Source organism: Nymphaea colorata, chromosome 2 (genome assembly GCF_008831285.2).
Source record: "Nymphaea colorata isolate Beijing-Zhang1983 chromosome 2, ASM883128v2, whole genome shotgun sequence".
NCBI lineage: Eukaryota > Viridiplantae > Streptophyta > Magnoliopsida > Nymphaeales > Nymphaeaceae > Nymphaea > Nymphaea colorata.
Window position 1 is genome coordinate 2,621,764 of NC_045139.1, and position 60,948 is coordinate 2,682,711.

Genomic DNA, 60,948 nt, shown 5'->3' on the forward strand with positions numbered 1-60,948 from the left:
TGTCTACAACCAAATCTCTTCTCGTTCCCATGCTTGCAACTTCATTTCTAACGTCAGAGAAGCAGCAGAACAATCCCCGGGACTCATTTCCCTCCAAGATGTCAAATGGGTCAAGAACTTGTTAATTAGAAGTAAACATGATAACGGAGAAGGTGTCGCTTGAACGGGGGGAGAAAAGATGTTAGATGTTTGTTTGGAATTGTCTCCGACCATTCTCAATTTTCATGAGGAAGTTCTTGTATTTGTCGTTGTGAAAATTAGATTTGGTGGGTCTTACGAGATGAAATGTGTTCAAACAAAATTTTGTTTAGTTAATATTTAAACATGATATGGTAAATAGGAATAATAAGTTTCAATCATTTAATATTGTGTATCAAGCAATATGTATATATCGAAATTTAAAATCCGGTGCTTGTTTATATTCCAGGTCTCACATCTAATAGGAATGGTTTTCTTCTTCTCTCTTTAGTTTCAAGTACTGTCAAATGAGTGTTTCATAGCCAACAAAAGAATACAAAAAAGCAACGGGTTACTCTCACTAACGCCTCTATAACTCATAAGAACATTAAAAAATTCGCCATAAATAACACTAGGATCGAATAGTCACAATTCATTGTCAATGTTATCCATCTTCCATCGAACGTAGACCTCTTTAAGGTGTCCTCCAAGAACACCAGTCAATCAGGCCATAGGCATAGCAGAGCCAGAAAACTCTAGTTGATGGGTAGTATATATAAAATTTAAAATTTTCAAGGAACACCAATGGGCAAATGAGATAATTTTCTTTATAATATCAATATGAAAATAATAATTTTGTGGACCTGTGTGGACAATTGCCCACACAACGCCCGCACCTACATTTGAACTCACTCATGTTTTGAACCTGCCCCTTTGAATTCATGAAACATCATGACAAGTGTTTCACAAACTCTTAAATTTGCAAAAAGAGAACTTTCAAAGACAATTTTTCCCGTGAAAAAATGAGAAATGCCAAAAAAAGTAAACATTCATAACGTGAACTCAGACAAGGCCAAATTACAAAATTTTCTTTGAGAGACCAATAATATTTTCAAAACCTATACCAGAGTCAAATAATATTTTTTAGAATTTATATAGGATTCAAATTAAAAATTTCAAAAATTGTAAGCGAAACTTTTTTCAATTGACTGAAATGTGATTAATTAAGGAAAAGTAAGATCTTGGCGTGCATAAGATTGTATATTTTTTTAATAAGTGGAAGTTATCGAAGGGATTTGCTACTTTTCTGGACTGGAAAATGATAAATGTGCAACGAGATAAGTTTACCACATACCGTTTCTCATTAATCTGAGACATGTTTTAGGAAATGTGGTGAACGTTGAAAAAATTTTACAAAAATAGAATGTAGATCAGCAAACAAAGAGGATAATGTTGTAAACATACTTTAAGTTAATCAGTTTCAAGGATGTCAATAAATGTGATTCAGATCCGAGTGGGCCGACTGAACCGTATAAAAAATATAGGATGAAAAAAAATTTGACATCCGATTAAAAACTCAGATCAGATTTGGATACAAGAAATGACATCAAATGAGATTCGGATTCGCATTTCAGATTTAAGTAAATATTGATCGGATTTGGTTTTAAGTTTCAGAAACAGTGCTATAGGATATGGGTTCTGCAGGTAGACTAGTTTCTAGCAACTCTATTTTTCACACTATGGCAGATCCCCATTGTACTAATAACTAGTTTGCTTGTGTGGGCAGTGATAGATAGTCTGCTGGAAGCACCAGCATTATCTTGAATGACTCATTAAAGAAGAACGCAGAACAAGCTGACGTTTCTTCAAGTCAGGCAATCGATTCGGGAGCTGATGCGGACTAAATCAACTCCAAATAGACGGAACTTGCTCTCGTCCTAGCATCCTCTCCCTCTTTCCAAAAAGCTTCTGCTCAAACATAAAGCCCATCGCCGGCACTCTCACCTTCACAAAGAAACAGAATGGCCGAACCGGTTGCCCAATGGTACTAAAGCTGGCGGCGGCGGGGTCGGTGGTGGCGAAGGGGTCACTTCGCTGTCTACTCTTCAAGTAAAGCAGCCGTCGATGGACTTAGGGCTGCACACGAGCCGAGTCGAACTCGGCTGCACACGAGCCGAGTCGATGGACTTAGGGCTGCACACGAGCCGAGTCGAGCTCGGCTGGCTCGAGCTCAACTCGACTGGTGTTTAGTGAGCTCGAGCTTGACTCGAACTCAGACGAGCTTCACAACTTCAGCTCGAGCTCCACTCGAGCGATTGCCTTCGAGCTCGACTCGAGGCCGGCTCGTTTATCCTCGCTAATGCGTGTTTGCCAAGTTCGCCCTGCGTCTTTTTCCCTGTTATCCTGCCATGGGGAGGAGGAAAGGCGTGGGTGAGAAGGAGTCTCTGCATACCTGCCATGAGCACCCCATTAACGCATGGGGATGAGGAAAAGGCTTTACAAGAAAAGAGATAGAAACCTCAACGAGGATGAGGATGATGAAAGGCGTTGCACGAAAAGAGAAAAAAATGGTGGAAAAATGGAAAGAGAAAAACAGAGAGGGAAAATGAACAAGAGAAACGAGAGGGAGAATGAAAAAAGTGTTTGAAAAAAAGAGAGGGAAAATGAAAAGAAAAAAACAAAGAGGAAAAATGAACCAGCTAAAAACGAGAGGGAGAATGAGAAAAGTGTTTGATAGATTGAAAGTGTAACAACGAGGGTAAAGAAATTGTCATTTAAAGCCAAGTGGATCATAAATAAGTTATATCTCCATCCGTAAGATTCACTTTAATATATTGCAGGCAAGGTTTTTACTGTTGAGAGTTGTAAAAATATGTATACTTAGAAGTTGTTTGACAACAACAATACACTGCCATTGTTTCATAAATCTATCAAAAAAAAAATATGGCAGATTTATGAAACACATTTTGTTATAATGTTTTTTGAATCTGCCTCATTTTCTGAGGCACATTCATGGGACACTAATATATGTTGCTATTGCTAAACGATCTCTTATGGACCGTTGGACATTAGAAACACTATATAAGTGTTCCATGAATCTACTAAGTAGATTTGTGAGACTTTTGAACAAGTGTTCCATGAATATGTTCTTATTTATGGCAGATTCATGAAACATTCACATGGTGTTCCTAAAGCCAAACACTGATTATACCAAGAAAGAAACAGAGATATCACTTTCCCTGGTGGACTGCATCCATCTCCATGTTTTCGATCCCTTGAGTTTTGAAATTTTGAGTTGCTTGATAAATTTCAAAAGTTGCCTCTACCAAGTGAGTGGAAATCAGTCAATGGGGGAAGTGGCATGCCATAGTTTGTTTACCTGAATGTCGGGAACATTCACAAGCCTTTTGCAGCCGCTTAGACGCAACTCCCGCAATCCCTTTAGCCTTGAGACGTCCGGGATGATTTCCAATTGTTTGCAACCGGAGAGGTCAAGCGCTTTGAGTGATGTCAACTGAGAGACTGATTCAGGCAGTTCCATCAATGATTTGCAGTCCCTCAAAGACAAGCGAGCCAATGACTTAGAATTTCCCAGTTGTGACGGCAGAGTAGTAATTTTAGCACAACCACCGAGGTCAAGCTTTTCAAGCGAGGTCAACTGCCAACTTTCTAGAGGCAGTTCTTTTAGCGATTTGCAGTAACACAAATTCAAGTCAATCAAGCTCTTGAGAATCCCAATAGATGGATGAAGTTCACTCAACTTCCCGCAAAAAGAAAAATTCAATTTCTGTAGATGCGGCGTGCTCGTAAAATCTGGACAGACGGTGAGGTTATGACAGCTCTCGAAGTTTAAGACTCTTAGTTTGCCAAGCAACACCGGCTCCAATGACTTCGGATCCTCCATTTGTGATGGCAAAGCTGTAATTTCAGTACAACAACTTAGGTCAAGCTCTTCGAGTGAGGTCAATTGCCAAATCTCTTGTGGTAATGTCTTTAGCGACCTACAATGCCTCAAAGACAAGCGAGGCAAGCTCCCAAGAAGCCCAATAGATGGATCAAGTTCACTCATCTTCTGGCATTTATCCAAATTCAATTTCTCTAGATATGGCATGCTCGTAAAATCTGGAGAGATGGCGAGGTTAGAACAGCCCTCGAAATTTAGGACTCTTAACTTGCCAAGCAACGCCGGCTTCAATGACTTCGGATCCTCCATTTGTGATGGCAAAGTTGTAATTTCAGTGCAATAGCTTAGGTCAAGCTCTTCGAGTGAGGTCAATTGCCAAATTTCTCGAGGTAATGTCTTTAGCGATTCGCAGCCGGACAAATTCAAGTGAGTCAAGCTCTCAAGAAGCCCAATAGATGGATCAAGTTCACTCATCTTAGTGCAACTTCTAAAATCCAATATCTCCAGATGTGGCACGCTCGTAAAATCTAGACAGATGGTGAGGTTAGAACAGTAACTGAAACTTAAGACTTTTAGTTTGCCGAGCAACACCCGCTCCAATGACTTCGGATCCTCCATTTGTGATGGCAAAGTTGTAATTTCTGTGCAAGAACTTAGGTCAAGCTCTTCGAGTGAGGTCAATTGCCAAATCTCTCGAGGTAATGTCTTTAGTGACCCACATCCCAACAAAGAGAAGTGAGTCAAGCTCTTGAGATGCCCAATAGATGGATCAAGTTCACTCATCTGTTCGCAACAACTGAGATCCAATTTCTTTAGATGCGGCATTCTCTCAAAATCTGGACAGCCGGTGAGGTTCTCACAGCCGGCGAGACTTAAGACTTTCATTTTCCCAAAGACCTAAAAACACAAACGAAAAACCTTTTTGTCAAGGAAATGCCATGAAAGAAAATGAAATTCACCTTCCTATTTGCATCAGATTAAAGTCGACAAACTGTTAACTAGGGATGTCAACGGATCCGATTCGGATCGGATACATCTTCAACCATATCCGTTTTTTCGGATATTCATATATTCGGATTCAGATTCGGATTCGAATTCAGACAAAGCAAAGTCATATCCGAATCCGAAATCCGATTTTACAATCCAAATCCGATTTTTATATTTATATCCGAATCCAAATTTTGAACCGAATTTTGCCATTTTTCAAGCATTAGATAGAGGATATTTGTCTAAAACTGAATCCGATCCGAATCCGTATCCGATATTTATGTATATCCGAATCCGATCAGATGTCATTTATTAAATCCTAATCCGATCCGATTTTTCTTAATCGGATATTAAATTTTTATTCATATCCATTTTTTTCGGATCGAATCGGTTGGATATCCGATTCAAATAGGATATATTGACGTCCCTACTGTTAACTGCATGCACATGTGCGTCTCTTTGCATCATAATATCGCAAGGGGTTTGCGTCAATCATGTGAACATCATTTTCCTGAAAAGCTGAAAAAGTGCGTATAACTAAAAGCTTCCATTTACCTTGGTCGATTCCAATCCTTGTGGATTCCAAAGTTGAGTTATCAGGCTGCCTGATAAGTCAAGAACAACAATATTCTCAAGATGAAGGCCACCAGGCAATGAATCCAAGTCTTCTTTGATACACCATTGCAACCATCTGAGCTTCTTAGGAAAATGCTCAAATTCACCTTTCAACTGTACATTTTTCCCCAACCGGAGCATTCTAAGTTCAGACATTGCGACAAAAGGCTCTGCTTCAACATACGTAGGTGCCCAATATGTACCCGAGTAGAGCTGAACTGCTTCAATTTTTTCCTTTCCCTGCAATTCAAAAGTAATAGACAATTAAAGGAAATGGATTCATTGAGAGAGATCAATTTTTGCGTCTCAGAATCAAAGACATGACTTCAACAAACAGACTAGTTTATGGAAACTCTGGTTTTCAGACCAAGGCACACCCACATTTTACTTGCTGAAGATTCTTACCTTCTTGGTTTTCAATACTTCCAGTGTCTCATCATCCTTCCACAATCTGCTCCTGCTATCTTGGACGATTTTTCTTCCCATGTCCCGTATAAGGTCATGCATATCAAACTCTCCAGTGTCATCATTTATATTGATGAGACACTTGTGCCTTAGGACTTTGATTGTTGTCTTTGGAAAGAACTTACAATCTTCCCACATGAGCAAAGGGAACTCTATGTTTTCTTCTTCAAGAAAAAAGCAAGCTATGTCTAAAAATACTTTCTTTTCCTTTTCATCAAGCGCATCAAAACTTATCTTCAATCTTACATGAATATCTTTGTTCTGATCTTCCTCTAACTTTTGAAGTTTTTCTCTCCATTCTTCACCGGTTTCCAGATCAAAGAAAAGCGATCCAAATATCGTCAGGGCTAATGGCAGCCCAGCACCAGCAGATGCAACTTCCTCGGATAACTCCGCAAATATGGGTTCAGGATCCTTTTTCCCAAATGCATGCCAACTGAAAAGCTCAAGTGATTGGGCACCATCTAGCTCCTTAGGTTCATACAGCTTCACGCTTTGTGCCCCCAGTGCATGCTTATCTCTGGTAGTAACGATGATTCTTGACCCTGAACAAAACCAATCTAGGTTGACGGCTAGCGCATCGAGTTGCGATTCATTATCAATGTCATCAACAACCAGCAAAACCTTCAAACTGCCAATTCGTTTTCTAAGTATTTCAATTCCTTGGTCAATGCTGCTTACTTCAACATTTTCATCACCGCACAAATCACGAAGTAGATTTTCTTGGAGGGAAACAAGGCCAGTGGATTGTTTTGCTGCTTCTCTAACGTTTGAAATGAAACTAGAAGCATCAAAACGAGTGTAGATTTGGTTGTAGACTGCCTTTGCAAGTGTTGTCTTGCCGATGCCACCCATTCCATGGATCCCAACCATTCTCACATTATTATCATCTACATCTAACATTTCCTCCACATCTGCAATGCGTGAATCGAGTCCTACTGGATGTTTAGCTACAAGGAGAGAAGTCTTGTTCACTTCATTGAGAATCCTCTTCACAATGAGCCGAATGAGCTTTGCCTCTTTTCTACAAGAAAGCCAAATGAATAAAAACTCAAACTTACGTATAAACTCCTTGTAATCAATAGCATATAAATCTTACTTAGGACAAGATATGAAATACAAGATTTTTGAAGCAATTCATACCTTTCTAAATAAGGGCATCACAGTTGGCTAGAGAAAGTAAACGAAAGGGGAGCCACATTGAACTATTTAATTCTAATTCAGATCTCAAAATCTGGGCGCTTTGACCCGACCAAATGACCCAGATGTATTCAAAACAACATATAATGATCATCTGTTTTCATTGCTTGACCAAAATACATGTGTTTTCGATGCAGAACAGTTGATTGTTTTTCTGCAAAGTTGACTAGAGGAAGTAAAAGAAAGCGGATACATTTTTGTTGCATTAAACTATATAATTTTAATTCAGATCTCAAAATTTGAGCGCTTTGACCCGATCAAATGACATGGATGTATTGAAAATGACATAAATTAAGTGCCATTAACTTGAAAGCTAAAGCCTACTAAATCAATATATATCTATATATAGATAGAGAGAGAGAGAGAGAGAGAGAGAGAGAGAGAGAGAGAGAATGAGAGCGAACTTGTGTGTGCCCAATTTTATTTTTTATATTAAAAATTAGTTACGTGGATATCCTACACAGTAATTGTAATGTGTAAAATGCCCTTGATAAAGCAAAGAACAAAACATTTTTGAGAGGATAGAAGGAGAACTTTTAAAGATGTTAAAAGTCTACAAATGTATTATATATCTATCGTTTTATTTTTAGGCTCAACTAGCTTAACTCCAGAACTAAACGGCGATTTAAGAAGATTGAGTTTTACATTTTTCAAACTTTAGTGGTACATAAAGAGAAACTGGACAGTAGAAACGAAGCTGCTTACCCTTCAGTGTCGGCTAATGTATAACCTGAGATTTCCCCTGCTTTTCTCAAAGCATCACTCCATTGGCTCACCTCTTCCTTGTCTGTTTTCCTATTTTCATGGAGCCTTGTAAATGCAGACGCAAAAGGGCCAGTTTGATGGCGAACGTCCGTGGGATTCACATCAAAGAACACAGGTATGATGAGCCTTTTACACTCCACGATCTTTGTTATTTCTTGTAAACACCACTTTGAATCAGCATAGCCTTTGGAGAAAATGGGCACAAAGATTTTGGATTTCTGGATGCAGTCAAACAGATGCTCCACCTTCTGCCCCTTCTCCAAGTTATCGCTGTCGATGAAAGCGGTGATGCCCTTAAGTTTTAAAAAAGCATGGAGGTGGTCGGTGAAGCCCTTGCGAGTGTCTGGTCCTCTAAAACTCAGAAACACATCATACTTGAATCCAATGTCTTCTCTTACCAAAGGAGGGGGTGATGACGGAGGTGGAGAAGCCTCTGCTTCGCCTTCTTCAGAATTAATGGATCCCTCAGCATTTCCTCTAGGCCTTCTCGATCGACGAAACCAGAGCGATGAGGCGATGGTTATGACGGCGATCAAAGCATAGGGTAAGAATCTCCGCATAAGTTTCAGATCCATTCCTCAAGGCCAGTTCTCTCGCTCGCTCTCTCTCTCAATGCCTAAAAGTGGTGTTGCTCACAGCCTGCGTGCAAAAGGAGGTGATGAGGTATATATTTACAAGAAGCGAAGTTTTTTGCTTTACGAGGTGATGATTCTTGAGATTTCTTGGAAGACGGAGGCGAAAGAAAGTGGTGATTCTAAAGAGGTAAATTTGGTGCGAAGCTCTCAGTTGACGCTCATATATATTTTTTCCTGTTTTCCAGTCACTTTTTACAAGATTAACAGCATCAGTGCGTTACTTTTATGTCCAAAGATCCACCAAACGACAAGAGCATATGTTCTTCTTTGTAGTGAAAATTTGCGCTTCTTCATGAAAAAGCGTTGAGTGAAAACGAAGTTCTTGCTTTTTAGATTATCGAATAATAGTCTTGGTCTATTATGGTAAACTTTAGTTCTTTATACTTTTTGAAAAGTAATGCGTACCAATATTGCTTTACAAACTCCAAATTTTGATATCACCTAATTCGCATAAGCTATATTAAAACAGAAAGATTCAGTATATTTCATATACCAAGAAAACTCTCTCCCTCTCAACACCTAAAACCAAAGTAATTGTTAGTCACTTAATTATATAAGAAAGAACGAAAAGAGTCAATGGATTGACAAAGAACGGTGCCTGGTTCTTCCCTCAAAAAATGCAAGCCAAGTAAATAGCCGATGCAAATGAGTAATTTGGTTTGCTGACGATCAACTGAAATCTAGTAGAGAGGACAGTAGCTGTGCCTTCATAATAATGTAAAGGTCCACCCAAATTCACCCTGATATTAGCAAAGGAAGTCATATCACATGGATCAAAAGCTATATCACCACATGCCCCTTAAATTGTATCTTATTTCACTTTTTGCATCTCAAGTCAAGTCGATTGGTGTCATTTATGGGTCGGAAAAAATAAAAAAAAAATTCAAGTTATGAACTTCTTTTTGGTGCGTTTGGGCCCAATGATATATTCCACACTGTAAAGGGATCTGCGTCCAGCCAAAGATAAATCTCACTTACCTCACGTGTTAGAAACTCTGGAAATTAATGGAAAGCTCATGACAGATAAAATAGAATAAATAAAAGTTTGAAATTGGCATATACCTAAAGTGTTTGCGTGAGTTTACCTTGATCCCTCTAGGTGTTTGCTGGCCCCATAGTTGAGATATAACTCCAAGACAAGTCAAGAACAACCATGTTCTCAAGATGAAGTGCCAATGACTCCAAGTATATATATATATATATATTAGAAGTCCGTAGAAGTTTGCAGGTGTCATGAATTGATAAATTGTATACTTTACGTGATTGATTTTATTTCAAATATGCTTTTAGATTTTTTTTTCTTTTTCGACAATAAAAGTGGGAAACCTATGTCACAACCACTTGAACTTTTAAGGTTAATGTCTACAAGATACTTTCTTTTAAAAGCAAATAAATTTTAAGAGACTAGTGTGGGCAACTGCCCACACCAGTCACCAGGTAGCTCCATCACTGGTCATCTGTAAGGATGTCAGCATGAACAACGATGCCGTCAAGGCTGGCTTCACAGTCACAACAAACTTCCTTGCTGTTTAGTTTTTTTTTTTTTTCTTTTAGTATAATATGGTAAGAATACTATAAAATTTTATAAAGTTTTAAGAATGTAAAATAAGTTGGAAATTAATTAGACAAACATAAAAAAAAAAAATTGACTAGATTTGAAACAATAAAACAGAGATTATTGTCTTTCCAAATAAGTTGGAAATTTTTCTTCCCATGTCCCGTATAAGGTCATGCATTTCAAACTCTCCAGAGTCATCATTTATATTGATGAGAGACTTGTGCCTTAGGACTTTTGACTGTTGTCTTTGGAAAGAACTTACAATCTTCCCACATGAGCAAAGGGAACTCTATATTATTTTCTTGAAGAAAAAAACACGCTATGTCTAACAATACTTTCTTTTCCTTTTCAAAACTTATCTTCAATCTTACATGAATATCTTTGTTCTTATCTTCAAGTCCTACTGGATACTTAGCTACAAGGAGAGAAGTCTTGTTCACTTCATTGAGAATCCTCTTCACAATGAGCCGAACGAGCTTTGCCTCGTTTCTACGAGAAAACCAAAAGAATACAAACTCAAACTTACATATAAACTCCTTATAATCACTAGCATATAAATCTTAATTAGGACAAGAAATGAAATACATGATTTTTAAAGCAATTCATACCTTTCTAAATAATGGCATCTCAGTTGCACAATTGGATAGGGGATACATATTTGCTACATTGAACTTTTAAAGAGGCAAATTTGGTTAGGAGATGTTGACGATCTTATATATTTTTTCTTTTTTCAATCAGTTTTTAGAAGATTAACTGCATCAGTGCTTGAATTTTATGTCTAATGATTCACCAAACCAACAAAGTTATTGCTTTTTAAATGATCAAACTGGGTTTGCTGTGGTATACTTTTAGTTTTTGTACTTTTTTGAAAAGTAATGCCTACCAATATTGCTTTTCAAACTACAAATTTTGATGTCCCATAATTTGCATAAGCTATATTAAAAGAAAAAGATTCAGTATATGTCATGTAAGACTGAGCACCAATAAAACTCTTTCTCTCCCAACACCTAAAAATGGTGTACCAAAAGAGTTTAAAGGAACGCTCTTTTCCCATTCTGATTATATGCTTCACATTGGTGTTTGATTTTCGTGCATCAATACAGTTAATTATTAAAATATCTTTAATTCACATTAAAAAAAATTATAACGGCAAAATTGAAAATAACCATAATAAAACGTAAATTTATAAATTGAAAATAATGTTAGTACAACGGTTGTGACAGGGTTAGTAAGCAGTCTCCATTTCAAATTCTGGTAGTGTCAATTTTTTGTGCTAAAAAAAAGACAACCAATGACAGAAGAGCTAACTTAGAACCAACATATATGCGATATGTTTTTTGTTTTTGCATTCGTTTGGACCAAAATCCAAATCATTTGTAATTGGATCTAGAAAGATCCAAATATTATATGCATAGGTCTTGATCCAAGGTCCAATCCTTTGTTTTTATTTAAAGCAAGGGACTTGCAAGCCAATTGGCTTCATTTTGCCGGTGGAAGTTGTGGAATCAGGCTTCACTTTCTTCCTTTGTTAAATAAAATATCATGACGTCGAACATTATCATAATAAAACTTTAAAAGGTTCACACAAGTTGGGGTAGACAGTTGCCCACACCAGCTCAAATGCAGGTCCCGGGCGTGCACAAGGCATTGTTAAATAAAATAGATTTTTCTTTCTAATTCTTTTAAATAGACCATATTTTCATGGTGTTTTATATATGTTCAAACAAATTATATCTTACATGGTGTTTTATATATTTCATGGTGTTTTATATATGTTCAAACAAAAAATAAAAAAAGATTATAAATGATAATTTTTTAATAAATTGCTAAAAATGCCCTTCTTTCTTTTTCTTTCCTCTCCTCACGTCTGGTCCAGATCGCGACTGCATTCATCCAACACCGATATCAGTATTTTGGACTACATTTAGCACTTGGATATTTATTTGTTGTCTTCCTCCAAGTCACACTATGGACCTCCTGCTTCTATTTTGTCTAAGCTTTATTTGGACTCCATCAAATTAGTTCAAAGAGTGCTGTCTAAAGGAAAGCAACCACAGGAGTTCATTTCATTGAGGCCGAAGTTGACGTAATGCTTATCTTTCTACCATATCTAAAAGCCTTGTTATTTTCTGAACTCTACAATGTTGTTACATTTTGGAAAACCTCCCTATTTCATTCAATCACTTAAGGTAAATGTTTGGCATCAAACTGTTTCTGATCTTATGGAGAAACTTTAAAAGCAAAATTGAAGTTTTATAAATCAATACTATTGAAAGTACCCAAATCTGATCTTTACTAATTAAAAAAAAATCCAATGGCGAGTGGGTAAAGGGGATATGAAATTGTGGCAAGTGGAGTGGGCAGGGGTTTGCCTATATCCTCTACTGTATGCGGAATGGCGATAATGATTGATCAAAAAAAGTTCTTACTGGTTGTGGGATTCAACACAACACACCAGTTTTAACAGAAATGTTCATCACTTTTTTTTTTGTGATTGTTTTTCTCTTGACCACCCATCATGATAGATTGGACAGTTCTGATTAGATGGCTAGTTAACTCTTAAAAGCAGAAATCACCATTCATAATATTGTCACTATCTTTGATCTTTGTTTTTTTTTTATAAAAAAAAAAGCTAAAGAAGTATTTTTAATCCAAGAAAACTTAAGCATCATGGGATCACGTATCTAATCCAATGGCTCACTGACTAGGCTATTGTTGGATCCTTGAACATGTGATCTTCCTTTGAACAGGCGTGGCTGAATCCTAATCGGGCTCGTATGCCCGTCGTGTTCCATGAGAGATTAATCAAGATGGAACTATGATACCAGGATAACATGGCCTCTCACGAGACTGTTTAAACTCCTCATTCAAGTTAAGCTTGAATTGCTAAAAAAATCCAACTGCGAGTCAAGGTTGGCAAGTTAGCTTGAATTGCTAAAAAATACAACCGCGAGTTCAGGTTGGCCTGTCAAAACCATGACTCGCTCTTGATTCCGCCTCGACTCGCTCGATTCAGGTGCATACATTATGATTATTTTAAAACATGATTGAATCGACAAGTCAACACACTTCTCGATCCGAGTCTGAGTCACAAGTTTGCCAAGGATGATGTTTTCGTTAGACTTACTGCATATTCATATTCAGGTACATGACAGTTCAGGACCCATGTCTTTTATCCATTTAAAACCCTCAAGGCCCATGTGTGCAATTGCCCCCACACATGAAACTTTGCCACTGCATCATACTGTTATTGGAAGGGAAGCTATTCATACTATTTGTTTTGAACACCATTGCTCGGGTGGAAATTGATGGCTTAACAAACGAATAGTGGCTGTCTGCTGTGCCAGCAGTCACTGTTGCCCTTTATTTGATTTCAATTTCGAGTAATAGTCCTCGGACCTTGCCACTAGAAACAGAGAGCGACCCCGTCCCTCGAGAGGAACATCACGTAGGACAGTGGTGACGTGGCTCTGGTCTATCGTCTATGGCCAACAATATCAACTTTGAGCCAGTGAAGTGAATTTTTTAGAAGCTTATATGAACTTTGCATTTGGACTGTACTTTTTACTAAATTCAATGAGTCCAGAGTTCAAATAAAATAGGATGGATTTGCTTGAAAAACCCCAGAAAATCTCCATAGAGGTGAAACATGGCCTTGAAGGGCTTAGCTTAGATTGTAGATGCTTTCACATAAAAATCAAGTTAATTAGTAAACGACGCCTTTCTGATCACCTCCTCTATCATCACCAGCGGGCTGCCGCCATCCTCTCGTTGTTAATGCATCATTCACTGGCCAGAGGAAGGCGGCAACAGCCACTCTCATGACTATGGAAGAGAGTCGGCGACCTTTCCTTTTTTTTTTTTTTTTAACTTAAAACTTATAATGAGAAATGCCATCACCATCTGCCATCTTATGTCATCATCTTATATTATGTAACACCTTTTTTTTTTCTTTGTATTTTTTCAACTATCTAGTTAAATATTTTTACTTTTTTTTTGTTATCTTACATCTTTCTTTTTATTTAAAAAAAATGCGCATAATGATAACTTTTTGGAGATGCATAACTCAATGATATTGCAACGAAAAAATGCGGCATTGACTTATAATAAATATATCTTTCAACAAAATGTAAAGTTGTTCAAGTTTATAAACTTTTCCTAGTACCCATACGTTATCCCATTGGCAAACCCATCCCAGTCTACTTAAGCATTTAACATTAACAGCTGAAATTAATTGTTAACAAAAGCCGTTTTTCTTTCGAGGTTAAACTTGAAAACCAATCCTAGATTTAATTTCATAAATAAGAAATAATTCAAATTAAAGGTTTCCAACCTGTTAGAGAATAAGGAAACCGAATCTTTTTATTGTTAATTAAAAAAAAAGAGCCTTGCCATCTATCATCAGTGGTAACACGCATCATATATAATATTTAAGTTTCAAAACAGGTTGAGGGGCAAGGACATCGTTTAATGCCCACAGCTGCTGAAGCTTTCAGTCGTTTTCATTTTATTTCGCCCTCAAAAGCATGTGCTTCCATTTTGGTGAAAGTCGCACCATGGTGCTTTGGTGAAAGTGTCATTGATGCAGCCTTTGGGAAGAAAGAAGGGACTGCTTCACCTGTCAGACCTGACCACATTAATGAGTGCATGGGAAGAGTAAGCCGGGTGAGAGAAGAGAAAAAAAAGGAGAGGGAAAATGTGAGGGAAAAAAATAAAAAAATAAAAGTAAAAGAGAGATTAAGCCGGGTGGGTGAGACTTGAGAGTGAAAAAAAAAAAAACTAAAAATGTAAAAAATAATAATAAACTCGAGCCAAATCGGGTCGAGTTTGACTAACTCCAACTCGACTTGTTAAGATATTCGAGTTTATATTATATTTAAACTCAAGCTTGACTCGTGTAAAAATCGCGTCAAGCTTCGCTTTCAGGCGAAGGCCCTACATATATATATATATATATATATATATATATATATATATTGTTGATTTGATTGTGTCATTTTTTAATGGAGCTGAAATTCTGAGGTGCCCTTTTTTTTCAAATACTTTCTTGGAAAGTAATTTGAATTCATTAATTGGAGGTACTGAGAATATGGAAAGAGTTACCTCACCAATGGATTATATTTAGGGATGTCAACCAATCAAGTTTGATCTCATATCTCCTTTACGTTCATATCTCATATCTTCTTTTTCAATATTCACATATTGGGATTTAAATACTAATTAGGAAAAGTCACATCCAAATTTGAATTTGAAATCCGATTTTGCAATCTAAATCTGATTTTTATATTCATATTCAAGTCCCAACCCAAATTTGAGGCCAAATTTTATCAATTTTCAAAATGTAATAGCATTACATGTAGGGCATTTGTTTCAAAATAAATTCAATCCGAATCCGATCGGATATTTATATATATTCGAATCCGATCAGATGTCATTTCTTAAATTCAAATCCTATCTGATTTCTTAATCGGATACCAGTTTTTTTTATATCTAATTTTTTAAAATTGAATCGGTTTGGTCAGACATCTGATTCAAATTATATATATTGACATTCCTAATCACACTACAAAGATGGATAAAACATTCCTCGTATCCAAAACAGGTCACAAGCAGCACACGAACGTTTGTTCATGTTTTAAGAAAGTAGGGTGTATATCGTTAAACTAGCCAGTTATGATTAGTTTGTTTTGGGCTGCAAATAGTGGATGTACAAAACTCTAATTGAGAGACACCTCACTAAAAGCGTCAGCCTTTTCCAGATATCTCATCCGGATAAAAGGTCTAATTATTTGCAGGGTAAGCGGAGTTCACTGTTGGTCTCAAACCGGCCGATCAAGCAGCTCTCCAAATTAATTAAGATGAAGAGACTTGGAGAAGCTAAGTCCTGTATATATAGTTGATGGAAATAGAAAACTTTCAATGAAACATGGAGAAGCTCAGTCCTGTATATATGGTTGATGGAAACATAAAACTAGCTTTTCAATTAGCTGCGCATGGCTCAGAAAGAAGGTGGAGAAAAATTGGACATTTGTGCCACCAACAATTTAAATTCACCATATTTGGAATATGAAAGAAGGTAGGGTCGGCGAAGGCAGTTTTGAGTTTCTTCCCGTGTTTCCTTGCATTTATATGAGAAAAATAACCTAAACGTAAGAAGGAATGTTATGTGCAAACACCTCCCAGAAACCAACGAGTTTACATCTTCGACAAAGGTCAGCTTTTGAACCGGTGATGTGTTAGAAATTTGTTGACACTCACAAGTTGCTCCTACCAAGTGAGTTGAGCTAAGCTAATGAAGAAAGGGACATGAGTTTTGAACTTGAGATGCCTCGATAATGTGTCAAGAAGCCCCCCTAACAAGGGGGTGGAGCTAAGCTAATGGGCTGATGGCCCGCCACCGAGAGGCATGCAATAGCATACGTGTTTCAGATGGGCTTTTAACTGCTTGTGTCCTAGTAAGTTGATAACCTTCACAAGTTGCCCCTACCAAGTAAGTGGAGCTAAGCTAATGGGCTAAGAGACATAGCATTACTTTTTTCAAAGATGCTTACCGGAAGTCTTTCCTGCAATGAGTTAAAAAGGCTTCGATATCCTTTAAGATTTAATCTCACCAATAGTTTCGACTGTTTGCGCCAGGAATATCCAAAAGCTTTTGGCAGCCTCTAAGTTTAATTCATGTAATCCTTTTGCATTTGATACATCTGCTATCATTTCCAACTCAGCTCAGTTGGACGCATTTTGTAACACCCCAAAAGTTTAGTTCCGTATCGAATATTGTGAGAGACCTTCAAAGACTTATAAAGGGATATCATTAATGAGATGATTGTCCTGGTTTCCAGCCTTTTAGGGTTGGAACCGAAACTGCTAGCGGGTGGGTTGAAATCTGCCGAACCAGGAGCCCGAGCCCATGAGTGGGTCGGGTTATTATAGTGGTATCAGAGCCGGTTGAACACTCGAACCTGGGGTCCCACACGCGCGGACGCGTGTGTCTTAAGGGCGGTGGATTGTAACACTCCAAAAGTTTAGTTCCCGTAAAGATTGTGAAAGATCTTCAAGGACTTTTACAGAAAGACCATTAATGAAATGATTGTCCTGGTTCCTAACCTTTTGGAGTTGAAAGCTTCTCAAAGAGTCAACCAGGCCAACTGGTTGGAAGCTGCTAGGGGAAAGGCACTGCACAACAGTCTGGTTCTGCCATCCCGACCGTCGAATGCACGGACTGACAGGATGGGCGCTGCCATCAGGCAGCAGGTTAAAAATATTAGTGAAACCGCGGTCGTTCTAATAAAAAAACGGGGTTCAATGGTTTATACATATTTCTGAGCACATCTCTGTCCTAACAATCACAGGTTTCGAACTTCAAAACCGTCAAATTGAGATACACACATCTCTAGCCTACACATCTCTAGCCTAATTGGTTGTCTCTGGTTTTGTTGATCCATTTGTTTATTAGCCTTATTTGATCTATCCAAACAGGCATCAATTGATTTCTTTCTATCCAAACAGGAATTAATTGATTTCTCAAAAAGATTGAGAACAATGGCTGGGTCAAATCACTTGGTGTCGTTTATGGGTCCCAAAAAAATAAAAAACTGAAGCTCAAATTATCTTTAGATAATAAATATTTACAAGGAATGTCAAAATTAAGGGAAAAAAAAAGCGTCCAGTGGTCTCTCAAGCAAGATTCAAGCTACCGTGGAAAAAAAAGATAATAGCTTTTCACTAGATGAAGTTATATAAACTAATTATAGAAAATGGAAATCAACTGCCGCATATGCTCCCCATAGTCAAATATTTAAAACCGGTTTTTAAGGATTAGTTTGACAAAAGTAATATATTTTTACTATGTCATGAATCTGCCCCAAGAAAATAAAGCAAGTACTTGCAATGGTGTTTTACAGATCTGCCTTATTTTTCAAAGTAGATTTATGGGACAAACAATAACAGCTTGTTAATATTATCAAACAGCCCCCTGAATACACCATAAAGTATTGTTATAAGGAAAACACCGTTGCAATACCTAAACCATTGCCAATGCTCCTATCATTGGGCACTTTTTGTCACAGGTTTAAACTTGTTAGAAATCTGGTAACTTCCATCGGCCGGCTGACTTCAATTGTTCAATCATTCAGTAACGATAAAAGTTACAAAACAGTATCATGGTTTCATTGAGCTTAGCCACATACATATATAGTTAATTTCATTTCATCATTTCTTTAATGGCGCTGGAACACATTATGCAAGGGTGCCCGTTTTTTCCTGATTACTTTCACGAGAAGTAGTCTGAACTAATTAATTGGAGGTACTGAGAAAGATCAAAAGAATTACCTCGTTGCAAAATAAAGGTGGATAAAATATTTCAATTAAGCAAAATAGATCACAAGCAGTCCGGGCACGCACGTTATATCCCTGGCCTGAGTGTCATAGGAGGGAAGCTTTCCTTCACGCTTCCTCATAATGCACAAGTCCCCCATCACGTAAGCCACATTCTTTTGCCTTAAAACCAGTTCTATGTGCCATCCAGCCGGAATTATTTTTTATGAGGCACTAAATATATAATTAACAAATTTTTAATTAGTCTCAAGTAGCGACTTGTGTCTTGTAAGGCCAATCTACGCGGATCCATTCAAACACACTCATTGAAAATAAAGGTTTTAAATTAGAGTCCCAGGTCTGCCAAAAAAAAAAAACCCTCACCTACAAAGACTAAAAGGAGAAAAACGAAAAAATATCATATTTCCAAAATATTTTTTAAATGATTAAAATGCCCCTATTTCTCTTTTGGTGTGTATTGTCACTGCACATATTGATACCATATGTGGTGTTGAATGGCATATACTGACATTCTCTTGGCTCCTGACCCACCTCAATTTTTTTAAAAAGGAATTTACATGTAAATTTTTTAAAATTTTCACTTGTTTTATATAAAATTTTGAAAATTAGTATTTTCAAAATTTAAAAACTTTAAGTTGGTCCCTCGTAAAAAATTTCTGGCTATAAACACTAACTAATTCCATATTAAAATCAATATTCAGTTAAGTAGAAAAAAATTATAGAAACACTCTTAATTTCAAAAGAAATAACAAAAAGGTGTCGCATTTCAGTTTAGCTCATTACTTGGAGTGAAATATATGACAAAAATATGCGCGTGCGTAGTAGCCCGACATGCATCATGTCGGCCCATCTTTCCTGAGTGCATTCATAAGATTGCATTAATTGGCCAATTAATACGAATGCTTTAGCTTTCGTGTCGAAGAAAAAATGTGCACAAAACTCATTTTGCATTAGCTAATTATGCAATAATAGCAAGAAAAAGAAACAATTTATTAAACTTGCCCCAAAAACTGTGCCTGGTTCTTATATCCGAAACGCACGTCAAAAGCAAGTCATGAGCAGCGGACTCAAGCCTTTCGAGTTCATAGACTTTCTGATGTTGCTTTGTTCTGAATTGCTACATCACCACCAAGCAGGGATGCGGCCATTTATGGACACACGCATCATCGTCATCGTCCGACTCCTCTGAGCATCATCGTCATCATTTCCCACAAATCGCCGCCTTCATCAGCCCGCTGTCCCCTTCAAAAACAGCCATGCCCACTGTCCGATATGCTTTTCTGTTAAGCATCATCCGTCATGACGTCTATCTCAAGTACAAGATGTCTGCCCTGGCTGTCAACGGGGAGCGCATGTTTGGCACTCGCAGTTCTTTTACGTAGTTGTGAACTACTGCTGTCCATGCTGCTTTCATCTACATACATACAGGGACACGAGGCCTTTCGAGAACTGCTTGGGAACAACGAAACAGAGGGCGGATTGTGGATTCGACGCCTCGCCATCGATCGGGCTTGGGGAGATGGAGAAGTCAGGTATGCCTCCTCAGAAAACAGAGGATTGGAGATATACGGTAATTAAATAAATCAATAATGGCGAAGCTGCCGGCCTTATTAGATCTTCCAGTGACATTAATTTCTCACCAATTCAAATAGTTGCACTTGTGGTAGATCAGAGTTTATTTTGCGTGATCCCATTAGATTTTTTTCGCAACAGTAACATAATGTTACTGTTTCAAAGATTTGTATACAACACATTCATGAAACACTTGCAACAGCGTTCCATGAACCCATGAATCGGAAATTTTGTTATTGTCGTCAAACAGCATTTTATTTAACAAGTGATCTGAATAAAAATATTAGTATGTTAATGAATAATAACTCTAAAAATATAATGAAAAGGAAAGTGAAACAAGTTAAATCAAAGTAAAATTAAGGAGTTTGAATCGAAAAATTATCGGAGTGTATCTAAGTACATATTTTGGATACGGGCATGACAACACGGATAAGTAGATCTTATTTAAGTATCCATGTGACTTAGGTTCCAACAAAATGCAAAATCTAGTATCTGTAGATGCTGAGATTCTCACAAGTACTCACAAGTAGACTTTCAATTTGTTAAGGACCTAAAAAATGGTTTGTCAAAGCAAACGCCATAAAGAAAAAAGTGAAGCTCCTATCTGCATCTCCTTAAACAAAATAAAAGGCTCAACAACCACTTGCATTGTGTCTTTTACCTAATATGGTCTTTCAAATGTTAATAAAATAAAAGAAGACTATCTAATTAAAATTAAAAAAAAAAGAAACAATCTGAAGATAAAAGAAAATAAAAGGTTTTTCACCTTAACCCTCGATCTTGGAGGTTTCGAACCTTAGTTATTGAGGGGCCAGATAAGTCAAGAACAACAATATCCTCGAGGTGAAGGGCGTTGGCATTATAGTGAGGTGAACTTCTGCGAAGTTTCTGGGTGGCTCACTTTCCTCATCAATTCAAACCAAAAACTTGTGAACGGGTACGAATAGAACTTTTTCCAAAACATTTAGAGAACATTATGAAAGGCGCCACCAAACAACAGGTGACAAAAGAGAAAGGTAAAAATGCCAAAAAGTAAATAGCAAAGAAAGCAGGAGCAAGAAACCTGAGAAACAAAAATCAGACCATGAACAAAAACACATGAAGAGGAAGAGGGCAGTATCAGAGTCAAATGGTGGCTGGCATGGCAGTTGCCCACGCAAAATTAGGTTAATATATATGTTAATTTTTTTTATATATTTTATTGTTTTACGTGTTCTAAGAAATTAAAGATATTGAATGGGTGACCCTACCAAAAAAATTCTGGCTCCTTTATTTAGTAAAAGAGTGACTAAAAATACTTTCAGCTCCTTCTTCCTCATGGAAGCGCCGATTCTCTTTAGCATTGAGCATCTTTTAGTAAAATGTTGTTCGGAATTTTTGAATGACATATTTCATTGGCACTTCAAAAGTACTGTGCAAAGGAAACCACTCAGAAAATTCTCATACTTTCACCTCACTGTCTTCCGTTGGGTTTTTTCTCTACCACCTACTCCCACTTAATTATTAAATTGGATTGACCTCAATTTAGTCAATAAAGTTAAGCGCCCAGAAGATTTTCATGGGTTCATTTCACGAAGGTCATGGGTATTTCTTCTACCATACTTAAAAAAAAGTAATTTTTTGTAGACTTTTCCTTTACTCTTACATTAGTGACGAATCCATTCAGTTTATTATTTGGACCCTTTGGATTTCAGTCGTGTAAAATGTACAATGTAAGAAATAGGGATCAGATCGGGTTCTAATCAGATATGTTATTTAATCATATATGTTTGTCAAAATATTCATATATGAGTCTGGAAGCCAATTTTACAATCTGAATCTAATTTTTACTTTCTTATTTGAATTTCAATCTGAATTTTGAATGATATCTGGTTGATTTTTAAAATGTAAGAGCATTGGATATATGATACTTGTTTAAAGCTAAATTACATCTGAAATCAAATTGGAGTTTGATCATATGTCATTTGTTAAATCCTAATCTGACTCAATTTCTTAATTGGATACTAATTTCTTTTCATATCCGATTTTGTTGGAATGGTTCGATCGAATAACGGATCTCAATCAGACATTTTTATATGCCTACTAAGAACTTAGATACTTCAAGTATTTAGAAGAAACCAAACCTTTTGCACTCCAAGGACATCCAATGGCCTCTTTGCACGGTTTTGAACGGTTTTTTTTTTCATTTTTGTGTTTGCATAAAATATGCATTTGCTACGACACTTGCTTAGCTACTGCTTTTAGTAAGGAATGCACATTTTTCAATGGTTTTTTAAGGACATAAAATAAAAAATATATATCCAGTAAATAAAGTTATATTAACGTTCTCAATTTTTTTTATATTGATCAACAGTGCAGCTCACAATCTCCACAAACTTATAAAATAATGTTTCATGTTTCTTCATCTTCTAAAGTAAGGGTGAGGGTGGGCATCATCAGGCCTGGCCCGATATCTCGGGTCTCCTGATAAGAAAAAATAATTTTTAAATTATAAAATAAATTGTTTATAATATAAATTTTATTTTTATAATAAAATATTTATTATTAAATTAAAAAACAAAAAGATAAAATTTGTAACAAGCTGGATCGGGTCCGGCTGAGCCTACCCAGGCCGCACCATCCGGCCTGGCCCTGTGGCCCAGGCCTATTCTAAAGTACTACCGTTTCTTGAGAGGGCTACTTTTTAGGCACTCAGACGTTATCACATCGTCAAATATTCCATCCAATTTTATTTAAGCATTTAAGTTAATTTTTGAGATCAAATTTACTAGAAAAAAATGTTCTATTTTATTTAAGCATTTCACATTTGTTAGTTTTTTAAACTAAATATATTTAAAGAATTAAATTAAATAGCTAACTCTCTTTTAATTTCATATTAAAAAATCCAAGCCTTGTCATGCAGAACAAGTACAACAGGCGGTAAGATGTACACTTTTTGCCGATACGTAAAGGAAAACACTGGAATGATCAGCCGCGTAGCATTACTTCAATGTCAACAATTTCTTTTAATACTTGTCACGATTACTTGAGTAGGTGAGAATGAGATTTCGGCCCCTTTACATACTTATCTAAAAATGTCGTAATTCCAATCACCTAATTCTTAAAATTATTGTTTATCACCTAATTCTTAAAATTACCAATCAAATTCCACTACAAAATTATCGTCAGCTGCAATTGGATCGGGTCTAGAGTAGTTATTCATATACGTGAACAAATCACCGTGGAGTAGGACGCAGCCGTCGATGGACACACGCATAGTCATCATCGTCCTAAGCCGGGCGTCACCATTCCCCTTAAATTCTCCTTGTTTTGCCATCTTCATCAGCTCGCTATCGCCTCCAAATGTAGCAGTGGGCAACTTCCTATATTTGTCCGGTTCGTCGTACCCATAACTACTTCTGTGCGTTTTAATTCTAAGTAAAGCTGAAAACTGGAATTTGGCATCACCTGTCGTCATCTCTATCAAAACAACTCTGCCCGGTCGGCTGTCTTTAACTTCATCACTTGGAATGCTTTTATAAGCAAGTTCCGAGTCATTGCTGTCCATGTTTCTATCTTCCTCACCTTTAGGGCTTTCATCTTCCCATTCGTCTACTTCCGAGCAAATGTTGTCCAGGCTGCTTTTTTCTACATGCAAGTACACGATGCCTCTGTCGAACTGCTTGGGAAGAAGGAATGAGATGGACTGTGGATATGACGACCCACCATCGATCACCCTCCTCCCAGAGATGGAGAACTCTTCTAGATTTTCAAAGTGTGCTTCCTGGAAACAGAGGATGGAGATATCGTGGTTAGGGAGTAATCATAAACATATCGATAAAGGTGAAACTGAATGCCTTATTAGATAGATAGGATGCCATTAGCGAATGCCAGGACCTCCATAAGCTTGACATGCGCGTACCATCTTTTAGAAAACCATGCCCTTTCAACTCCGTCTCCAGGAATTTTAACAAAATTGCGGAAAATTTTGTCACCAATTCAACTAGCTTCACTTACACTGGATAAGGAAAAACAACACTGGTTTAGGGAGTCTTTCTCAACCCCACGAGCATCCATTAGCTTTTAAAAACATCTTTGAATCGAAGCTCGGGCTTTACAATCCCAATCAGATCAAATTGGAATTCTCAGAAACACGCTCTACATGACTAAAAGGTCTACTCAATTGAAGTTGTGGTAAAAGGACCAATTTGTGCATTATGATTGAGTGGAAACTCTTTCAAGAAAAGAGAATATCTTTTGGACCAAAAAACATAACAAAGGTTTTCCAAGATGTTTACCTGAAGTCTTTCGAAGAATGAGTCGTGAAGGCTTCTACATCCTCCAAGGTGCAATCGCCGTAACAATATCATCTGGTTAATGCCAGGAACGTCCTCAAGCTTTCCGCAGCCCCTTGCTTCGAGTTCGGTGAGGGAAGGTAGGAACCAAGGCAAGAGCTTGAGCCCATGGCAATGAGAAACTGAGAGGACCTCAAGCTTCTCTAGCGACACAATGGAATGTGGCAGCTCTTCAATGGTTGTCCAACTCAAATCTAGTTCTTCAAGATTGAGAAAAGAACAAATGCATTCAAGTATTTCTGTCAACGAGGAACACCGCTGTAGATACAGCCACTTAAGTTGCTTCAAGTGTCTCATGGATTCAGGCAGGGCTGAAATCTGGTAGCAACCAGTAAGGTCAAGCTCTTCGAGTGAGGTCAATTGCCAAATTTCTTGTGGTAATGTCTTTAGTGACCAACATTCCCTCAAATTCAAGTGAGCCAAGCTCTCAAGAAGCCCAATAGATGGATCAAGTTCACTCATCTTAGTGCAATTTGTAAAATCCAACGTCTCAAGATGTGGCATGCTCGTAAAATCTGGACAGATGGTGAGGTTAGAACAGCCCTCGAATTCTAAGACTTCTAACTTGCCAAGCAACACCGGCTCCAATGACTTTGGATCCTCCATTTGTGATGGCAAAGTTGTAATTTCTATACAAAAACTTAGGTCAAGCTCTTCGAGTGAGGTCAATTGCCAAATTTCTTGTGGTACGGCCTTTAGTGACCCACATTTCTTCAAAGACAAGTGAGTCAAGCTCTCAAGAAGCCCAATAGATGGATCAAGTTCACTCATCTTAGTGCAATTTGTAAAATCCAACGTCTCAAGATGTGGCATGCTCGTAAAATCTGGACAGCTGGTGAGGTTAGAACAATTAATGAAATATAAGACTCTTAGTTTGCCAAGCAAAACCGGCTTCAATGACTTGGGATCCTCCATTTGTGATGGCAAAGTTGTAATTTCAGTACAATGACTTAGGTCAAGCCTTATGAGTGAGGTCAATTGCCAAATTTCTCGAGGTAATGTCTTTAGCGATTCGCAGCCGGACAAATTCAAGTGAGTCAAGCTCTCAAGAAGCCCAATAGATGGATCAAGTTCACTCATCTTGGTGCAACTTCTAAAATCCAATATCTCCAGATGTGGCATGCTTGTAAAATCTGGACAGCCTGTGAGGTTAGAACAGTCACCGAAATTTACGACTTTTAGTTTGCCAAGCAACACCGGCTCCAATGACTTCGGATCCTCCATTTGTGATGGCAAAGTTGTAATTTCTGTACAAGAACTTAGGTCAAGCTCTTCGAGTGATGTCAATTGCCAAATTTCTTGTGGTACGGCCTTTAGTGACCCACATTTCCTCAAAGGCAAGTGAGTCAACCTCTCAAGAAGCCCAATGGATGGATGAAGTTCACTCATCTTCTCGCAACTGCTAAAATCAAATTTCTCTATATATGGCATGCTCGTAAAATCTGGACAGATGGTGAGGTTATGACAGCTCTTGAAATTTAAGACTCTTAGTTTGCCAAGCAACACCGGCTTCAATGACTTCGGATCCTCCATTTGTGATGGCAAAGCTGTAATTTCTGTACAAGAACTTAGGTCAAGCTCTTCGAGTGAGGTCAATTGCCAAATCTCTGGAGGTAATGTCTTTAGTGACCCACATCCCAACAAAGAGAAGTGAGTCAAGCTCTTGAGATGCCCAATAGATGGATCAAGTTCACTCATCGGCACGCAATAACTGAGATCCAATTTCTTTAGATGCGGCATTCTCTCAAAATCTAGACAGTTGGTGAGGTTCCAACAACAGGCGAGATTTAAGACTTTCATTTTTCCAAAGACCTAAAAACACAAAGAAAAAACCTTTTTGTCAAGGAAATGCCACGAAAGAAAATGAAATTCACCTGCCTATTTGCATCAGATTAAAGTCGACAAATTGTTAACTGCATGCACAGTGTGCGTCTCTTTGCATCATAATATCGCAAGGGATTTGCGTCAATCATGTAAACATCATTTTCCAGAAAAGCTGAAAAAGTGCGTATACCTAACAGCTTCCCATTTACCTTGGTCGATTCCAATCCTTGTGGATTCCAAAGTTGAGTTATCCGGCTGCATGATAAGTCAAGAACAACAATATTCTCAAGATGAAGGCCACCAGGCAATGAATCCAAGTCTTCTTCAATACACCATTGCAACCATCTGAGCTTCGTAGGAAAATGTTCAAATTCACCTTTCAACTCTACATTTTTCCCCAACCGGAGCATTCTAAGTTCAGACATTGCGACAAAAGGCTCTGCTTCAACATACGTAGGTGCCCAATATGTACCCGAGTAGAGCTGAATTGCTTCAATTTTTTCCATTCCCTGCAATTCAAATGTAATAGGCAATTAAAGGAAATGGATTCGTTGAGAGAGATGAATTTTTGTGTCTCAGAATCAGAGACATGACTTCCACAAATAGACTAGATTATGGAAACTCCAGTTTTCAGACCAAGGCACATCCACATTTTACTAACTAGTTTTCTTGTATCGGCAGGCAAAAGGAAGATTCTTACCTTCTTGGTTTCCAATACATCTAGTGTCTCATCATCCTTCCACAATCTGCTCCTGTTATCTTGGGCGATTTTTCTTCCCATGTCCCGTATAAGGTCATGCATTTCAAACTTTCCAGTGGCATCATTTATATTGATGAGAGACTTGTGCCTCAAGACTTGGATTGTTGTCTTTGGAAAGAACTTACAATCTTCCCACATGAGCAAAGCGAACTCTATCTTATTTTCTTGAAGAAAAAAACACGCTATGTCTAAAAATACTTTCTTTTCCTTTTCATCAAGTGCATCAAAACTTATCTTCAAGCTTACATGAATATCTTCGTTTTGATCTTCCTGTAACTTTTGAAGCCCCTCTTTCCATTCTTCAACTGTTTCCATATCAAAGAAATGTGATCCGAATATTGTCAGGGCTAATGGCAGCCCACCACCAGCAGATGCAACTTCCTCGGATAACTCCGCAAATTTGGGAGCAGGATCCTTTTTCCCGAATGCATGCCAACTGAAAAGCTCAAGTGATTGGGTAGTGTCTAGTACCTTAGGTTCATACAGCTTCACGCTTTTTGCCCCCAATGCACGCTTATCTCTAGTGGTAATGATGATTCTTGACCCTGAGCAAAACCAATCTATGCTGCCGGCCAGCGCATCCACTTGAGATTTCTTATCAACGTCATCGAGAACCAACAGAACCTTCTTACTGCGAATTCGATTTCTAATTATTTCAATTCCTTTGTCGACGCTGCTTATTTTAACATTTTCATCACTGAAAAAATCACGAAGTAGTTTTTCTTGGAGGGACTCAAGGCCAGTGGATTGTTTTGCAGCTTCTCTAACGTTTGGAATGAAACTAGAAGCATTAAAACGAGTGTAGATTTGGTTGTAGACTGCCTTTGCAAGTGTTGTCTTGCCGATGCCACCCATTCCATGGATCACAACCATTCTCACATTATTATCCTCCACATCTAACATTTCCTCCACATGTGCAATGCGAGAATCCAATCCTACTGGATATCTAGCTACATGGAGAGAAGTCTTGCTCACTTCATTTAGGATCCTCTTCACAATGAGCGCAATGATCTTTGCCTCGTTTCTACGAGAAAACCAAAAGAATAAAAACTCAAACTTACGTATAAACTCCTGATAAACAATACCATATAAATCTTAATTAGGACAAGAATTGAATTACATGATTTCTAAAGCAATTCGTACTTTAGTATTTAAAGGCATCACAATTGCACAGTTGGCTAGAAAAGGTTAACTAAATGGTCACATTGAATTATTTAATTGTAATTCAGATCTCAAAACTGAGCGCTTCGACCCGATCAAATGACATAGATGTATTCAAAACAACATATTGTCATAATCCGTTTTCATTGCTTGACCAAAAAAACATGCCTTTTGGGCGTAGAATAGTTGATGGTTTTTTGGCACAGTTGACTAGAGAAAGTAAAGGAAAGGGGATACATTTTTGTCACATTCAACAATATAATTTAAACTCAGATCCCCAAATTTGAGAACTTTGACCCGATCAAATGACATAGATGTATTCAAAATAATATAAATTAAGTGACATTAACTCAAAGCTAAAGCCATCTCTCTCTCTCTCTCTCTCTATCTATCTATATATATATATATATATATATATATAGAAAGAGAAACAGAGAGAATGAGAGTGACTTGTGTCTATGGCCATTTTTACTTTTTATATTAAAAATTAGAAAAAATGCATCACTATCCATATCCTGCAGGATGTGTAATGACTAAAATGTCTTTGATAAAGTAAAAAACAGAACATTTTTCAGAGAATAAAGGGAGAATTTTAAAGATATTAAAAGTCTAAAATGTAAGGACGATACATATATCTATCGTTTTTTGTTTAGGCCCAACTACTTAACTCCTGAACTAAAGATTTAAGCAATTAGGTATGGCGTTTTTTTCGCCTGATCAAGAGAAACCTATGGTGTAAAAGAGAAGGTTGAGTTTTACATTTTGCAAACTTTAGTGGTACATAAAGAGAAACGAAGCTGCTTACCCTTCGGTGTCGGCTAATGTATAACCGGAGACTCGCCCTGCTTCCGTCAGAGCACCACTCCATTTGCTCACCTCCACCTTGTCCATACTGCTGTTCTCGCGGTACCTTGTAAATGCAGGTTCGAAAAGGCCAGTGGTTTGATCACGAACATCTCTTGGCTCCACATCAAAGAACACCGGCAAAATGAGCCTTTTGCATTCCACGATCTTGGCTATTTCTTTTAAACACCACCTTGAATCGGCATAGCCTTTGGAGAAGATGGGCACAAAGATTTTGGATTTTTGGATGCACTTAAACAGCTCCTCCACCATCTCCCCCTTTTCCAAGTTCTCGCTGTCGATGAAAGCGGTGATGCCCTTAAGTTTTAAAAAAGCATGGAGATGGCTGGTGAAGCCGTTGCGAGTGTCTGGTCCCCTAAAACTCAGAAATACGTCATACTCAAACCCATCTTTCCTCACCGGTGATGAGGATGATGAAGGCCGTGAAGAAGCCGCAGCTTCATCGCCCTCATAATCAAGCCTCTCGGAATATCGTGGTGACCGTGGCCTTTTCATAGGACCCTGCCAACGATCGATGCAGCAAAAATGTGAAAAAGTTCCACCCGTTCGTTTAAGAACTCTCTCTGATCACTCCCCCTCGACGCCTAAAAATGGTGTGACGGAAGAAAGTGCTCTCTCTCAGACCTCCATGGTATAATCAACACAATGTTTTGATCTTCACGGCGATGCTCGTTGAATCATCAGCTGGTGGGTGAAGACAAAGGGAGAAGGAGAATTTCTAGCTGGGCGAATTGGTAGCAAATAAATTTGCCTGAACGTGAGCTGGTGTAGACACATGGAAACTTCCGTTTACTTTCCTGGAAGGCGGACGCGACCGACACCGCTCACTTTCTTTTGAATTACAAGTTTTTTGTAAAATAATTTGTAAATAGCTAGGACGCCCTTCCCTAAATTAGAAGTTTTTTGTAAAATGATTTGTACATAACTAAAAGTCCAGTTTCCAGGCTGAGATCTGATAACGATCCATCTTTGTTATTATATATAAACATCAGATCCATCTATGCTCTCATTTGTTGTGAAAATCTGTGCTTCTTCATGTAAAGGCGTAGAGTGAAAACAAAGTTATTACTTTTTAAATAATTATCGAATAATAGTCTGGGCTTATTGTGGTAAATTTTAGTTTTTTGATACTTTTTGAAAAGTAATACGTACCAATATTGCTTTTCAAACTACAAATTTTGATATCACCTCATTTGCATCAGCTATATTAAAAGAGAAAGATTCAATATATTTCATATAAGACGGAGCTGCCAAGAAAACTCTCTCCCTCTCAAACACCTAAAAATGGTGTACCAAAAGTATTGAAGGAGCCCTCTTTTCCCACTCTCCCTATATGCGTCACATTGGTATTGGTGTTTGATTTTCGTGCATCAATACCATTAATGATTAAAACATCTTTAATTCACGTTAAAAAAGAAATTTTTTATAAAGACAAAATTGAAAATTAAAAAATAAAAAAGATTATAAATGATAATTTTTTAGTAAATTACCAAAAACGCCCTTCTTTCTTTTTCCTTCATCTTCTCCAACTCGGATGTTAGTATTTTAGACCACATTTAGCACTTTGCTATTTATTTGGCCAGCCAGCACATGCTGGCTTTGCCTTCTTCCTCCAAGTCACACTATGGACCACCTGCTTGTTTTGTCTAAGCTTTATTTGGACTCTATCAAATTAGTTCAAAGAGTGCTGTCTAAAGGAAAGCAACCACAGGAGTTCATTTCATTGAGGCCGAAGTTGACGTAATGCTTATCTTTCTACCATATCTAAGGGCCTTGTTATTTTCTGTACTCCACAATGTTGTTGCATTTTGAAAAACCTCCCTATTTCGTTCAAGTACTTAAGGAAAACCTCCCTTTATTTGAACAACTTCTCTTAAATGTGGAGTAGTGATTTGTTATTTGTCCAAAATCTAAGTGTAACTTCTGTAAAAGTACCCCTCTGTATAGAACATGAATGTGCATCTTTTACATTAGAAAAATGATGGTAAGGCGACTTTGGCCTTAAATAATAGTCTCTGGATGCCATGTGAAATATATCACAATAAAAGATTGGCCATTGTGAACACCATAATCAATTATGAGATATATTAAAATGTATGCACCGATATAAATTTGTTTTCCAGTCAGTCGTCGTTATCATTTGATTTTTTAAGGGCGTAGTGGACGAGATAAAAGCAGCACGCACCATTTCTATGAACAATATTTTCTCCACGCCTTATATCGACAAAGAAGTACTATGAAGTGGTTGTGGAAATAATTTATAAAAAACACTCGAATATAGTAGAAAGATAAAACATTATAGAGAGGTGAACTTCTGGGTGGTTCACTTTCCACGTCACTTTTGACTAAAGTTAGTCAAAGGATGCAAAGAGAACTTTTACCAAAACATGTTTTAGTAAAATGTTCTTCAGAATTTTTGAAAGATGTATTTCGTTGGCACTTCCAAAGCACTGTGCAAAGGAAACCTCCCAGAAACTTCTCATAATTTCACCTCACTGTCTTCCATTGTTTTTTTTTTTTTTTCTACCGCCTACTCCCACTTGTTAAATTGGAATCCCATCCTACTCCCAGAAGATTTTCATGGGTTCATTTCAGTTTTCACCAGGGTCACGCGTATGCCATTATTCCTTTCTAACGTACTTAAAAAAGTAATTTTTTGTAGACTTTCCCTTTACTCTTACATTGGTGACGAATCCATTCAGTTTATTATTTGGACCCTTTCGATTTCAGTCGTGTAAAATGTACAATGAATGAAATAAGGATCAGATCGGGTGTTCTAATCAGATATGTTTTTCAAAATATTCATATATGAGTATATATGAAATCCAATTTTACCGTCTGAATCTAATTTTTACCATTTTTATTTTAATCTGAATCTGAATTCCAAATGATATCAGGTAGATTTTTAAAATGTAAGAGCATTGAATATATGAGACTTGTTTAAAGCTAAATCCCACATGAAATCAAATTGGATTTGATCCTATGTCATTTGTTAAATCTTAATCTGACTTGATTTCTTTCTTAATTGGATACTAATTTCTTTTCATATCCCATTTTGTTGGAATGGTTCGATCGAATATCGGATCTCAATCATACATTTTTATATCCCTACTAAGAACTTAGATACATTCGGACGGATCTAAATCATACATTTTTATATGCCTACTAAGAACTTAGATACATCAAGTATTTAGAAGAAACCAAACATTTTGCACTGGAAGGACATCCCATGGTCTCTTTGGACGGTTTTGAACGGTTTTTTTTTTTTTTTCATTTTTGTGTTTGCATAAAATATGCATTTGCCACGTAAAAAAAAGCACATTTTCAATGGTTTTTTAATTACACAAAATAAAATATATATATCCAGCAACAAAGTTATACTAATGTTTTCAATTTTTTTATATTGGTCAACGGTGCAGCCCAAGCACCCACAATCTCCACAAACTTATAATGTTTTATGTTTCTCCATATTCTAAAGTAGGGTGGGCATTGGGCCGGGCCGGCCCAGTAAGACTTGGCTCGGGTAGACCCCTTGGGCCTATAGCCTGGGCTCGTGGCTGGCCCAATGCCCTTTAGATTTTTTGGAAGACTTAGGCAAAAAAGTGCCTTCCGCACAAAACCCGAACACCTTTCAGAAAAACGCTCTTTAAATGTCTTTACAATGTTTTGTACTCTTTCATTAGTTTTAGTCAAAAGTGCTGTGGAAAATTTGTTTGAGGAAAAGGACAATGAAAAGGAAACCACCAGGAAACTTGGCCGAAGCTCACTTCATGATTATCCTTATAATATATTTAAATGTTTTTTAGCTTCGGCCAAGTTTCCTGGTGGTTTCCTTTTCATTATATATATATATATCTTAAAGTCCGTAGAAGTGTGCAGGTGTCCTAAATTGATAAACTGGATACTTGTACCTGATCGATTTTATTTCAAATATGCTTTAGATTTTTTTCTTTTTTTACAATAAAAGTGGGAAAGCTATGTCACAACCACTTAAACTTATAAATGAAAAGCAGTTAGTGAAAGTGATGTTGTCTTATTGGAGCTTCCTTGTTGTCGAAGGTAAGTGTCTTCTATTTGGTCAAGAGGATGGTGGAATATATGCTCCATGACCAAGAACGAATGGAAAAGGCGAGAAACGTCAAATACAAAGTGCAGTGTTTTTTTATTAGTTTGAAAATATAAAGCATGTCACAAAAATTTAACCATGATAGAACGTAAATTTATAAATTGAAAATAATTATTATTGTCAATAGAGTAACGAAAACTGTTTCAAATTCAATATTGTCAATCTTTCGTATTAAAAAAAGATAACCAATATGCAAGTTGAAACAGAGCACAAAGACTACCCCCAACACACCATATAAAATTGAGCCTTTATTTCCTCTAATTTTCTTCTTTAAATTCTAATCCGGTGTGACATAGGACCATCCCTATCCTTTTATTTCTGCTTTCCTTGTACAAAAGCAATTTGAAGAGACTGTATGTTTTGAAATCTATGGATCTAATTTCGATATGATGTGGCATGTTTTTGCTATGTGGGCGAATTGCCTGCGTAGTCCCAAGAAATCTTAACTATTACTTTATACAAGCATCTCAATAAACTTGAAGAAGGTGTCCACTTAGTCTTTTTTTGCTTGGATGGCTAAGAATGCATCATACGCATCTCAATGAACTTCAAAAATGTGTCGACTTTATTTAAGTTTCCTTTTAGGCTTTTTCTACTACTGGCTACTTTATTGAATTGGAATCTCATTCTGTTTCATTTTGGCCTTATTTAGACTCCTCTCAATTTAGTCAATAGTTTGGTTGTAGGAGTAGAAACAAGGAGCCAGTTCTCTAGCTAGGCCACTAAACTTTAGTTAATTCGGCCCTTATTGGAAGATTAGACAGAGATTTGATTGGATACGGCTCTTATGTACAGCGTGATATGTTTGGATGGATTAGTGGCGGCGTTGGTAGGCTGAGAGAGTGAGAGTTCTAATGAATAAATGTCATCTGCCTGTGGAAGTCGTAACAATGTCAATTTTATTTCTTCTCCTTCTTCTCCCATTAACCACTTCATAGAAGAGCATAAAAACATCTGACATTGCGTTGTGGCAGATCCTAATTCACCATGCAGGACTATGGAATCGATACCAAAATCATGGGATGTTCACCTATTTACTCTCTTGTTGAATTTCTTAACCAAGGCCGATAGTGGCCTTACCCGATGAAAAACCAACTTAGATCATTTTTGTTTCGCTTATACGTATTTATTTATTTATTTTTCAACACATCTCACCCTGCATGAACAATAACGTTCAGGTTCTATGCGAACCAAAATGCAACTATTCATTAGCTTGCATGGGAGTGGAAAAGGGAAAAAACATATGACCAGCTGGCATAAAGTTTTCTCACTTATTTTATTTTTCTCTTATTTTTAGTTTTTTATATTTTTTTAAAATTATCTTCTGTTTTTTCAAGCTCACCACTATACCTGAGAAAAACTTCATTTCAAGCTCACCACATAATATACCGAGAAACCCCCGAAAAACCTCACCTTGAAGAAATTTGTTGTAGGTATAAACCTTGCCCGTTTCTTCTTTCGGAAATGCAAATTAACCAACATAGGGGCTGAAGTGAATGAGTAGTAGTAACACTTAGCTTTTAGCTTTTACAGTTCATGGTGAACCAAAATTCAGGCGGAGTAAAACCACAGGATGATATAGTTCACCATAAATTGAAGAGATGTGAGGAGGGTAACCACGTGTGTCATTGGTATGATATTCATCAGTAATACTGTGGAGGTAACCATCCAGTAGGAGGCGGCTAGAGATGGAGACACGCATCCTCATCATATCAACGAACTCGCCAAGTTCCACATATGGGACCTCAGTCTCATTGAAGAAATCACATCTTCTCCATGCCTTCGCCTCAATTGAAATTTGAAATGGTGCCTGGGCGCCATCGCTCATAAGGTCTATGTGAACAAAAGTGCTGCTGTCAAGGCCGCATTCATCTTCTTCATTATCACCGCTGTCAAGGCCGCATTCATCTTCTTCAACATCGATGCCCCATTCATCTTCTTCAACATCGACGTTGTCAAGGCCGCTTTCTTCTAGTTTCAAGACTAACAAGCAGCCAGACTCGAAGCACTTAGGAGGGAAGAAACAGATATATTGTGCATCTGACGAATCTCCAGTACTCAAGCTTCCAGAGATGGAGAAGCGAGTCAAGCGTTGCAAGTTTGCCTCCTAAAAAAAACAGAGTCAAAAGATATTCATAGTAGCAATGCAGGTTAAGAACTGACATCGTGAAGAGCCTCGTCTTAGCTGGTAAGGAACCGGTTATAAATGGAAGGGCTCCAAGAGCTAATCGAACAAAAAGGTAGAGTAAAGAGACCATCATGCGCTATTGTTGATGCTTGTGTAAATATATATTTAAAGGCTAAATTGTAATTAGAAAGAAAAAATCAGAGTGATGATATTTAATTTAGAAAGAAAAAAACAGAGTGATGATCTTAATTTCCCCACGGGACAGCATTTTGTGTTCGTGTTCTTCATTCACATGTGGTTTGAACTGATTGTCACTTCCCACTAATTCGTGACATTCCCAAGTCGCTCCCCCCAATTTTGAAGGAAGGGGTAGCTAATGGGGCATGGTATGAAGGGAATTTATTCTTGTTAAAATGATGTTTAATTACCTGAACTCTTTTCCATAGTGAGTCGGAAAGACTTCTACATCCTCCAAGCTCTAGCTCGTCTAACCATTTCAACTGCTCAATGCCAGGAACGTCCACAAGCTTTGGACAGCCGCCTAAATGCAATCTCTGCAATTTCTTTGCATTTGAGACGTCAGCTATCATTTCCAATTCAGAACAACCTTCTGCCCTGAGTTTAGTCAAAGGAGGGAATTGAGGGAGAGAATAGTGTTGTCTCTCTGAAGATTCTTCGCCACCATGGTTCTTCAACAACATTGATCCAATACATGCAGAAGATGGCAAATATTTCAGCCGTTTGCATCTAAAAAGCTCCAAGACCTCAAGTTTCTCTAGTGACATAATGGAGTCCGGAAGCTCTTCAATGGCTGTCCAACTCAAGTCAAGCTTCTTCAAGCTCCTTAGGTTGCCAAGCAAGTTGGATAAAGATGCAAGAGATTCACAGCACGAAGCATCTAGTTCTTCAAGATTGGGCAATGAACATATCCAGTCGGGTATTTCTTTGAACGTGGGAGGACAACGTAGAACCTTCAGTTGCTTCAAGTGTCTCATGGATTCAGGCAAAGTTGTTATGCTAGTGTCCAAAAGGGAAAGCTCCTCTAATGACTTAAAATCCCCCAACTGTGACGCCAAAGTTGTCACTCCACTCTTATCCAAGTAAAGCCTTTTCAGTGAAGTCAATTGCCAAACTTCTTTAGGTAGCTGCTTTAGTGACGCACAGCCGAACAAACACAAAGAAGTTAAGCTCTTGAGAAGCCCAATAGACGGATGAAGTTCACTCATCTTCGAACAATCCCAAAATGACAAGAACTGTAAATGTGGCGTGCTAGTAAAATCTGGGCAAATAGTGAAGTTCACACATTCGTCGAGATTTAGGCGTTCCAAGACAAGCAATGATTGATTTAATGACTTCGAACCCCCCACTTGTGGTGGCAAAGCTGTAATCTGGCTGCACGGCCCGAGTTCAAGCTCTTTAAGTGAGACTAGTTGCCAAATTTCTGGAGGAATTTTGATTAGTGATTTGCAGCCTAATAAAATCAAGACATTCAAGCTCTTGAGGTACCCAATAGATGGATGAAGTTCAGTAATCTTCTCACTTTTCGACAAATTCAATATCTGCAGAGATAGCATGCTCGTAAAGTCCGGACATATGGTGAGGTTCACACAGTCACGGAGGTTTAGGACTTTCAATTTGTGAAAGACCTAAAACAAAAAGATTGTTTTGTTAATACAAATTAGTTCCATAAAAGAAAAAAAAGTGAATAAGAGAAAAAAAGTGAAGCTTTATTCACCTGCCAAGCTGCATCAACTTAAGTGAAAAATTCAATAGCCACATTCACGTTGGAGGGTCCATTACCATCATATATATATATATATATATATATATATATATATATACATTAATATCGTGCATGGTTCTTCAATATATATATATATTGAAGAACCATGCACGATACTAATGTATGTCTACCTTAATCATACTTTTCCATATTTTTCTATTTAAAGAACAACTAGTAAGTCTTTTAAAATGCTTAAAAAAGGTAAAATATATTCTAACACCTCTGTGTGGCTGATACAAAGGCGTAAACATTGAATGATATTCATAACATTCTACGTAACCCAATTCTACTAATTAAAGAAAGTGAGGTAAAGAAACAAGGCTGAAAAACGAATATGTCTTAAGGCTTCTAATTTACCTTGGTACTTGCAGATCTTTGGGGGTTCCAAAGTTGTGATAAGGAGCTACCAGATAAGTCAAGAATAACAATATTCTCAAGATGCATGGTACTTGGCAAGAAATCCAAGTTTGTGGGACTCCATTGTAACCATTTGACCATCCGTGGAAAATGTTCATATCCACCTTCTAGTGTCATATAACCCAACCGGAGCATTCTAAGTTGAGCCATTCCAGTAAAAGCCTCTACATCCACAGAGTTCGAATCACTCTCAGAAATTGGTCTTTTGACATACACCCTACGGTCATATTTAAGATGCGCGTAATTTTGAGTAATTTCATCTCCTAGAATTGTGATTGCTTCAGTTCTTGTTCCCTGCAATTCAAATATGATTGACAATAAATTAAAGGCATGACTTTCTTTTTGTAAATAAAAGAAATATGAGGTCGGTCTTCCCCACATTTACCAAGCAGAAGTACAGTTTCTAGTTGCTTTTTTTTTTTTTTTTCAGACCAATGCTCGTCAACATCTTACTAAGAACTACTTTCTTGTATGGGGTAAGCACAGGGTAGTCTAATGAAATCACCAACATCTAAAATTACTCATTAAAATGAATGAGAACAAATTAAGATAATAATAATAATCATAATAGTGATATCTTCCTACCATTTTGTTTTGCAACACATCTAGTTTCTCCTCTTGTTTCCATAGCCTGCTCCAGGTTCCTGGATTTGAACGGCTCTCATCTTCTACAATTCTTCTTCCCATGTCCCGAACATGGTCATGCATATCAAATTCATGCCCTTCATCAATTAAGCTCACTAAAGACTTGCGTATTAGGACTTTAATTGTTATTTCTGGGAAGAACCTACAACTTTCCCACATGAGAGTAGCAAGCCGTTTGCCTCTCCTAATAAAGAAACATGCTATGTCCAAAAAGACTTGCTTTTCATACACCTCAAGTGCGTCAAAACTTATCTTCAGCCTTTCATGGATTTTTTTGTGTTGAACTTCCTTCAATTTTCTCAACGTAATTCCCCATTCTTTATCTTCTAGATCGCGAAAATGAGACCCGAATATTTTAAGCACTAATGGCAGCCCAGCAGCAGCAGATGCAACCTCTTTCGATAGCTCTGCAAATTTGGTTTCTGGCTCCTCTTTCCCAAATGCATGCCAACTGAAAAGTTGAAGTGATTGGGTAGCATCAAACTGCTGAAGCTTATACACATTATTTTGGTTCACTCCTGCTGCTCTCAACACCTCCTCATCTCTAGTAGTAATAATGATTCTTGACCCTGGGCAAAACCAATCCAGGCCACCAACCAACACTTTTACTTGTGATTCACAATCAACATCATCAAGAACTAGCAGGACCTTCTTACTCCAAATCCGTTGTTTAATCATGCTGATTCCTTGGTCAGTGCTGCTTATATTCACATCCTCCTCTTTGAAAACATTACAAAGCAGCTTTTTTTGGAGGGAAACGAGACCACAGGATTGTGCTGCTTTTTCTCTGATGTTAGAAATGAAGCTGCATGCATCAAAATGAGAAGAGATTTGGTTATAGACGGCCGTAGCAAGAGTTGTCTTGCCCATTCCACCCATGGCGTAGATCCCGACCATTCTTGCATGATCCTGGTCTTCAATTTCCAGCACATTTTTCACATCCTCAGTGCGAGAATCAAGTGCTACTGGATGTTCAGCAACGAAGAGCGGTGTCATATTTACTTCATTCCGGATCCTCTTCAAGATTAGTTGGATGAGCTTAGCCTCATGTCTGCAGATGGCAAAAGAAATAAGGTAAATGCATGCAATTAACGAAATATATGATTTCTAAATCAATTCATAACATTGCATAATGCGTCGTCACAAAATCACAGTTCTTTAGAGAAAATAAGTGAAAGGAATCCATATTTGTCACATTTTTTATTCATACATTCTCATTCACATGGCTCAGTTTGAGCAGTCCTGAATATTGATTTACCCTTCAAGTGATGTAGATGTATTCAAAATGACATAGACAAGTGATTATATATACACAGATAGTGCATTTTTGTTAGGCTCAACCAGCTACTTACCCTTCAGTGTCGGCCAATGAATAACCTAAAACTCCCCCTGCTTCTGTCAAAGCATCACTCCATTTGCTCACCTCCACCCTATCCATAGTTCTATTCCTACGGTACCTTGAAAATGCAGCCGCAAAAGGGCCAGTTTGTTTGCGGACATCAGTTGGCTGCACATCAAAGAACACTGGTACAATGAGCCTCTTGCATTCCACAATCTTTGTTATTTCCTTTAAACACCACTTCGAATCTGCATAACCTTTAGAGAAGATGGGCACAAAGATTTTTGATTTCTCTATGTACCCAAATAGCTTCTCCAGCTTCTGCCCCTTCTCCAACTTCTCGTTGTCGATGAAAGTGGTGATGCCCTTATCTTTTAATGCTTGATAAAGATGGCCGGTGAAGCCCCTGCGAGTGTCTGGTCCTCTAAAACTCAAAAACACATGATATTGGAATCCATCTTCCCTGGCCGGTGGTGGTGCCGATGATGAAGAAGGGCCAGCTTCATCATCCTCATAATCAGACTTCTCATAATATCGTCCAGACCTTGATCTTTTCATAACTCCTAAATAGAATCCACAAATGCCAAAGATCGATGCAGAAAAAGTGTGAGGGTGGTGTAGCGAGAGTGTTCAGAAAGCCATTTCCAGGGATAAGCTTCAGCGCTTTGGGATCACTCAGCCACCAAAGGATGTGGGAGGTCAGCTCGAGCTCGGCTCGAGCTCGAGTCGAGCTCGAGTCGAGCTTTACAATGGTAGCTCGAACTTGACTCGATCAATTGTGTTTGAGCTCGAGATTGACTCGACCGACTCCTTTAACTCGATTACATGCTTGTTCTAGATGCTTCTGCTGTGGAAGGGGGAAGAAGATGGCAGTAGCAGATTCTGTTGTGGAAAGGGGAAGAAAGCCCTCTCTTGCTTGAGCAGAATTTGTGGAAGGCGGAAGAAGACCCTCTCTCGCTTGAGCAGTTTGTGGAAGGGGAAAGAAGACGGCAGAAGAGGGAAGAAGACGGCAATAGCAGATCTGCTGTGGAAGGGGGAAGAAGACCCTCTCTCGCTTGAGCAGAGTTCGTTGGGTTTTTGATACCCTCTCTCGCTTGAGGGAGAGAGGGTTTCAGAAACCTTGTTTTCTCTGATTTAGAGAGGGAGATAGAGAGAGAGAGAGAGAGAGAAGAGTACCATTGTCGGTTGCCATCAGCTGGATGTCGGTGCTAATCGAAGGAGGACGGGGCCGAGGTCAGCAACGGTGGCCGGAGCAAAGGATCGGGCAGTGGAGAAGACGGGAGGAGGCTCTGCTCTGCGGGTCTCCCCCTCGGCCCTCAAGCTGCAGATAACGATGGCGGAGGAGGCTCCGCTCTGCGGGTAAGATGTACACTTTTGCAGTTACGTAAAAGGAAAACACTGGAATGGTCAGCCGCGTAGCATTACGCCAATGTCAATCAGCTCTTTTAATACCGCACAGAACTACGAAGGTTGATTGTCAAAAAAAAAAAGAAGGAATTATTTGTCACGATTAATTGATAAGGTGAGATTTTGGCCCCTTTACATAATTATCTAAAAATGTCATAAATCCAAAGGTAAAGCCTTTTTTCTTGTTCTTTTCTAATTTTCTTTTCCTTAATTGTTCCTTTCTTTTAATATCTACGTTGGCACTTGGCAGAATGTTTTTGTAAAATGGCGGATTTCGGTTGCAATAATTTTCTCATTACACTTTCTTTTAAGGATTTATTTTTATGAAATTGGGAACCTGCTTTACGAATGGCGCCCATATGAATGTCAAACTGACCACTCAACTTTTACCATTTTATCAGTCCAATCAAGCCTGCCATGTCCCGTGGGGATTTTGTTTGAGTCGAATGACACCAAGTTACTAAAAAGTTCATGCAGACATAGTTTCAAAAATCGGCTGCCATTAAATGATAATTGTTTTATGATAAGAATTTTCTAACATTCATTACCTTGACAACATCTTAATTATTACTTTATATAAGCATCTCAACAAACTTCAAGAAGGTGTCCACTCAGTCTTCTTTTAGCTTGGATGGCTAAGAATGCGTAATATGCATCTCAATGAACTTCAAAAATGTGTCGACTCCGTCTTTTTTAGATTGAACAACAAAAAATTGCATAATAAGCATCTAAATCAACTTAAAAAATGTACCCACTGAGTCTTTTTGAGCTTGAATAACAAACAACGCATCTAAATCAACTTCAAAAATGTACCCAACTTTGGTGGGTTGTTTGATAGCCTCAAATTTAAGATTCAAGGTGATTTGAGATCATTGAGAACCTCATATCTGTGGATTAAGGTCAGATTCCCTTCCATCTGTTCTCAAATATGAGGTATCTTACGTCTGATAAAATCCGGTGCTTGTTTATATTCCAGGTCCCACATCTAATAGGAATGTTTTTCTTCTTCTCTCTTTAGTTTCAAGTACTGTCAAATGAGTGTTTCATAGCCAACAAAAGAATACAAAAAAGCAACGGGTTACTCTCACTAACGCCTCTATAACTCATAAGAACATTAAAAAATTCGCCATAAATAACACTAGGATCGAATAGTCACAATTCATTGTCAATGTTATCCATCTTCCATCGAACGTAGACCTCTTTAAGGTGTCCTCCAAGAACACCAGTTAATCAGGCCGTAGGCATAGCAGAGCCAGAAAACTCTAGTTGATGGGTAGTATATATAAAATTTAAAATTTTCAAGGAACACCAATGGGCAAATGAGATAAATTTTCTTTATAATATCGATATGAAAATAATAATTTTGTGGACCTGTGTGGACAATTGCCCACACGACGCCCGCACCTACATTTGAACTCACTCATGTATTGAACCTGCCCCTTTGAATTCATGAAACATCATGACAAGTGTTCTCAAATTTTTAAATTTGCAAAAAGAGAACTTTCAAAGACAATTTTTCCCGTGAAAAAATGAGAAATGCCACACAAGCGATCATTTGTTTTCGTTTAATGGCATGCATTCAACATAACATACACCACACAAGCGATCATTTGTTTTCGTTTCTTTAAACCAAAACATGTTTAAGCCTACAGAGGCCAATGGTTTCTTTTCTTTTTTTTTTTTTTGGCAATCGATTCGGAAGCTGATGCCGACTAAATCAACTCCAAATAGACGGAACTTGCTCTCGTCCTAGCATCCTCTCCCTCTTTCCAAAACGCTTCTGCTCAAACATAAAGCCCATCGCCGGCACTCTCACCTTCACAAAGAAACAGAATGGCTGAACCGGTAGCCCAATGGTACTAAAGCTGGCGGCGGCGGGGTCGGTGGTGGCGAAGGGGTCACTTCGCTGTCTACTCTTCAAGTAAAGCAGCTCCTCCCGAAGCATTGGTAGGGTGCTCGGCCGGTGCTTGAAGGGTACCAAGCACTTCAACAAATGGGAGGTCGGAAGATCGTTAAGGGTGCTTTCAATTCGAAGGCGCTATTAGCCCAAGGTAAAAATCCCGAACACGTTTTCTCCCTCATTGTTTGCAGGGTCTAACTCATTTCCTTTGCCATCTTTGTTTGCACGAAACTAGTTCTCGATGACAGTTTTTGAATCTTGGAAATTTGAACCTCCTCCCTTTTGAGTGTCATTTTGCGGTTTCATTTGTCAAACGTATGTTATGATCAGGAGATTGGTTGAAAGTGCTATTGTCGCTCTGTTTTAATTTTCTTTTTTGCTGGTTTAATTTTTTACTGCAATTCCTGTTTCTTGTTATTTGGTGATGAATCAGTTGCTTTTATTTGAGTTTATAAGAACTTACAGGATAGAGAACAACTGTTCGTATATCAAATGTTATCAATGAAGATAGTTAATACAGTGGGGCCTTACTCTTACAGGGCTTGTTAAGGTAAAAAAGCTACTGCTGATCTGATGAGCTTCTTTTTCCAAGGAAATTGGACAAGAAGTTTTGTTGCGTTATTCTCCATAAGCCGCCACATTTTGAAACATGAAAAACTGAGAGTTTGTATATCATCCTCTCTAACCGTACGCAAGGGCCTGTGCTTTGTATGTCAGACTTCAGCAGCTCAATGCGAAGAATGTGATCCACAAGCTTTTGGAAGCCACTTGGATCCACTTCGCATCCTTTGACTTTTCCAGTTCTGGGCTTTAGTTTATGTTGCCTTGCTCTTAAGATTGCCAATCAAATTCCACAATAACAAAATTATCGTCAGCTTCAATCCGACCGGTATATAACCAATCAACGTGGCGTAGAAAATACCTATATGCGAATAAATCACCGTGGAGTAAGACGCAGCCGTCGATGGACTTAGGGCTGCACACGAGCCGAGTCGAGCTCGGCTGGCTCGAGCTCAACTCGACTGGTGTTTAGTGAGCTCGAGCTTGACTCGAACTCAGACGAGCTTCACAACTTCAGCTCGAGCTCCACTCGAGCGATTGCCTTCGAGCTCGACTCGAGGCCGGCTCGTTTATCCTCGCTAATGCGTGTTTGCCAAGTTCGCCCTGCGTCTTTTTCCCTGTTATCCTGCCATGGGGAGGAGGAAAGGCGTGGGTGAGAAGGAGTCTCTGCATACCTGCCATGAGCACCCCATTAACGCATGGGGATGAGGAAAAGGCTTTACAAGAAAAGAGATAGAAACCTCAACGAGGATGAGGATGATGAAAGGCGTTGCAAGAAAAGAGAAAAAAATGGTGGAAAAATGGAAAGAGAAAAACAGAGAGGGAAAATGAACAAGAGAAACGAGAGGGAGAATGAAAAAAGTGTTTGAAAAAAAGAGAGGGAAAATGAAAAGAAAAAAACAAAGAGGAAAAATGAACCAGCTAAAAACGAGAGGGAGAATGAGAAAAGTGTTTGATAGATTGAAAGTGTAACAACGAGGGTAAAGAAATTGTCATTTAAAGCCAAGTGGATCATAAATAAGTTATATCTCCATCCGTAAGATTCACTTTAATATATTGCAGGCAAGGTTTTTACTGTTGAGGGTTGTAAAAATATGTATACTTAGAAGTTGTTTGACAACAACAATACACTGCCATTGTTTCATAAATCTATCAAAAAAAAAATATGGCAGATTTATGAAACACATTTTGTTATAATGTTTTTTGAATCTGCCTCATTTTCTGAGGCACATTCATGGGACACTAATATATGTTGCTATTGCTAAACGATCTCTTATGGACCGTTGGACATTAGAAACACTATATAAGTGTTCCATGAATCTACTAAGTAGATTTGTGAGACTTTTGAACAAGTGTTCCATGATTATTTATGGCAGATTCATGAAACATTCACATGGTGTTCCTAAAGCCAAACACTGATTATATCAAGAAAGAAACAGAGATATCACTTTCCCTGGTGGACTGCATCCATCTCCATGTTTTCGATCCCTTGAGTTTTGAAATTTTGAGTTGCTTGATAAATTTCAAAAGTTGCCTCTACCAAGTGAGTGGAAATCAGTCAATGTTACCTGAATGTCGGGAACATTCACAAGCCTTTTGCAGCCGCTTAGACGCAACTCCCGCAATCCCTTTAGCCTTGAGACGTCCGGGATGATTTCCAATTGTTTGCAACCGGAGAGGTCAAGCGCTTTGAGTGATGTCAACTGAGAGACTGATTCAGGCAGTTCCATCAATGATTTGCAGTCCCTCAAAGACAAGCGAGCCAATGACTTAGAATTTCCCAGTTGTGACGGCAGAGTAGTAATTTTAGCACAACCACCGAGGTCAAGCTTTTCAAGCGAGGTCAACTGCCAACTTTCTAGAGGCAGTTCTTTTAGCGATTTGCAGTAACACAAATTCAAGTCAATCAAGCTCTTGAGAATCCCAATAGATGGATGAAGTTCACTCAACTTCCCGCAAAAAGAAAAATTCAATTTCTGTAGATGCGGCGTGCTCGTAAAATCTGGACAGACGGTGAGGTTATGACAGCTCTCGAAGTTTAAGACTCTTAGTTTGCCAAGCAACACCGGCTCCAATGACTTCGGATCCTCCATTTGTGATGGCAAAGCTGTAATTTCAGTACAACAACTTAGGTCAAGCTCTTCGAGTGAGGTCAATTGCCAAATCTCTTGTGGTAATGTCTTTAGCGACCTACAATGCCTCAAAGACAAGCGAGGCAAGCTCCCAAGAAGCCCAATAGATGGATCAAGTTCACTCATCTTCTGGCATTTATCCAAATTCAATTTCTCTAGATATGGCATGCTCGTAAAATCTGGAGAGATGGCGAGGTTAGAACAGCCCTCGAAATTTAGGACTCTTAACTTGCCAAGCAACGCCGGCTTCAATGACTTCGGATCCTCCATTTGTGATGGCAAAGTTGTAATTTCAGTGCAATAGCTTAGGTCAAGCTCTTCGAGTGAGGTCAATTGCCAAATTTCTCGAGGTAATGTCTTTAGCGATTCGCAGCCGGACAAATTCAAGTGAGTCAAGCTCTCAAGAAGCCCAATAGATGGATCAAGTTCACTCATCTTAGTGCAACTTCTAAAATCCAATATCTCCAGATGTGGCACGCTCGTAAAATCTAGACAGATGGTGAGGTTAGAACAGTAACTGAAACTTAAGACTTTTAGTTTGCCGAGCAACACCCGCTCCAATGACTTCGGATCCTCCATTTGTGATGGCAAAGTTGTAATTTCTGTGCAAGAACTTAGGTCAAGCTCTTCGAGTGAGGTCAATTGCCAAATCTCTCGAGGTAATGTCTTTAGTGACCCACATCCCAACAAAGAGAAGTGAGTCAAGCTCTTGAGATGCCCAATAGATGGATCAAGTTCACTCATCTGTTCGCAACAACTGAGATCCAATTTCTTTAGATGCGGCATTCTCTCAAAATCTGGACAGCCGGTGAGGTTCTCACAGCCGGCGAGACTTAAGACTTTCATTTTCCCAAAGACCTAAAAACACAAACGAAAAACCTTTTTGTCAAGGAAATGCCATGAAAGAAAATGAAATTCACCTTCCTATTTGCATCAGATTAAAGTCGACAAACTGTTAACTAGGGATGTCAACGGATCCGATTCGGATCGGATACATCTTCAACCATATCCGTTTTTTCGGATATTCATATATTCGGATTCAGATTCGGATTCGAATTCAGACAAAGCAAAGTCATATCCGAATCCGAAATCCGATTTTACAATCCAAATCCGATTTTTATATTTATATCCGAATCCAAATTTTGAACCGAATTTTGCCATTTTTCAAGCATTAGATAGAGGATATTTGTCTAAAACTGAATCCGATCCGAATCCGTATCCGATATTTATGTATATCCGAATCCGATCAGATGTCATTTATTAAATCCTAATCCGATCCGATTTTTCTTAATCGGATATTAAATTTTTATTCATATCCATTTTTTTCGGATCGAATCGGTTGGATATCCGATTCAAATAGGATATATTGACGTCCCTACTGTTAACTGCATGCACATGTGCGTCTCTTTGCATCATAATATCGCAAGGGGTTTGCGTCAATCATGTGAACATCATTTTCCTGAAAAGCTGAAAAAGTGCGTATAACTAAAAGCTTCCATTTACCTTGGTCGATTCCAATCCTTGTGGATTCCAAAGTTGAGTTATCAGGCTGCCTGATAAGTCAAGAACAACAATATTCTCAAGATGAAGGCCACCAGGCAATGAATCCAAGTCTTCTTTGATACACCATTGCAACCATCTGAGCTTCTTAGGAAAATGCTCAAATTCACCTTTCAACTGTACATTTTTCCCCAACCGGAGCATTCTAAGTTCAGACATTGCGACAAAAGGCTCTGCTTCAACATACGTAGGTGCCCAATATGTACCCGAGTAGAGCTGAACTGCTTCAATTTTTTCCTTTCCCTGCAATTCAAAAGTAATAGACAATTAAAGGAAATGGATTCATTGAGAGAGATCAATTTTTGCGTCTCAGAATCAAAGACATGACTTCAACAAACAGACTAGTTTATGGAAACTCTGGTTTTCAGACCAAGGCACACCCACATTTTACTTGCTGAAGATTCTTACCTTCTTGGTTTTCAATACTTCCAGTGTCTCATCATCCTTCCACAATCTGCTCCTGCTATCTTGGACGATTTTTCTTCCCATGTCCCGTATAAGGTCATGCATATCAAACTCTCCAGTGTCATCATTTATATTGATGAGACACTTGTGCCTTAGGACTTTGATTGTTGTCTTTGGAAAGAACTTACAATCTTCCCACATGAGCAAAGGGAACTCTATGTTTTCTTCTTCAAGAAAAAAGCAAGCTATGTCTAAAAATACTTTCTTTTCCTTTTCATCAAGCGCATCAAAACTTATCTTCAATCTTACATGAATATCTTTGTTCTGATCTTCCTCTAACTTTTGAAGTTTCTCTCTCCATTCTTCACCGGTTTCCAGATCAAAGAAAAGCGATCCAAATATCGTCAGGGCTAATGGCAGCCCAGCACCAGCAGATGCAACTTCCTCGGATAACTCCGCAAATTTGGGTTCAGGATCCTTTTTCCCAAATGCATGCCAACTGAAAAGCTCAAGTGATTGGGCACCATCTAGCTCCTTAGGTTCATACAGCTTCACGCTTTGTGCCCCCAGTGCATGCTTATCTCTGGTAGTAACGATGATTCTTGACCCTGAACAAAACCAATCTAGGTTGACGGCTAGCGCATCGAGTTGCGTTTCATGATCAATGTCATCAACAACCAGCAAAACCTTCAAACTGCCAATTCGTTTTCTAAGTATTTCAATTCCTTGGTCAATGCTGCTTACTTCAACATTTTCATCACCGCACAAATCACGAAGTAGATTTTCTTGGAGGGAAACAAGGCCAGTGGATTGTTTTGCAGCTTCTCTAACGTTTGAAATGAAACTAGAAGCATCAAAACGAGTGTAGATTTGGTTGTAGACTGCCTTTGCAAGTGTTGTCTTGCCGATGCCACCCATTCCATGGATCCCAACCATTCTCACATTATTATCATCTACATCTAACATTTCCTCCACATCTGCAATGCGTGAATCGAGTCCTACTGGATGTTTAGCTACAAGGAGAGAAGTCTTGTTCACTTCATTGAGAATCCTCTTCACAATGAGCCGAATGAGCTTTGCCTCTTTTCTACAAGAAAGCCAAATGAATAAAAACTCAAACTTACGTATAAACTCCTTGTAATCAATAGCATATAAATCTTACTTAGGACAAGATATGAAATACAAAATTTTTGAAGCAATTCATACCTTTCTAAATAAGGCCATCACAGTTGGCTAGAGAAAGTAAACGAAAGGGGAGCCACATTGAACTATTTAATTGTAATTCAGATCTCAAAATCTGGGCGCTTTGACCCGACCAAATGACCCAGATGTATTCAGAACAACATATAATGATCATCTGTTTTCATTGCTTGACCAAAAAACATGTGTTTTCGATGCAGAACAGTTGATTGTTTTTCTGCAAAGTTGACTAGAGGAAGTAAAAGAAAGCGGATACATTTTTGTTGCATTAAACTATATAATTTTAATTCAGATCTCAAAATTTGAGCGCTTTGACCCGATCAAATGATATGGATGTATTCAAAATGACATAAATTAAGTGCCATTAACTTGAAAGCTAAAGCCTACTAAATCAATATATATCTATATATATATATATATATATATATAGAGAGAGAGAGAGAGAGAGAATGAGAGCGAACTTGTGTGTGCCCAATTTTATTTTTTATATTAAAAATTAGTTACGTGGATATCCTACACAGTAATTGTAATGTGTAAAATGCCCTTGATAAAGCAAAGAACAAAACATTTTTGAGAGGATAGAAGGAGAACTTTTAAAGATGTTAAAAGTCTACAAATGTATTATATATCTATCGTTTTATTTTTAGGCTCAACTAGCTTAACTCCAGAACTAAACGGCGATTTAAGAAGATTGAGTTTTACATTTTTCAAACTTTAGTGGTACATAAAGAGAAACTGGACAGTAGAAACGAAGCTGCTTACCCTTCAGTGTCGGCTAATGTATAACCTGAGAGTTCCCCTGCTTTTCTCAAAGCATCACTCCATTGGCTCACCTCTTCCTTGTCTGTTTTCCTATTTTCATGGTGCCTTGTAAATGCAGACGCAAAAGGGCCAGTTTGATGGCGAACGTCCGTGGGATTCACATCAAAGAACACAGGTATGATGAGCCTTTTACACTCCACGATCTTTGTTATTTCTTGTAAACACCACTTTGAATCAGCATAGCCTTTGGAGAAAATGGGCACAAAGATTTTGGATTTCTGGATGCAGTCAAACAGATGCTCCACCTTCTGCCCCTTCTCCAAGTTATCGCTGTCGATGAAAGCGGTGATGCCCTTAAGTTTTAAAAAAGCATGGAGGTGGTCGGTGAAGCCCTTGCGAGTGTCTGGTCCTCTAAAACTCAGAAACACATCATACTTGAATCCAATGTCTTCTCTTACCAAAGGAGGGGGTGATGACGGAGGTGGAGAAGCCTCTGCTTCGCCTTCTTCAGAATTAATGGATCCCTCAGCATTTCCTCTAGACCTTCTCGATCGACGAAACCAGAGCGATGAGGCGATGGTTATGACGGCGATCAAAGCATAGGGTAAGAATCTCCGCATAAGTTTCAGATCCATTCCTCAAGGCCAGTTCTCTCGCTCGCTCGCTCTCTCAATGCCTAAAAGTGGTGTTGCTCACAGCCTGCGTGCAGAAGGAGGTGATGAGGTATATATTTACAAGAAGCGAAGTTTTTTGCTTTACGAGGTGACGATTCTTGAGATTTCTTGGAAGACGGAGGCGAAAGAAAGTGCCTTGCCCGCTTTAACACATAAGATGTGATTCCTTGACGTGCAAAAGAAAACAATATTCTAGTTTCTGCAGCTCTCGTTACCGATAAAATCTAAGTTTTACCCTTTACACACGGTACTATTTTTAAAGAGGTAAATTTGGTGCGAAGCTCTCAGTTGACGCTCATATATTTTTTTTCCTGTTTTCCAGTCACTTTTTACAAGATTAACAGCATCAGTGCGTTACTTTTATGTCCAAAGATCCACCAAACGACAAGAGCATATGTTCTTCTTCGTAGTGAAAATTTGCGCTTCTTCATGTAAAAGCGTTGAGTGAAAACAAAGTTCTTGCTTTTTAGATTATCGAATAATAGTCTTGGTCTATTATGGTAAACTTTAGTTCTTGATACTTTTTGAAAAGTAATGCGTACCAATATTGCTTTACAAACTTCAAATTTTGATATCACCTAATGCGCATAAGCTATATTAAAACAGAAAGATTCAGTATATTTCATATACCAAGAAAACTCTCTCCCTCTCAACACCTAAAACCAAAGTTATTGTTAGTTACTTAATTATATAAGAAAGAACGAAAGGAGTCAATGGATTGACAAAGAACTGTGCCTGGTTCTTCCCTCAAAAAATGCAAGCCAAGTAAATAGCCGATGCAAATGAGTAATTTGGTTTGCTGACGATCAACTGAAATCTAGTAGAGAGGACAGTAGCTGTGCCTTCATAATAATGTAAAGGTCCACCCAAATTCACCCTGATATTAGCAAAGGAAGTCATATCACATGGATCAAAAGCTATATCACCACATGCCCCTTAAATTGTATCTTATTTCACTTTTTGCATCTCAAGTCAAGTCGATTGGTGTCATTTATGGGTCGGAAAAAATAAAAAAAAAATTCAAGTTATGAACTTCTTTTTGGTGCGTTTGGGCCCAATGATATATTCCACACTGTAAAGGGATCTGCGTCCAGCCAAATATAAATCTCACTTACCTCACGTGTTAGAAACTCTGGAAATTAATGGAAAGCTCATGACAGATAAAATAGAATAAATAAAAGTTTGAAATTGGCATGGCATATACCTAAAGTGTTTGCGTGAGTTTTCCTTGATCCCTCTAGGTGTTTGCTGGCCCCATAGTTGAGATATAACTCCAAGACAAGTCAAGAACAACCATGTTCTCAAGATGAAGTGCCAATGACTCCAAGTATATATATATATATATATATATATTAGAAGTCCGTAGAAGTTTGCAGGTGTCATGAATTGATAAATTGTATACTTTACGTGATTGATTTTATTTCAAATATGCTTTTAGATTTTTTTTTCTTTTTCGACAATAAAAGTGGGAAACCTATGTCACAACCACTTGAACTTTTAAGGTTAATGTCTACAAGATACTTTCTTTTAAAAGCAAATAAATTTTAAGAGACTAGTGTGGGCAACTGCCCACACCAGTCACCAGGTAGCTCCATCACTGGTCATCTGTAAGGATGTCAGCATGAACAACGATGCCGTCAAGGCTGGCTTCACAGTCACAACAAACTTCCTTGCTGTTTAGTTTTTTTTTTTTTTTCTTTTAGTATAATATGGTAAGAATACTATAAAATTTTATAAAGTTTTAAGAATGTAAAATAAGTTGGAAATTAATTAGACAAACATAAAAAAAAAAAATTGACTAGATTTGAAACAATAAAACAGAGATTATTGTCTTTCCAAATAAGTTGGAAATTTTTCTTCCCATGTCCCGTATAAGGTCATGCATTTCAAACTCTCCAGAGTCATCATTTATATTGATGAGAGACTTGTGCCTTAGGACTTTTGACTGTTGTCTTTGGAAAGAACTTACAATCTTCCCACATGAGCAAAGGGAACTCTATATTATTTTCTTGAAGAAAAAAACACGCTATGTGTAACAATACTTTCTTTTCCTTTTCAAAACTTATCTTCAATCTTACATGAATATCTTTGTTCTTATCTTCAAGTCCTACTGGATACTTAGCTACAAGGAGAGAAGTCTTGTTCACTTCATTGAGAATCCTCTTCACAATGAGCCGAACGAGCTTTGCCTCGTTTCTACGAGAAAACCAAAAGAATACAAACTCAAACTTACATATAAACTCCTTATAATCACTAGCATATAAATCTTAATTAGGACAAGAAATGAAATACATGATTTTTAAAGCAATTCATACCTTTCTAAATAATGGCATCACAGTTGCACAATTGGATAGGGGATACATATTTGCTACATTGAACTATATAATTGTAATTCAGATCTCAAAAGGTGAGCGCTTTTACCCGATCAAATGACACAGATGCATTCAAACCAACATAAAGTGATCATCTGCTTTCATTGCTTGACCAAAAAAAAACATGCGTTTTGGGTGTATGACAGTTGATGGTTTTTCTGCACAATTGACTAGGGAAAGTAAATGAAAGGGGATACATTTTTGTCACAATCAACTATAAAATTTTAATTCAGATCCACAACATTTGAGCACTTTGACCCGATAAAATGACATAGATGTATTCAAAATTACGTAAATTAAGTGTCATTAACTCGAAAGCTACAGCCTTATATATATATATATATATATAAGAGAGAGAGAGAGAGAGAGAACGTGTGTGTGGACATTTTTATTTTTTATATTAAAAATTAAAAAGTCTTCCCGAGCCAAATTTGGTTAGGAGATGTTGACGATCTTATATATTTTTTCTTTTTTCAATCAGTTTTTAGAAGATTAACTGCATCAGTGCTTAAATTTTATGTCTAATGATTCACCAAACCAACAAAGTTATTGCTTTTTAAATGATCAAACTGGGTTTGCTGTGGTATACTTTTAGTTTTTGTACTTTTTTGAAAAGTAATGCGTACCAATATTGCTTTTCAAACTACAAATTTTGATGTCCCATAATTTGCATAAGCTATATTAAAAGAAAAAGATTCAGTATATGTCATGTAAGACTGAGCACCAATAAAACTCTTTCTCTCCCAACACCTAAAAATGGTGTACCAAAAGAGTTTAAAGGAACGCTCTTTTCCCATTCTGATTATATGCTTCACATTGGTGTTTGATTTTCGTGCATCAATACAGTTAATTATTAAAATATCTTTAATTCACATTAAAAAAAATTATAACGGGAAAATTGAAAATAACCATAATAAAACGTAAATTTATAAATTGAAAATAATGTTAGTACAACGGTTGTGACAGGGTTAGTAAGCAGTCTCCATTTCAAATTCTGGTAGTGTCAATTTTTTGTGCTAAAAAAAAGACAACCAATGACAGAAGAGCTAACTTAGAACCGACATATATGCGATATGTTTTTTGTTTTTGCATTCGTTTGGACCAAAATCCAAATCATTTGTAATTGGATCTAGAAAGATCCAAATATTATATGCATAGGTCTTGATCCAAGGTCCAATCCTTTGTTTTTATTTAAAGCAAGGGACTTGCAAGCCAATTGGCTTCATTTTGCCGGTGGAAGTTGTGAAATCAGGCTTCACTTTCTTCCTTTGTTAAATAAAATATCATGATAGAACTTTAAAAGGTTCACACAAGTTGGGGTAGATAGTTGCCCACACCAGCTCAAATGCAGGTCTCGGGCGTGCACAAGGCATTGTTAAATAAAATAGATTTTTCTTTCTAATTCTTTTAAATAGACCATATTTTCATGGTGTTTTATATATGTTCAAACAAATTATATCTTACATGGTGTTTTATATATTTTCATGGCGTTTTATATATGTTCAAACAAAATTGAAAATAAAAAATAAAAAAAGATTATAAATGATAATTTTTTAATAAATTACCAAAAATACCCTTCTTTCTTTTTCTTTCCTCTCCTCACGTCAGGTCCAGATCGCGACTGTATTCATCCAACACCGATATCAGTATTTTGGACTACATTTAGCACTTGGATATTTATTTGTTGTCTTCCTCCAAGTCACACTATGGACCACCTGCTTGTATTTTGTCTAAGCTTTATTTGGACTCTTATCAAATTAGTTCAAAGAGTGCTGTCTAAAGGAAAGCAACCCGAAGCACCTTCAGGAGTTCATTTCATTGAGAGGTTAATCAAGATGGAACTATGATAAGAGGATAACATGGAACAACTTCCCTTAAATGTGGATTAGTGATTTGTTATTTGTCCAAAAACTAAGTGTAACTTCTGTAAAAGTATCCCATTGTATAGAACATGAATGTGCATCTTTTACATTAAAAAAAATGATGGTAAAGCGACTTTGGCCCTAAATAATAGTCTTTGGATGCCATGTGAAATATATCACAATAAAAGATTGGCCATTGTGAGCACCAAAAAAAATCCAATGGCGAGTGGGTAAAGGGGATATGAAATTGTGGCAAGTGGAGTGGGCAGGGGTTTGCCTATATCCTCTACTGTATGCGGAATGGCGATAATGATTGATAAAAAAAAGTTCATACTGGTTGTGGGATTCAACACAACACCAGTTTTAACACAACACCAGTTTTAACAGAAATGTTCATCACTTTTTTTTGTCATTGTTTTTCTCTTAACCACCCATCATGATAGATTCGACAGTTCTTATTAGATGGCTAGTTAACTCTTAAAAGCTGAAATCACCATTCATAGACTACTTTTTAAACACTCCTACGTTATCACATTGTCAAATATTCCATCCTATTTTATTTAAGCATTTAAGTTAATTTTTGAAATCAAATTTACTAGAAAAAAATGTTCTACTATTTTATTAAGCATTTCACCTTTGTTAATTTTTGAAACTAAATATATTAAAAAATTAAATTACATAGCTAACTCTCTTTTAATATCTGATTAAAAAATCCAAGGCTTGTCCCGCAGAACAAGTACAACAGGCGGTAAGATGTACACTTTTTGCCGATACATAAAAGAAAACACTGGCATGATGAGCCGCGTAGCATTACTTGAATGTCAATAACTTCTTTTAATACGGCGCACAACTGCAAAGGTTGATCGTGAAAAAGAAAAAAAAAAATTATTTGTCACGATTAATTGATTAGGCGAGAATGAGATTTCGGCCCCTTTACATACTTATCTAAAAATGTCATAATTCCAAAGCGAAAACATTTTTTCTTGTACTTTTCTAGTTTTCTTTTTCATAATTGTTCCTTTCTTTTAATGTCTACGTTGGCACTAAATTCCTTCACTTAATAGCAAAACCAAACATCAAGTAAGGAGCATTTGATAGTTCAGATAGTGAAACCCTGAGTGTGTTAGTTATATCAGACGTTTTCACCCAATTTCAAGTATGAAACGATGTACGTGGTAAAAGGAAACCCTGACCTTTGTTCACCTTGTGTTCCATTGCCCTTGAGATGACGAGAAGTTAAGGCTATGTTTGATAGAGTTGGGGACATGAGGAGGCTATGGTCAGAGTCCTCTCTCCTCTTCCAACAACAAACCCATCGTTTCCAGGAGGTATTTTTATAAACACAAAATTGAAAATGAAAAAAATTTTATAAAGGATATTTTTTTAATAAATTACGAAAAATTTATAAGCTTTTGATTGTTAATACCATTCCCTCTTAAATTAAATTGTATCTTGTTTCACTTTCTGCACCTCAAGTCAATTGGTGTCATTTATGGGTCAGAAGAAAAATTAAAAAATTGAAGTTCAATTTATATTTACATAATAAAAATTTACAAGGAAAGTAAAAAACCATAAAAAAGAAGCCTACCGTGGTCAGTTTATGTAGTTTTTATATTATTTACTCCCATGTACATAATGAGCCTTCTCCAAATTTGGTACGTAATGTTCTGTACATAATGTAGAAATCACTGCCCACTAAATTGTGTGGTTCACAAATCCACCCCTGAAATTCTCAAATTCAAGATGAATTCGTCCTTCTATTACTTTAACAATGTCAGATCTATAGAAACTCAATATAGTTATGTTATCAGCAGGTAGATGGGTCTTCGCTATTTGAAAATGACTTGAATACACTTCATTCAAGCGGCCCATGCATTTCTCTCTTTTTAATTAACTTCCTTCTGAAAAGTTGGCCAATCAATTGAAAAATGATTTAGAATGAGTAAGAAAAAATCAATTAGGGATTATTTCATTAATACATATAAAAAGAAACATTTCATAAATATTGTTTATCACCTAATTCTTAAAAGTACAAATCAAATGCCACAACAAAATTATCGTCAGCTTCAATTGGATCAAACAGGTATTTGCTCATCTTCAAATTCCTATATGTCAACAAATCACCGTGGAGTAGGATGCAGCCGTCGATGGACACATGCATAATCATCATCGTCCTCTGCTGGGCGTCACCATTTCCGTTAAATTCTCCTTGTCTTGCCATCTTCATTAGCCCGCTATCCCGTTCAAATGTAGCCGTGGCAAACTTCCCAGATTCGTACATTTCACTAATTTCGTGCGATTTAATTCTAAGTAAAGCTGAAAACTGGAATTTGGCATCACCTGTCGTTATCTCTATCAAAACAAGTCTGCCCGGTCGGCTGTCTTTAACTTCATCACTTGGAATGCTTTTATAAGCAAGTTCCGAGTCATTGCTGTCCATGTTTCTATCTTCCTCACCTTTAGGGCTTTCATCTTCCCATTCGTCTACTTCCGAGCAAATGTTGTCCAGGCTGTTTTTTTTCTGTTGGGTCGGGTCCAGCCTCAAGACCTGACCCGTTCCGTTACTTAAGTGACGGGCGGGAGAAAGGGAGGGCACTCGATGGTGCCACTCCCTCTCACGACTCTCTCGTTTCTCTCTCTCACGACTCTCTCTTTTGGGGAAAAAAGAGAAGGGGAAGGTTTTTGTGGCTGCTCATAGAGGTGAAGGAGGAGAGCAAGGCAAGGAGGAGAAGAAGGAGAAATCGCAGAAGGCGCGTGGGTCGATCAACACGCCAAGAAGAAAGAGGAAAGACAAAGAAGAAAGAGAAAATGAAGGGAGTCTTCATTAGGTGATTTCTTTCTTGAATATTTGGGGTTCTTTCTTTCATTCGCATAAGAGAGTGTTATTGTTCTCTTGAGTTCACTGTTTTTCTTAAAACAGTAGGGATATTGTTGCTCGTGTATTTGGCTCTCTTTCTTCATATATAGAAAGTCATTCTTGCCCGTGGTTTTTTACTTCATTATTAGGAGTTTTTACGTAAATTGGTCTCCTATTTTTCTGCATTTCTAGCATATATATTTTGATATATATTGCTGCAATAGTAGTGTTGGAAACTCATTCTTATGCACGCTGCCCTGTAATTCCGATTTTCAGTAGTTTTATATTGGTTTGGCCTCTTTTATTGTCGTTGGAGCATTCTTTTGGGGGATACGACTATAATAAAGTGGTATCAGAGCCAGGTTGGTTGTGTACATTCTTATTAAAGGATGGAGTCAACCCCCACTAGGATGGTCTCTTTAAATGGGAACAATTGGACCATATGAAAAGCCAAAATGGAGAATTTACTGTATTGTAAAAACCTGTATGCACCAATTGAGAACCAGAAGCCAGCGAATATGACAGATGAAAAATGGAAGTTATTGGATAAGAAAATCATTGGCACAATCAGACAATGGTTAGATGACTATGTTTTTCATTTGGTATCCGCAGAGACGAGCGCAAAGTCGATAAATCAGAAGTTGCAAGATCTTTACGAGAGGAAAACAGCTGGGAACAAGGCTTTCTTGATTAGGCAATTGGTAAATCTGAAACTTAGAGAGGGAAAACCAGTGTCAGAGCATTTGAATAAAGTGCAGAGCATAATTAATCAGTTGTCAGCTATGAAAATTATATTAGATGATGAGTTACAGACACTCTTATTGCTCAGTTCTCTTCCCGATAATTGGGAGACTTTAGTTTTTTTTTTTTTTGAGCAACTCCACTCCAGATGGTATGCTTACGATGAAGCATGTAACCAGCAACATTCTAAATGAAGAAACAAGTTGAAAGTCTCTTGGTGCTACCAGTTCACAAGTATTAGTGATGGGAGACAGGGGCAAACAGAAGAACCGTAACAAATGGCATGACATGTCAAACTCTAGGTCTAAATCAAGACCCAAGATGACAGGTAAATGCTTTCATTGTGGTATTCCAGGGCACAAGAAGATTGATTGTAGAAAATGGAAAGAATAAAAAGAGTAGAAAAAAAGAGTCAAGAGAATGCGAAGCCAAAAGAGTACACTGCAGTTGCTTCGAATGATGAGGTAGTGTTATTTTTATCTGAAAAAAATGATTGTCTTATAGTTCAGAATGGTGATCCTACATGGATTTTAGATATAGGGGCATCATATCATGCCACACTATGTAGAGAGTTATTCTTATCCTATAAAGCAGGTGATTTTGGAGTAGTTCACATGGGCAATAGTGACACTTCGAAGATTGTTGGGATAGGAGATGTTTGCATTAAGACGAGCACAGGATGCAAATTGACTTTGAGAGATGTGAGACATGTTCCAGACCTGAGAATGAATTTGATTTCTGCAGAAAGACTAAGTGAAGATAGATATTGTACTTCGTTCAGTCATACAGGTTGGAAACTTACCAAGGGGGCACTAGTGTTGGCTAGAGGTGACAGATTTGACTCTTTGTATGGAATGAAGTCTCGAATCAGTAGTGTGGATGTCAATGCAGTTACTGGTGGTACTTCGTCAGATTTGTGGCACAAGAGGTTAGGTCACATGAGTCAAAGAGGAATCGACTTGCTCACCAAGAAGAATTTGTTACCAAAGACAGATGGTGCACAGATATCTCCATGTGATCATTGTTTGGTTGGTAAGTTGCATCGAGTTTCTTTTCAGAAAAAGCGCTCTTCAAAAACTAAACATATATTAGATTTAGTTTATTCAGATGTATGTGGACCTATAAATGTGACATCTAAAAGTGGAGCATCCTGTTTTGTTACATTTATTGATGATGCATCTAGGAAGGTGTGAACCATTACAATGAAAAGCAAAAGTGAAGTAAGTAGTATATTCATGACTTTTCATGCAGCGGTTGAGCGCGAGACTGGTAAGAAGACGAAGAGACTGCATACAGATAATGGTGGTGAGCACACAGCATCTTCTTTACGTGATTATTGTCTAAAACATGGTATTAAACATGAAAAGACAGTTCCCTATACTCCATAGCATAATGGAGTTGCAGAAAGGAAGAATATAAATATAATTGAGAAAGTTAGAAGTTTGTTATCTAGTTCTAAGTTGCCAAAATATTTTTGGGCAGAGGCAATCAGAGGCAATGCGTACTGCAGTTTATTTAATAAACAGATCTCCTTCAGTGCCTCTAGATGGAGATATTCCACAGAGAGTTTGGTCAGATGAAGAGGTTAAGTATGATCACCTCAGAGTTTTTGGTTGCAAAGCATTTATGCATGTACCTAAAGAACATAGGACCAAACTAGATGATAAAGCTATTCCTCTAATATTTCTTGGTTATGCTGATAATGAATTTGGTTACAAGTTATGAGATCCAAAGAATGACAAAATTTACAGGAGTCGTGATGTTGTCTTCAGAGAGGATCAGACGATTGAGGATGTCATGGGTGACACGAAGTCAGGTGTGAATGCTAGTGGTGTTCATGAGCCAACCTATGCAGAACCTGAAGAACTTTCATCTGAGCATGGTAAAATTGATGAAGATGTAGAGGAAGAAGAAAAAGAGGCAGATGAGTAGTATACAGATGGCAGTGCTATAGAGACTCAAACTGATCATGAGCATGAGTTGGAGGGGGAGCTTCCTCCTCATTCAGAACCAATTGAGGAGCAATTGGGATTGGGAAGAGGTAAAAGAATATGTATACCATCTACTAGATATTATACTGATGAATATATTATGTTTACAGATAGTGGAGAGCCAGAATGCTATGCAGAGGTGCTAGATGATGTGCATAAAGATGAATGGATTAAAGCTATGCAGGAAGAGATTAATTCTTTGTATAAGAATCACACTTTTGATTTGGTAGAGCTACCAAAAGAAAAGAAAGTGTTGCAGAACAAGTGAGTCTACAAGCTTAAAAATGAATGTCAAGGCAAGTTGAGATACAAAACTCGGTTAGTGGTGAAAGGTTTCAAGCAGGAAAGAGGTATTGATTTTGATGAAATTTTTTCTCCTGTTGTTAAAATGTCATCTATCAGGGTAATACTTGGTTTGGTGGCTTGTCTAGACTTGGAGTTGGAGCAGTTAGATGTAAAAACTGTTTTTCTTCATGGAGATCTAGAGGAAGAAATCTACATGACACAGCCAGAAGGTTTTGTGGTTGCCAGGAAGAAACACATGGTTTGTAAGTTAAACAAGAGCTTGTATGAACTTAAACAAGCACCTAGACAGTGGTACAAGAAATTTGATTCATTTATGATAAATCAAAGGTATCGCAGGTCAGCCGTAGATCATTGTGTCTACATCAGAGAGTTTTCATCAGGTAGCTTCATTATCTTATTATTATATGTAGATGACATGCTTATTGTTGGACATGATTATCAATTGATTAGCCAATTGAACAAGGATATGGGCAAGTTCTTTGATATGAAAGACTTGGGGCCAACACAACAATTGTTAGGCATGAGGATTGTTCGTGATAGGAAGACCAAGAAGTTGTGGTTATCACAAGAAAAATACATTGAGATGGTGTTTAGCAAGTTCAACATGAAAGATGCCAAAACTGTAAGTACACCTTTAGCAGCACATTTTAAATTGGGAAATGAGCAATGTCCATCCTCAGCAGATGAGAAAGAAAGAATGGAGAATGTACCCTATGCCTCGGCAGTAGGAAGTCTTATGTATGCTATGGTTTGCACACGCCCAGACTTGGCTTATGCAGTTGGTGTAGTTAGCAGGTTCTTATCAAATCCAGGCAAGGAGCATTGGGTAGCAGTGAAGTGGATC

The 60,948-nt window shown here is 37.7% G+C and overlaps 3 protein-coding genes and 1 long non-coding RNA gene across 9 annotated transcripts; 1 reads left to right on the forward strand and 3 right to left on the reverse strand.

The window, feature by feature from the left end:
• Positions 1–1,466: 1,466 nt before the first annotated feature.
• LOC116246922 (disease resistance protein RPV1-like) lies at positions 1,467–50,210 on the reverse strand. 5 transcript variants are annotated; one of them, XR_004170764.2, is made up of 6 exons: positions 49,302–50,209; positions 47,343–48,426; positions 46,878–47,177; positions 44,811–46,232; positions 43,604–43,867; positions 43,118–43,511 (listed from the first exon to the last, which is right to left on the reverse strand). XR_004170764.2 is itself a non-coding variant. In XM_050076413.1 (5 exons), the coding sequence occupies exons 1-5, from the start codon at positions 49,934–49,936 to the stop codon at positions 2,242–2,244; spliced, it is 3,561 nt and encodes a 1,186-aa protein (XP_049932370.1). In that variant the 5' UTR covers positions 49,937–50,208; the 3' UTR covers positions 1,467–2,241. The 5 variants fall into 5 exon arrangements, 4 of the variants coding, with proteins under 4 accessions (XP_049932370.1, XP_031475914.1, XP_031474704.1 ...); XM_050076413.1 differs by lacking the exons at positions 43,118–43,511; positions 43,604–43,867; positions 44,811–46,232; positions 46,878–47,177; positions 47,343–48,426 and adding exons at positions 1,467–2,361; positions 3,338–4,759; positions 5,405–5,704; positions 5,870–6,953 and having other exon boundaries at positions 49,302–50,208; XM_031620054.2 differs by lacking the exons at positions 43,118–43,511; positions 43,604–43,867; positions 44,811–46,232; ... (1 more) ...; positions 47,343–48,426; positions 49,302–50,209 and adding exons at positions 1,467–2,361; positions 3,338–4,759; positions 5,405–5,704; positions 5,870–6,953; positions 7,835–8,533.
• Positions 22,839–29,813, reverse strand: LOC116247990 (disease resistance protein RPV1-like). The gene is made up of 5 exons (XM_031620510.2): positions 28,878–29,813; positions 26,852–27,935; positions 26,361–26,660; positions 24,271–26,139; positions 22,839–23,756 (listed from the first exon to the last, which is right to left on the reverse strand). The coding sequence occupies exons 1-5, from the start codon at positions 29,429–29,431 to the stop codon at positions 23,127–23,129; spliced, it is 4,437 nt and encodes a 1,478-aa protein (XP_031476370.1). The 5' UTR covers positions 29,432–29,813; the 3' UTR covers positions 22,839–23,126.
• On the reverse strand, positions 34,556–40,783 carry LOC116247991 (TMV resistance protein N-like). 2 transcript variants are annotated; one of them, XM_031620512.2, is made up of 6 exons: positions 40,551–40,783; positions 39,388–39,937; positions 37,976–39,086; positions 37,331–37,684; positions 35,619–36,836; positions 34,556–35,169 (listed from the first exon to the last, which is right to left on the reverse strand). In XM_031620512.2, exons 1-6 carry the CDS (start codon positions 40,564–40,566, stop codon positions 34,597–34,599), a joined length of 3,822 nt encoding a protein of 1,273 aa, XP_031476372.1. In that variant the 5' UTR covers positions 40,567–40,783; the 3' UTR covers positions 34,556–34,596. The 2 variants fall into 2 exon arrangements, with proteins under 2 accessions (XP_031476372.1, XP_031476373.1); XM_031620513.2 differs by lacking the exon at positions 39,388–39,937.
• Positions 42,383–49,720, forward strand: LOC126409846 (uncharacterized). Its single transcript, XR_007572667.1, has 3 exons — positions 42,383–42,832; positions 49,420–49,476; positions 49,590–49,720. It is a non-coding gene; the product is annotated as an uncharacterized LOC126409846 (long non-coding RNA).
• Positions 50,211–60,948: the final 10,738 nt, after the last annotated feature.

Coding starts and splice junctions, on each gene's coding strand:
- LOC116247990 (XM_031620510.2), bottom strand. CDS start 29,431: ATGAAAAGGCCACGGTCACCACGATATTCCGAGAGGCTTGATTATGAG. Junction 26,140..26,360: donor AAGGATTGGAATCGACCAAG/GTAAATGGGAAG, acceptor TTGTGTTTTTAG/GTCTTTGGAAAAATGAAAGT. Junction 23,757..24,270: donor CATTCTTCGAAAGACTTCAG/GTAAACATCTTG, acceptor CTCTGTTTCCAG/GAAGCACACTTTGAAAATCT.
- LOC116247991 (XM_031620512.2), bottom strand. Junction 37,685..37,975: donor ATGTGTTGCAAAACAAAATG/GTAGGAAGATAT, acceptor TTTGAATTGCAG/GGAACAAGAACTGAAGCAAT. Junction 35,170..35,618: donor CACTATGGAAAAGAGTTCAG/GTAATTAAACAT, acceptor TGTTTTTTTTAG/GAGGCAAACTTGCAACGCTT.
- LOC116246922 (XM_050076413.1), bottom strand. CDS start 49,936: ATGGATCTGAAACTTATGCGGAGATTCTTACCCTATGCTTTGATCGCC. Junction 6,954..49,301: donor ACATTAGCCGACACTGAAGG/GTAAGCAGCTTC, acceptor GCTTTCTTGTAG/AAAAGAGGCAAAGCTCATTC. Junction 4,760..5,404: donor AAGGATTGGAATCGACCAAG/GTAAATGGAAGC, acceptor TTGTGTTTTTAG/GTCTTTGGGAAAATGAAAGT.